The 56,584-nt window shown below is 43.0% G+C and overlaps 2 protein-coding genes across 2 annotated transcripts; both read right to left on the reverse strand.

Annotated features, from left to right (window-relative positions):
- Positions 1-12,166: 12,166 nt before the first annotated feature.
- On the reverse strand, positions 12,167-29,936 carry LOC142432361 (uncharacterized). Its single transcript, XM_075537511.1, is given in 5 exon segments — positions 12,167-16,597; positions 16,600-17,688; positions 23,134-23,226; positions 23,741-23,867; positions 29,106-29,936. Coding segments are annotated over 5 exon segments (2,034 nt in total). The 5' UTR covers positions 29,136-29,936; the 3' UTR covers positions 12,167-15,902.
- A 7,840-nt stretch (positions 29,937-37,776) lies between these two features.
- Positions 37,777-56,064, reverse strand: ZNF614 (zinc finger protein 614). The gene is made up of 6 exons (XM_075537520.1): positions 55,903-56,064; positions 51,249-51,416; positions 45,633-45,820; positions 43,598-43,724; positions 43,253-43,348; positions 37,777-42,973 (listed from the first exon to the last, which is right to left on the reverse strand). Exons 3-6 carry the CDS (start codon positions 45,681-45,683, stop codon positions 41,460-41,462), a joined length of 1,788 nt encoding a protein of 595 aa, XP_075393635.1. The 5' UTR covers positions 45,684-45,820; positions 51,249-51,416; positions 55,903-56,064; the 3' UTR covers positions 37,777-41,459.
- Positions 56,065-56,584: the final 520 nt, after the last annotated feature.

Below are 56,584 nucleotides of genomic sequence, written 5' to 3' on the forward strand. Positions count from 1 at the left end.
TGTTATAAAAAAACAGGTACACGTGCTTTATACAATTGATGTATGTATATGTATGGAGTGTGGTAAGAGTTGTATGAGTCCCTAATAGAATGTAAAAGAAGAAAAGAGAAAAAAATGATTAGGGCAAAGACTGTACAGATGTGCTTTATACAATTGATGTATGTATATGTATGAACTGTGAAAAGAATTGTATGAGCCCCAATAAATTGTTAAAAAAAATACTATTAATAAAAGATGGGATGGGAGCAGCATGCCCTGATGAGCAAAAAAAAAAAAAAACACAAACAGGTACACAAAGTAACATGACTACGTGCTCCCTAATTTTTTTTCTAAATGCAAAATTGGACAGGGACAAGAGTTCAAGAGTCTGTACAGTGCAGTTGCGTTCTTGGGAGGAATAAAGGGGGAAAGAAGGAAATCCCAGAAACTGACCCTCGCGAAGTGAAGAATGGTGGCCAGAAGCAACGCTAAGGGCCGAACAAAGGCCTGGAGAAGCAGTGGTTCTTTTTTTTTTCCCCCACAGCAACACTATCATTCATTCATTCATTTATTTATTATTAATTAATTAATAATTTTATTAGGGGCTCATACAACTCTTATCACAATCCATACATATACATACATCAATTGTATAAAGCACATCTGTACATTCTTTGCCCTCATCATTTTCAAAGCATTTGCTCTTCACTTAAGCCCTTTGCATCAAGTCCTCTTTTTTCCCCTCCCTCCTCGCTCCCCGCTCCCCGGGAAGCAGTCATTCTATGAGAGTGCACATCACAGACAGGGCAAAGGAGGTCCAAGAGTAACAGGAGCTACATTTGGAGTGGGGCATAGAACCAAGGCCATTCCGAGGAAAGACTGCGAGATGAGCAGCCCTTTCTTCCTCTAGTCCATCTTTGTAAGGAAGCTCCGCTGAAACCTGCTCAACATCGCAGAACCAGACAGGTGCGGACGGCTGTGTGCGACGCGTCTGTGCTTGAATTGTGCTGGCCACAGATTGAATGCATGGGAGTCAAGACCTCTCCACTGCTCCATTTCTTAACCAGTAGTCACGAATGCACAAGCAAGCAAGGAGAGATATTTGGGGGAGTTGTCTGGAATATATGTAATTGGGGTTGATGAATCCAAAACACAGCCTACTGTTCATCCTCACGGTCAATAGCACTTACTGTTGATGCTGTCTCAAAGAAAACATTGCATCACTCCCTCTTCTCTATCCTCATTGCTTACTCCAATGGTTCTCAACCTTCCTAGCGCCCGCGCGTGACCCTTTAATACAGTTCCTCATGTGGTGGTGACCCCAACCATAAAATTGTTTTCGTTGCTACTTCGTCACTGTGATTTTACTACTGTTATGAATCGTCGTGTAGATATATAACATGCAGGATGTATTTTCTTTCCTTTTAAAAATTATTTTATTGGGGCTCATACAATTCTTATCACAATCCATACATACATCCATTGTGTCAAGCACGTACAATTCTTATCACAATCCATCCATCCATCCATTGTATTAAGCACGTTTGTACATTTGTTGCCATCATCCTTCTCAAAACATTTGCTTTCTACTTGAGACCTTTATAGCAGCCTCTCATTTCCCCCCCTCCCTCTCTGCTCCTAGGATGTATTTTCATTGTTGCAAATTGAACATCATTAAAGCATAGTGATTCATCACAAAAACAATATGTCATTATATATTGTGAAACATTTTATTTCTAATGACAAATAAATGTAATTGTGTCTTGAAGCATGGGTAACAGTCTTCACGCCAGGTACTCCTATGTGGGCACATCTGCATGTGGATGGACCCGCATGGAGATGGATAGAGGAGCAGTGTCTGGGTTCCTAAGACCGTCGGAAATAGTTGTTTTCCCATGGTCTTAGATGACCCCTGTGAAATAGTCGTTAGACCCCTCAAAGGGGTTGCGACCCATAGGTTGAGAATCGCTGGCTTCATTTAAGTACTGGTTAATTCGCCACCTCACTGGTCCCCACAAGCAACTCTTTAAAGAATTCATCAGAAGGTTATAAGTTTGTATAAAATGATAGTAGCACTACAAGTGCTAAAATCCTCTCATCAAGAGGAGACTCACCATCGATAGAAAGCTAATGGTCATGGCTAAGACGATGCGCTCAGCCTCCTGACACCAGCTGTCCTCCACGTCCCCCCCCCCCCCCGAACTCTCTCCTCTCAACTGGGTTCGATAATTCATTGCAATGCTGTGGTGCAGTGGATGACTGAATGGGGTCCTTCTAGCTATCACCCCTTATTTTGAGATATATAGTAAACGCTGGCTGTGGGAAACACAGAACGGGAACACAGTGTATGCGCTTGACTCTTATTCTCATACCTTAAGAAGCCTGGCAGCCTGAGTTTCTGGGAAGCCTTTATCCTTGTGAGTTGGAGATGAGGCCCAATCACATTCTCATCATTAATATTGTTCCCCATTATATGTGGGAAACTTACACTGAGGGAAACAGGACGAGAACTATTAACAGAGGGAATCTGGAAAGCTGGTATTCCACGGTAGGAAACTTCCACTTTGCTAAGCTAGAGGTCAAGTCCAAGTACATGATCCTGCTTTAAATATCATTTCCAGATTCTCGCCTAACAACTATGCTGTCTTAAAGTGAGCACCTGGTTGAGTCTATTTCATGATCCCTTTCTCTCTTCCTGCCGTGACACCCAAGTCCCCTTGGACCTTCCCCAATGCAGGCGTTAGGTTTCCTCACCTGTGAGCTCAGAGACCTTAATGTAGATACCACCCACCATGTGACGCATGTAACTACTGAATATGCATGTGTTTTCAGCTTACCTATAAATACCCTGAGATAATAAAGACTCTCCCTCACTTCTCCCACTTCCCCAACAGGCTTAGTTCCAGGTTGTCCATCAAGAGGAGCTGAGGTGAGCATGCTACCATCAAATGTGTCTGACTCCCTTATTGCATTCTCTCTCCTATCTTTCTTATCCTCTATGATTTTACTATAATCTTTTTCCCCTTTTTAAAATCATTTTATTGGGGCCTCCTCCAAATCTTATCACAATTCATCCATCCATCCATCCGTCCATCGTGTCAAGCACATTTGTAAATCTGTTGCCATCATTATTCTCAAAACATTTTCTTTCTACTTGAGCCCTTGTTATCAGGTCCTCATTTTCCCCTCCCCACCCCTCATGAACCCTTTATAATTTATAAATTATTATTATTTTGTCATGTCTTACACTGTCCGACATCTCCATTCACCCAATTTTTTGTTGTCCATCCCCAAGGAGGGGGTTATATGTAGATCCTGTGATCGGTTCCCCCTTTCTACCTCACCTTCCCCTTCCCCTCCTGGTATCTTATTATTGGTCCTGAGGAGTTTATCTGTCCTGGATTCCCTGTGTTTCCAGTTTTTATCTGTACCCGTGTACATTTTCTGGTCTAGCTGGATTTGTAAGGTAGAATTGGGGTCATGGTAGTGGGGGGAAGGAAGCATTAAAGAACTAGAGGAAAGTTGTATGTCTCATCCGTGCTATACTGCACCCTGACTGGCTCGTCTCCTCCCCGCTACCCTTCTGGAAGGGGATGTCCAGTGGTCTTCTGGGCCTTTGGTTGTGGGAGGCTGGTTTCCTCCGACAATTGTACCCTCCCATACTGGTAAAATAGTGAACTGCTGTAGAAGTGTTGAAAAGCATGGCAGTGCTCCCTTAAAATGACTTCTTACAAGCACATAGCTGGTTGCTATGTAGCTGGCAGCTTTAACCTCAGGAGCAGACTTGCTATTGCTCTCTAGGCTCTGAGGACAGTCCCTCCCCCTTACCAGTCCCCAGCAATGGTGTTAGGTTACTCCTCCAATGAACTTGGGGACTTTTAGGGTCAGGGTACAGCCCACTTTTTTACGTATATGGTTACTTGTAATTAGGGGGCTTGCATGCCCCTAGAGTATAAAGGTCGGTGTTGGAAATAAATTCACTTTCTCTGCGAGTACCTGGCTGCTGAAGTCATGGCAGCTGAGGTGAGCCATTGCATGTTCTGGCTTGTCTGATGTCTCTCTAATTTACCCCTCAATTACCCAACAGCCCCTTGGACCCATTTGGTTATGGGCTGGTACCCCACACCTAGCTTTCTTTGAATTTGACTGTGGCAATCATAACGAACTGTGGATAAGCTTGAGAAGACAGGAATTCCAGAACACGTCAGTGTGCTCATGTGGAACCTAACGATTCGAGTGGTAGTTGTGTGTACACAACAAGGGAATACTGCATGGTTTAATATCAGGAAAGGTGTCAATCAAGATTCCATCCTCTCACCATTCTTATTCAACCTGTATGCTGAACAAATAAGCAGAGAGGCTGGATTATAGGAAGATGGTAACATCAGGATCAGAGGAAGGCTTATTAATAAACTGATATGCAGATTGCACAACCCTGCTCGCTGAAAGTGAGGGAGACTTGAAGCACTTGCTCATGAAAGTAAAGGATTGTAGCCTTCAGTATGGATTGCAACTCAATGTAAAGAAAACCCAAATCCTCACAACTGGACCAATAGTTACCATCATGATAAACAGAGAAAAGATTGAAGACAGAAACGGGATGCAAGTGAACAAAAGAACTTATTTTGGTGGATGGAGCCAGGAGCAAGCCAGGATTGGGGTAGTCAAGGCCAGCTCCCCTAGAATGGGGGTTGACTGTTTTCCAGTTGTTTGGGAAACAGAGGACCAGGATTGGGAAGAGAGTGTATGCGGATGAATTCTTTAGTCTCATCTTTTTTTATTTTATTTTTATTTTTTTTTTAGTCTCATCTTTTAAGAAGCCTGGCAGGCCAGGATTTGGGGGTGGAGTGCCGGAGTCCAGCTCCCGGGGGTGTTGAACTGGATACCTGAAGGAGGTGTGGAGTCGGCGGACACAGATGAGACAGACACGAGAGATGTTCTGGTGAAAGCAATCTCTGCTGAGTTCTTCCAAACAGCTTTATTTATACCATAAAGTTTTGCAGATCACTACATGAAACAATGCCCTATGATTAACTCCAAAGTCACCCTTATTGTTTCCACTAAAACCTGATAAAAGACCATTGTAAGGTCTGTACTTTAAAAAAATTTTTTATTTATTTTTAAATCATTTTATTGGGGGCTCTTACAGCTCAAAACATTTCTTTTTTTTTTTTTTTTTTACATTTTATTAGGGGCTCGTGGTCTGTACTTTTTTTCTATCACTTTCTGTCCTCTTCCGGGTTCTTTCTTTCTGGACTGCTTGCTTATAAGTTAAATGCTATTCTTGACTGAGGTGTTCAGAAAATTTGCTTAGACTCATATCCTACTCACTGCCCTACTTTTTGCTCACAATATTCCTTTCCTGGTTGACTACCTCATGTGCTACTGCAAAGCCTACCTTATTCTAAAAATAGCTACAAGCAGAGTTAAATGCTTCTCAAATATTTTCCTTTACAAACTCTCCCATGGTAACTGTTCCATTGTCTACTTATGTCTCTTTTATTTTTTATACTCCTGAGGAACCATGGAGAGCCAAACTGTCTTGATTCTTTGCCAAAGATTTAATGTTTCCCATTTTACGTGTTTTCTATTAATGTTAACCATTTTCTCTCCTTCCATGTAAGCCCCTGTCCAAGGTAAAGGGGCGTCAGTTGGGGGAGGCAGTCTATAAGGTCCTCTATATCAGGGAGGCCAAAAGAGTCACCCACTACCTCATCTGAATGGAATGCAGGGTTTTCGGTGGGTTTCATTTTCTCCTCTGACCTCAACTTTTGGGTTCCTTCCTCACTCAATTTCCCCATATCCTTCTCAGAATTCCCAAAGATGTCTCGCTGTCTAAGCCTCTCCAATGCCTCAGTTAAGGAAAGTCCCGTCCTATTGAAGCAAGTTTTACATCTGGTTTCATTCGTACTTCTCAAGACTGCCCTCACATCCACTCCAGGTGCGGTAAACGGCAATGCACAAAATTCCCAAGAATGGAATTAACAACAGTAAATATTTGAGGGATGTTGGAAACCTTCTCTGGGAAGCTCTGCTCTGCAGAGGCTCCTTCCACCAGGCTGGAGCTTTGCTAGACAGCATGCCTGGGATGGCTCCCAACATCTCCCCCGGTTTTGTTATTTTTCAAATGAAGCCTGCGGAAGGTCAATCGGAAGAGGACTGGAAGAAAGAGAACAAGAAATATTATCAAATCTGCAACTCCCAGATTAACAAAATGGATAACCAGGACTTGCTTGTAACATATCCAGTTATTGTTCCTAACAAAGATCTGGCCACTTCTGAAGCTGGTAGTGCAGAGCTTCCAGAGGCACTGATGGCGGTTATACTGGCGGTTTGGGTCGGGTCTGAACTAGGCAACCGTTTGGACTAAGCTGACGCAGGTCCGGGCCCTGCACGAGCTGCCCTGCACATCCCCAAGGTCAGCAGCAGCTGGCACCAGATAACCAGAAACCAGATGTTCCTGGCTGGAAGAAAGCAGCAAGGAGTCCACCAGCAATTCTCCTGGTTTCCACACCCCATATGCTAATTACCCTACATTCCTCACCACCCCTTTATAGCCCTCGCCCCCAGCTGCTGAGCAAGACTTCCCAGACCTGCTGGCCTAGGTCATGGAACCTCGTCCAGGAGCTCCCCCTACCGTATAAAGCTATTTCTGTTTCTGCTCTCCCTTGTCCTGTCATGTCCATCTTCCTCCCTGTTCCTCAGTTTCACCTTTACACTGGCATGTAAAGAGGCTAAATCTAAAGAAATGTCTGAATGATTCCATATTCCCAAGACATGATTCTTAGCCTTTTCCCAAGGGACTTCTGATTCATTGTAAATCAAAGGAGTGACACAGACCCATTTAAACTGCAAGGGACATCTAATCAGCATTCTAGTTTTTAGAGCCTGAATCTGATCACCCATCCCTACTGCTGTCTCTTCTAAGGCACTAACTTGTGTGTCAAGTTTTTGATCAATTTTTGCCTGTGTCATTAAGGCTATGGTAACATTTTGGGCAAATTCATTAACATGTTCAGCAGTATGTACTTCTTGGACCAAAGCTGCAGCAGAGGCGGTCAAGGAACCTATAATAGCAAATGATGCTACAATACCTAAAATTTAAAAGGCAACAAATCTTTTTCTTTGCAAAATATTCGACATTAACTGCAAATCTTCTTACATTAACTGTAAAGCAGGTAGTCCCATCTCATCATACCAAGGGGTATCCAGTTTTAAAGGCAACAGAACTTAAGCGGGTTGTTGAACAATGACAAAAAAACTTATATTCGAACGAGAATAAATACAATTGGTTAGAACACAAGTTCTACAATGAGTAACAAAGACCCCATTATTTTCAAATACCTCTCATGTGCCCAAATCACCAGGATATAGAAGAGAAAAAGGGGAACAAGTCACGGCGGTGACGAATAGGCCCAGGCCCAGATTCTCTATGACCTGGCTGAAGAGACGGACGATGGAAAGGAGAAACCAAGGAGGGAATGGCTCCTCCGGTGAGCGGAGGAGATGAAGAACGCGTTGGAGCATAAGTCGGAGAGGCTGGACACGGAGCCTGTCGGAATTCATCAGGAGAGAAGTCAGTGGTTTCCCTCGTAGTTTCCAACTAGTAGGTGACACTGCTGTAAGGCAGAGGAGGCGGCAGGCCCCTCACAGGGGCGAATGAATTGGTCTGGAACCCACACCGGAGAGTCAGCACCCTGTGGAAAGATGCAAGCATATCCTTGCCCACAGTGAGTAAGACTGGGTCTTTCCAGGTCCCATTTGATAAATCTTTCCACTTACCAGTGGTTTAGGTTTAATCTCAGGACCCTGGAAATGTAAATACATGAATGTGTATCCTTCTGAATTACAATTTAAATGATTTATAACAAACATAGCATGCTGTAAACTATGATGTGGAGAGTGATATTTAAGCTCTCCTTCCTGCAAATGCTGGATTTGGTTTTTAAGTGTTTAATGAGCTCTTTCTCCTATGGCCCGTCCTTGAGGGTTGTATGGAATGCCTGTAAAATGTTTGATCCCAAAAGTGGAGCAAAAGTTCTTAAAAGCAGTAGAGGTATAAGCGGGGACATTATCAGTTTTTATCTCTCTAGACTGTCCTTAAATGTCAAAAGAGTAAACCAAGTGTTGAATTACATCCTTAAATGCTTCTCCAGTACGGGCTGAGGCAATGACTGCGTGTGAGAAAGTATCTATGCATACGTGTACAAAGGAGAGTTTACCCAAACCAGGGATATGAGTAACGTCCATCTGCCATGTGTCATTAGGCATCAGTCCTCGAGGATTGGCTCCAGTTGGTCAGGTTGGAGCCTGAGTTGGACACACGGAACACTTTTAACAATTTCTCATGCGGCTTCTCTGGTTATGTGACACTGTCATCTCAAAGCATTAGCATTTTAATGATGTAAAGCATGACTCTTGGAGGACTGTACTATGGATAAAATCATGGGTCGTGTTAAGGCATCTGCTTGCCTATTTCCCTCATGTACAGGACCTGGCAGCTTACTGTGAGATCTAACATGCCCTATAAAAATTGTAATTTATGTTTGCTTTTTAAGTTTTGTAATTTAGTCAATAAATCAAATATAGTGGTTTTCTGGGGAGGAATGGATGCTGTCTCTATGAATGGAAACAATTTAACCGCATACTATGAATCTGAGTAAAGATTAAACAAAGTATTAGATAATGTTTCAAATACATATATTTCTGCCATAATAAGTTCAGGCTTTTGAGCAGACTTCTGATTAGTAGAAAGTGAAGTCTTAGGATCATCAGTTATAGCTGCAGCTGTGCCACTAGAGGATCCATCAGTGAAAACAAGGGACGCCTGTGGAGAGTCAAAAGGTTCCCTAGAGGTTTTGGAGGGAAGATTACAGGGCATTCTTTTATAAGATGTAACAAGGGGTTGTTAGGTGAATGCTATGTTGTGATCCCTGTATATCCTGCAAGGGCCACCTGCCGATCTGAGTGTGATTGCACAAGGTCTCCAAGCTGCTGAGCACTGTGAGGTGATATAACATTGGGGACTTCGATACCAAACAACTCTCTACTCCCTTTTCTTCCCTTTATGACAAGCAATGCTATTAAGGAAGTATAGAGAGTGATCGTTTTAGGAGAATTGGAAGCTAAATATAACCATTCCAGGGGTCCATTCTGCCACAAACATCCCATAGGGGAATGGACAGCAAGTAGCAAACTCAAAGACTAAGGTTTTAAATAGTCTAATCTTGTTCATTGGTTTTTCATGATTGCTTTTGCACCTTTACAATGGCCAATTTTCCTTCCTGAGTCAATGCCCTAGGTGACTTAGGGTTAGGGTCCCCTTGTAAGATGGCAAATAAAGGTTTCAAATCATTCGTGGTTAACTTTAAAAAAGGACAGGTCCAATTAACATCCCCTAATAACTTTTGAAAATCATTTAAGGTTTTTAACGAATCCTGCCTTAATTGTATAGGTTGAATAATTATTTTCTCTCCCAATATTTTCCTCCCCAAATAAGAAAAAGGGGTTCTGTTTGTATTTTTAGTTCCTGTTGAGTTAGAGCTATTATAGTATCTTGTAAAATTTCTTGCAATATACCACGGTTGTGATGGCCTAAAAGAACATCATCCATATAATGGGTAACATAAGCTTCTAAATACTTCTCCCTAATTGACTGCAAGGCTGCACTTACATACTTTTGACACAAGAGGGAGCGATTGGAAAGCCGAAACTCAAAAGAGGCGGGTGGAGACCAGCCTTTAGATTTCTTAATTTTAGATTTAATTGCCAAATTATTCATCGAGCCATAATGCAGCTTTTTACAATGACCTTTTGATTGAACTAAGGGGAAATGCCAAGCATTGTTATGATATCGGGCAGCTGCTTCTTCTAAATCAGCTTCATCTTCAGGCTCAAGTTTATCATCACTTTCCCCTGAATCAGTTTCAACAGTATAAATCTGTTTCCTCCCCGCTTGTTCCGCCTTTAGAGGCGCTTTCTCATCTGGCAAGGAGAGTTTCTTGGAAAGTTGAGTAGCCCTCTTGCAAGGGGTCTAAGGAATCCCTCATTAAGCGCCATAAGGAGAATGCCTCTACAGGGATTTCTGCAGACCCGTGTTCTTTACAGTATTCTTTTAAATCTTCCCCTACTTTAGCCCATGTATCCGAACTGACGGTACCTTCTTCAGGAAACCGTGGACTGCATCGCTGGGCAAAATTTAAAAAAACCTGTTATCTGATAAGTTGACACATGGACCCCCTTTCCTTTAAGAATTTGTTTTAGAATTTCTACAAACAACACTCGTCTCTCCTTAGACTCACTGTGGCCCACACTTCTTACTTATGTTATCTGTTCACCTCTACTTACCTGGTTGCCTTGCACCAGCGGGTCTGCAGTACACCAGGTGAAGTACGATCCACACTGAAAAAAAGATTACCTTCAGGTCCCTGTTCCGGGGCGCCACTTGAACTGGATGCCTGAAGGAGGTGTGGAGTTGGCGAACACAGATGAGACAGACACAAGAGATGTTCTGGTGGAAGCAATCTCTGCTGAGTTCTTCTAAACAGCTTTATTTATACCATAAATGTTTTGCAGATCACTACATAGAAACAATGCCTTATGATTAACTTCAAAGTCACCCTTCTTGTTTCCACTAAAACCTGATAAAAGACCATTATAAGGTCTACTTTTTTTCTATCACTTTCTGTCCTCTTCCGGGTTCTTTCTTTCTGGACTGCTTGTCTTATAAGTTATATGCTGTTCTTGACTGAGGTGTTCAAAAAATTTGCTTAGACTCATATCCTACTCACTGCCCTACATTTTTGCTCCCAGTATGCCTTTCGTGGTTGACTAACTTAACATAATGAAACTACCTCATGTGCTACTGCAAAGCCTACCTTATTCTAAAAATAGCTACAAGCAGAGTTAAATGCTTCTCAGATATTTTCCTTTACAAATTCTCCCGTGGTAACTGTTCCATTGTCTACCTATGTCTCTTTTACTTTTTATACTCCTGAGGAACCATGGGGAGCCAAACCAGACTTAATGTTTGCCAGTTTACGTGCTTTCTATTAATGTTAGCCATTCTCTCTCCTTCTACGTAAGCCTCTGTCCAAGGTAAAGGGGCGTCAGTTGCGGGAGGCAGTCTATAAGGTCCTCTATATCAGGGAGGCCAAAAGAGTCTCCCACTACCTCATCTGAATGGAATCCAGGGTTTTTCGGTGGGTTTCATTTTCTCCTCTGACCTCAACTTTTGGGTTCCTTCCTCACTCAATTTCTCCATATCCTTCTCAGAATTCCCAAACATGTCTCGCTGTCTAAGCCTCTCCAATGCCTTAGTTAAGGAAAGCCCCGTCCTATTGAAGCAAGTTTTACATCTGGTTTCATTTATACTTTTCAAGACTGCCCTTGTATCCACTCCAGTGCGGGAAACACAGCAATGCACAAAATCCTCAAGAATAGAATTAACAACAACAAATATTTGAGGGATGTTGGAGACCCTCCCTGGGAAGCTCTGCTCTGCAGATGTTTCTTCCACCAGGTTGGAGTTTTGCTAGACAGCATGACTGGGATGGCTCCCAACAGTGGAGGGAGGCCTTCACACTTGTCGGTTAGAGATGGGTCCCAATCACATTCTCATAATTAATATTGATCCCCACACTATCCTCCTATCATAGTGCTACTTTAAAGTGACCTCTTACAAGCACAGGGCTGATTGCTATCTTCCCAGTAGTTTATCTGTAGGAGCAGATATGTTGCTATTGCTCTCCCTGCTCAGGGGCAGTCACTCCCCTCTACCTGCCCCCAGCACTGCTGTTAGGTTACTTCTCCAATGAACTCAGGGACATCTAGGGTTAAGGTACAGCCCACTTTGTTACTGTGTGGTTACCTGTAATTAATTGCCTGAGATTATATAAATTGGTGTAAGAATACATTCTCTCTCCTGGACCTGGTTCCTGATACCATAGAGGTGAGCATCCCAAAACTTGTGTCTGCCTTTCAATTTCTTCCCTTCAATTACACAACTGTCCCTTAGGACTCATTCAGATGAGGACTGGATCCCACAGATGCTACTTTAAAGATGCCTGTTATAAGCACATGGCCTCTCACCATGCACCAAAGGCTACCTATCTCTAAGAACAAATGTGTCCTATTGTCCCCCCCCCCCCGTCCCCACCCCCCACCCCCCGCTCAAAGGGTACAGGTCTTGGGTTACTCCCTCAAAGAGATTAGGGACATTTTAGATTAAGACACTGTCCACCAAAAAAACAAAACACCGTCCACCTTGTTATGTATGTGATTGACAGGCCCTGCATGCACTAAGACTATATAAACTTGTTGGAGAATACATTCGCTCTCTGTCTCTTATTTCTGACTTGTCTGTCTCCTTATGTTACCTCAATTTCACAGTTGCTTATTGGACCCTTTGGTCGTGACGCTGAACCTCACATCCAGAGACTAGTCTATCCTGACAACATGTCCTAAGGGTGTAAGATGAAATTTTGCCATCCTTACCTCTAAGGAGCACTCTGGTCCCATGTCTGACAAAACAGATTGTGCTATCCTTTTAGAAGTCCATGGCACTTTCAATATTCTTCTCCAGCACCACAATTCAAATGCGTCGACTCTTCTTCAGCCTTGTTTATTCAATGTCCCACTTTCACATACATACGGAGTGATTGGAGATGCCATGGCCTGGCTCAGGCGCACCTTAGTCTTCAAAGTAGAATCCTTGCTTTGCAATATTCTACAGAGGTCTTGCGCAGATTTACCCAATGCGATGTGTCTTTTGATTTCTTGACTGCTGCGTCTACGGGTATTGATTGTGGATTCAAGCAAGAGGAGATCCTTAACAACTTCAACCTTTTCTCCAAGGTTAGGGACTTAATTAAGTGTATTTGACCTTTGTCATTTTCCTGGCATTGATAATTCAATGTGATTGTATACGTAAGATGTTTTCACTAAAGTTGATGTAGGCTTAACATTATTTCAAATTAAACATTTTATTAAGATTCTGAAAGCCGTTTTTGAAAATCCTTAGGTCATATTATATATTTTAGGAAGTATTTCTAAATGTCATTACATTTATAAATGTAACCTATTGTTTCCCCTTCAAATATTCCACATGCTAAACTTAAAAATGAATCTAGACAACGGCTAGAAAAGCTAAAAGGTGGTCAGTGGTGAAGCGAACTTTCTTCTATCCACTAAATGACCAGGTAGGGTTATACGAATAAGGCACATGTAACACTAATAGAGGGGCTGTTCCTTATAGTTGCCTCTTCCCTGGCTAAGCAGCCCCGTGCTGAGCTGCTAACTGCAAGGTCAGCATTTCAAAACCACCAGCCCAGCTGAGGGGAGAAAGACATGGCTTAACTCCTATCGCTATAATCTTGGCAACCCGTAGAGACAGTTCCCCTGTGTCCCGTGGGGTCACTGAGTCACAATCTGTGGGAAACAGAGGACAGGAGGAGAGTGTGTGTGGGTGAATCCCTTATTCTCATATCTTGAGGAGCCTGGCAGGCTGGGTTTCTGGGGTGGAGTGAGGCCTTCACCTTGTGAACTAGAGACAGTCCCAATCAAATTCTCATAATGAATACTGTTCCCCACTGTATCCTCCCATAAGTGTGCTGCCTTAAAGTTACCTCTTACAAGCACACGGCTAATTTCTATCTAGCTGGCAGCTGTAACTATAGGAGCAGACCTACTATTGCCCTCTAGACTCTGAAGACAACCACTCCCCCTTACCAGTCCCCAGCATGTGTTAGGTTAGTCCTCCAATAAACTCAGGGACATTTTAGGGTTAAGGTACAGCCCACTCTGTTATGTATATGGTTACCTGTAATTAAGGGGCCGTGCACAACCCGAGTATATATATGTAAACCTCTGTTGGAGATATAATCTCTCTCCAAGGACTTGGCTCCTGAAGTCATGGCAGCAGAGGTGAAACCTTACATATTTCTCTGATGTCTCTTTAATTGCCCTTCAGTTACATAATCACCCCTTGCACCCATTTGGTTGTGGGGGCTGCCACCCCACAAGGATCTACTAGATGGAAGTGAGATTTTTTTGGAAAAATTTCCCTGTCAGGATGATCCATCTCAGAGCAGGAACAAATAACTCCAAGGTCATCAAGGAAGAACCACCTGCAAATCTCATTTGAAGTCCTTGTCTGAAGTGGTGGAGGCCATACCATGGTGAGACCAGGGGTGGAGGCAAGACCAGGAGACAGAACAGAAGAGCAACACTGAGATGGAGACTTGGAAGCAGAAGAGCAGGCTGAATTCCTGGCTCATAGAGGCATAGCCTAAGAGACCAGTGTGGGATTCAGAAAGATTTCTCCCAAGCTGTCTCCCCCAAATATGTGCAAACCCAAGACACTGCATATTACACATGGTAAATGACTGTACACTAGGAGGTCAACGAAAGTATGTCAGAGATTATTCTTCCTAGAGCAACCAGACTGTACTTTGATGTGCTGTTAAAATTTCCACCTTGACAGAATCAACACATTTTTTCCTGTGTGCATTCTCTTATTGTCCCCGAGATATGTTAAGTGCAAGAATATGGGATACAGAAAGGTTTTCCCCCAGCTTGTCCCACCATATTCAATGTCTTACACTTGGAGGTCAGCTGCTTAGAGGTTATCTCCCTGAGGGTATCAGTCATCTAGAGCAGTCAGACCCTATCTATAATCTGTTCCACCCTAGGTAGGGCCCACTGCCTGCTAAGGATAGTGGATCATTTCCCTGAAAGAGAGCTCAGAGTCAAGGCCTAGCCAACTCAAGAAGGACCAAGGATAGGCTGCCATCTTGAACCTAGGGTTCACCCATTTTTTCATGTGTACCCCTCGTGCCTCCCATTCCTATTGCATGTACACCCCTAGCTCATCCCTCTATTGCATATATACCTATTGCATAGCCCCTTCCTGTTATATCCGTGGTTACCTATAATCAGGAGGGCTTGCACATCCTATATATGTGTGTGTGTGTGTGTGTGTGTGTGTGTGTGTGTATACTGTGATTACAAATATATTCTCGCTCTCTGGGCGGACCTGGCTGCTGAGATCATGGCTGTCCCAGAGGTGACCACATGCATGCTTTATCTTGTCTGGTGTCTTTTTAATTTTATCCCTCAATTACACAACCGCCCCTTGGACCTGTTCATTTGTGGGTGCTGGTACCCCACCGGTCGTCTCAAAATTGCTGCATCTCTATGTCTCTCCTGTACAGGTTTTCTATGTACAATGAGAACTGACTTTGTGCTGAAAGCCATCTCACATGATTGCTCTTCTATGTGAACTCTCTGATGGGTAATGAGACCACATTTGTAGAAATAGGATTTTCCACACATTACAGATGTGGAGTATCCTCTTCTCATGTTTGAGACAAATCTCAGGCTGCATTCATAAGATGCCTTAGTTTCCCAGTGTGGTTATAATAGAATGAGTGCAAGTGATTGGCTTTGAAGAACAGAGGTCTATTTTCCCACAGTTCTGGAGGCTAGAATCAGTTTCAGCTAGGTCAGTCTCATTTGTGAGACTTTTTCCTAATTTCTGATATTTGCCAATGATCCTTGGTATTACTGCCCATAGAGAAGTCTCATATTTTGTCTTCCCCTACATATGTGTGTATGTCCCTGGATGGATTTTGGTTTTCTTATAACTTATGTCATTAGTTTTAAGATCCACCTTACACTTGTATGACCTTATGTAACTGAACACATTGATTGCATTGTGAAATGGTGATTACCTTACAATAAAACATGGGAGGTTATTTGCTCTATCCAAGGCTAATAAATATAATCATAGGTCATCATGGGTCACTGTGAATCTGAATCAACTCAATGGCAATAGGTTTTGTTTGGGTGGTTTGTTTTGTAACTACTTGAAGCAGTTTCACAAAAAACCTGTGAAACAGCCTAGCCATTCATGATGTTAACTATCACAAAGGATTTCTCCTTAAAATAATTTCACTTATATATAAGGAGAGTGCATTTTGTTTTGAAGCCTTTTCAAGTTGATCGTATATATATGATTTCTGTACAACATGAGTTTGCTGATGTATAATGAGCGTGCGCTTTATGGTGAAACTCTTTCCACATTCACTACATAAGTAAGATTTTCCCCCTGTATGAGATCGCTGGTGATCAACAAGATTACTCTTCCTAGCAAAACCTTTTCCACATTCGTTACATACATAGGGTTTCTCTCCAGTATGAGTTCGCTGATATGCAATGAGCACACTTTTCCCACTGAAAGCTTTCCCACACACATTGTACACATAGGGCTTCTCACCAGTATGAGTGCGCCGATGTACATTGAGATGGCTCCTTTCGGTGAAGCCTTTTCCACATTCATTGCATTTATAGGGCTTCTCTCCTGTATGAGTTTGTTGATGTCCAATTAGTCGGATCTTTGCAGAGAAGCCTTTTCCACATTCACTGCATAAATAAGGTTTCTCACCTGTGTGAGTTCTCTGATGTTCAATGAGACGGCTCTTCACAGTAAATCCTTTTCCACAATCATTGCACACGTAGGGTTTCTCTGCAGTATGAATACGCTGATGTATGCTGAGATCAATCTTCATGGTGAAGGCTTTTCCACATTCACTGCATGCATAAGGTTTCTCTCCTGTGTTCGCTGATGCCTGATAAGAGGGTTCTTCAGTGGGAAACCTTTTCCACACTCAGTGCATACATAGGGTTTCTCTCCTGTATGAGATCGTTGATGTCTTATGAGACAGTGCTTCATGGAAAATCCTTTTCCACATTCACTGCATGTATAGGATTTCTCTTCTGTATGAGTTTGCTGATGTGTGACAAGACTACTTTTCATTGTGAATCGTTTCCCACATTCATTGCATATAAAGGGTTTCTCTCCAGTGTGAGTTAGATGTGCAAGAAGACGCCTCTTCTCCATGTAGCCTTTTCCACACTCTCTGCATATAAAGGGCTTCTCTCCTTTATGAGTTTTCTGGTGAGTAGTAAGACTGGATTTTGTACAGAAGGTTTTCCCACACAGAGTGCACCCATGAGGTTTCTCTCCTGTATGAGTTCGCTGATGATAACCGAGCAAACACTTTTTGCTGAAGGCTCTCCCACATTCATTGCATATATATGGTTTCTCTACCATATGGGTCTTCTGATGCATATTGAGTTGTGATTTCTTAAGGAAGGTTTTGTCACATTCAGTACACTCATAATGTTTCAGTCCTGCATGAGTTCTCTGATGTTCAATCAGCCTGTACCTTCTGGCGAATGCTTTCTCACACATACTACATCCATAAGGTTTCTCCCCTGTATGAATCATTTGATGATCAAGGAACTGAGACTTCTTGATGAAAGTTTTGCCACATTCATTGCATTCATGAGTATTCGCTATTTTGGCAGTTCTCTGACAGTTAACAATCTGGGACTTGTTACTAAAGGATTTTGCACTATCAGTATAAAGTTGCTCCTGCTTATCTTGGAGAAAGGGTTGTTGTCCAGCTCCATTCAACTCAGTCAACTTTTCCAGGTCACAGCCTCTGTTCTAATTCTCTAAACTTAAACTTGATTTTAAAGTTTCTCTATGCAAGTCAAACGTACGATGGTGCTTTAATGGGAAATTACATTTTCTATGATTAAAAATATTTCCAAATGAATTATATTCATGGCATTGTTCCAGACACTCCCGAATTTTTTGCGTTTGCAATTGATGCAGGAGGTGATCATCAATTTTCCCATTTTCTACAAAAGAAGAGGATAATGAATTACTTCATAATCTCAGTTTGGAATAAATATTTTAAAAATACCTTGGTGTTGGCAGGCGTTTAAGCAACAAGCCTATGATATGAGTATAAAAGAAACTCATGTATCCATGTTCTTCATAACATGAACACCACAGAGTAAAAGCCATAGATGTACAAACATGGATACATTGTAAATAGGCCTTAACAAGGTCACTCTTAGCAGTGAAACAAAGAATTTGAAGAGCACAAAACAACGGAAATTGAAGGAATGTTAGGACAGTGATTGTTCTAAAATAATGCTGCATATATCTATTCCACAAATAGTTATTGAATAGCTATCACATATGAAGGATTATGTTCATGTTTGGAAAGAAAGCATAGTCCTTGCTTTTCACTACACTTTAATTTTGGTCAGCAGAATGTGAATAAACAAAGAAAGATAGACATTTACAGACTGTGAAATGTGGATAATGGAAATGTGAGGTGTAGTATTTTCCACTCTACTTTGTTCATTATAAATACATTCCAACATTGACTTTCTTCTTTTTAAAAAAAAATCATTTTAATAGGGGCTCCTTCAACTCATCACCATACATACATACATCCTGTCAAGCACATTTGTACATTTGTTGCCATCATCATTCTCAAAATATTTGCTTTCTACTTGAGCCCTTGGTATTAGCTCCTCAATTTTTCCCCTCCCAACACTGACTTTCATGTGGTCAAATTCAGGCCAATTTTTCAAAAGTCTCCTTCAGGGCTTTGCCCATTTTCAATTTCATACTTGCATTTTATTTGCTTCATCGCTTCCTTATTCAAAACCACACTGCATCTCTGACTCATCATAATATTATTCTCCACAATGTCTGTGACAGTGTAATTTCTATGTCCTGTAAACGATAAATTAACCTCCTTGTTTATTGCTCATTTTCAGTTACTTTCACAGTCTTGAATCAGAGCAAAAGTACCTTATGAGAAAAGGTAAACATTCTAAATATTATACAAAAAAACACACACAAAAAAAAACAAAGATTTCCGGGGGGTGGGGTGGGGGGAGAGGACCTGATGCAAAGGGCTTAAGTGGAGAGCAAATGCTTTGAGAATGATTGGGGCAGGGAATGTGCGGATGTGCTTTATACAATTGATGTATGGATTGTGAGAAGAGTTGTATGAGCCCCTAATAAAATGTAAAAAAAGAAAAGAAAAGAAAGAAAATGATGAGGGCAAAGAATGTACAGATGTGCTTTATACAATTGATCTATGTATATGTATGGATTGTGATAAGAGTTGTATGAGCCCCTAATAAAATGTTTTAAAAAAACAAACAAAGATTTCTCATTCTGGACTACAAACATCTTGACTCCTAGAATATTTCCTTATTTCTTGGTAAATTAAGATTCCTCAGAGACTTATCCGGGCAATGACTCATCAAACTAAAGAGTCCCAGGAGCACCCTTTTGAAAGCTATGTAACACATAATGAAATTAGTTCTTTTATGAGCCTTTTGCCTTGGTTCTTTAGAAAAAGCTTGAGAGGTTTTCCCTCTCAGTACTGAGGAGTTACCTTTGCCCTAGTTATCAACTGCAGAAGGCTTGCACATCTCTTGAGTAAACTGTAAACAACTGGCTGTCTAATACTTTTTGTTCGGCCCTGCTTTGAGGTCTTCTCTGCACCTTGCAGAGATTGGCCAATAGACTCTGCAAATGAAGTGTCTGTAGCCCACCAAGAGTGGATTGCTCACTTGTTGGTCCCCAGTGGGAGGCGCCATGCCTTGAAATTGGCCAAAAGAAACTGACTGTGAGATACAAAAGATTTCTCCCAAGTTGTTTCACCCAAATATATGCCAATCCAAGACGCTGCTTGCTACGCATGGTAAATGACTATACACTAGGATCTCAAGGAAAGGTCAGAGGTTATTCTCCTTAAGGGTATCAGCCATCTAGAGCAACTAGACTGTATAGTCTGACTCACCCTAAGTAGGGCCCACTCCTTTCTGATATTGTTCCCTTGAAGGAGTGCCCAAAGGCAAGCCGGGACCACTCCAGGGTGACTAAGGTTAGACCACTATGTTGAGTCTAGAGTCCACCCATCTTGCCACATATGTACCCCTATTCCCTCCCTTTACTATTGCATGCACACCCCTAGGTCATCCCCCTCCTATTGCTTGTATTGCCTATGTTACAACCCCTGCCTTGATGTAGATTGTTATCTGTAATCAGGGGGCATGCATGCGCCTAAAGAGACATAAGCTTTGGTTAGAAATAAAACCTCATGAGAGCTCTCTCCTGCCATCTCATCTCCCAGCTCCACGTGGACCACCAAGAGGAGCTGAGGTGAGCATGCGACCATGAACTGTGTCTGACTCTTTATGTTACTCTCTCTCCTCTTCTCTATGACTTTGCTATACCTGTACAGCTGCGCCTGCAGGATCCCACGATTAGTTGTGGGGGGCTGGTTTCCCCAGACAATCGACCACAGAGGTTTTTGCAACAGAAAGGAGATAAGCAGAGGGAAGCAGGGAAGGAAATTGGAGAACAGGGAGAAGAGGGAAGGAACTTCCAAAAAGGGCTGCTAACACAGGTGAGGGTTTTAATACTAGAAGATGTGACAGGCAAGGAGGGACTCATAAAGAGCCTGCTCTGAGAGGTCCAGTGAGCCTGTCCTACAGTAGAAAGAAGCTAAAAGAGCTATCCCGAACTGAAGACAGGAGACTTTCTCTAGGCTTCTCGAACCAGAGTTAAGCCTGTTCCTTAATAAACAAAAACAAACTCACGACCATCAAGTAGAGGCCAACTCAGTGACCCTATAGAACAGGGAAGACTGTCCGTGTGAGTGTCTGAGACTGCTACTTTTGATGGGAGTAGAAAGCCACATCTTTCTCCCCTGGAGCAGCTGGTGGTTTCAAACTGCTGACCTTGTAGATCGAAGTCCAACTCCTAAGGACTGTGCCACCAGGGCTGCTTGATAAGCTACTGTAAAAATAGTGTGATGGTGGGGCAGGCATCAGATCTCCTCTAACTTCACAAGCCAGGAGGAGCATCAAAACCAATATCCCAGGCTGATTCCTGTAAAGGTAGGTTAGGCATGCTCCCACCCGGCAACCTTTGAACCACTTCTGACACTAAGCTTCCTTCTCACAGTCTTTATTTCTCTGCAGGGTGTGATAATTCAATGGGATGGCCACACAGAACTCACCATGCTAACAGTTGTGGGGCTTATTAGAGAAGTCACAAGTTACAATTTAGTTTCAGAAACACTCAAGGGGTATTCTTTGCTCAGGACAGCTTCTTCTCGGTCAAGCCCAAGGGCATCTTGCTGGCCCTCAGCTCCCAGACCTGGTCCCTGCCTGGCTCAGGAAAATTTTACAGAGCTCTCTCAGCTCTGCTGATAAGGGCCCAGGGGGAGCACACTTTGCCAGTAAGCCTCAGTCAGAAGATGTTCAGCTTTGGGTCCCTGGGTTGGCAAATCTGGCTGCACCAAGTGACCCAAAGCAGCTTCCTCTGCTAGCGAGCCCAATGCCCAAAGATGCTCAGCAATCTTGCATCATAAGCCAGGAAATCAACTGCCCCATCTCCTGCCACCATTCATCTGCCTCTTCTTGATGTTTCTCACCATCTCTGGTCTTACAACTCTCTCTCTCTGTCTCCTTGGTCTAAAAAGTTTTCATAACAAGGATTCCGGGTTCAAAAGACACGCCTGCTCCTGTCTCTTCTTCTTGATTGTTGTGAGACCCTCCTTTCTACTTGGCATGACTCAGAAGAGGCTGCCTTAATCAAAGAATTGCATTCTTAGTTGTTTCTGAACCTGACTTTTAACCTGTTAATTCCCTTGCGAACTCCATCATCTGTGGTTTGGTCTATAATTTCTGTGACCTTTACACAAACTTACACCACCCAGCAGAGAAACAGAAACTGCCGCGAGAAGGAGAGCGGGTGCCAGAATGGGTAAAAGGCTGAAGAACGGAGGCATGTCTGACCTCTGCCGCAGAGGAACTGGCCTTGAGTTGCTGCTTCACCCTTCTAAATGTACATGAGGTCAGTCAGATGCCTTCACCATGCTATTTTCACAAAACATTAAAAAAAAAAAAAAAGCACCAAGTTGTCAGAATGAAATCCTGTAATTAAATCAGGAACTATGTGTCAAAGCATCGTAAGAGTCTAAATTATCCCGGGGAACAGCCTCCAAGGTAGGTTTGGATTTTTAAATGGTCTATCAGTACAGTAGTGGTTCAGAAAGGGGTAGGAGTCAGAAGACAATGAAGAAGTCAACGTCCTTTCTTTGAAAGTAAGAATGCCACAGCAAGAGAGATGGAAGCAATTGACAGAGACACTAAATATGACAATAAGCAAAGAAAAGAAAGTTTGGAGATTCTAGAAGGTAGAAGCAGACGTAAACAAACAATAAATCCAGGGTAAGTATGGGAAACGGAAAGGATATTCCCCAGGTTGTCCCCCCATATTATAGGCCAAACCCAAGGTGCTGCTTGCCAACACATGGTCAATAACTATACACATGGAGGTCAACTGCTTAAAGCTTCTAAAGGTTATCTGTCTGAGGGTTATCAGCCACCTAGAGCAATCAGACCTTATAATCTGTCCCACACTAAGTTGGGCCCACTCACTGCTAAGGATAGTAGATTATTCCCCTATAGGAGAACCCAGAGACAAGGTCAAGCCAACTCAGGGAGGACCATGGTTAGTCTGTCATCTTGACTCTAGAGTCTGCCCATCTTGTCACATGTGCACCCCTAGTGCCTCCCCTTCTTATTGGGTGTACACCCCTAGCTTGTCCCCCTCCTGTTGCACATATGCCTATGGTACAGCCCCTTCCTGTTATGATGTAATTAGGGGGGCTTGCACGTCCCCTAAGTGTATATAAGCTGTGATTGGAAATACATTCTCGCTCTCGACACACCTCACTGCTGAGATCTTGGCTGTTGGGGAGGTGAGCAACCGCATGCTTTATCTTGTCTGATGCTTCTTTAATTTTACCCCTCAATGACACAATCACCCCTTGGACCTATTTGATTATGGAGGCTGGTACCCCACAGGTTAGATTTTAAAAAAAAGACATGGATCAGATTTCAGAAAAGAAAAGATGTGGTAGACTTTCCTGTAAACTTTTTAAAAGAAAACATCTTCTCCTACAGCAAGTTGTGTCAGTTGACATACCTTAGACCAGCAGTTCTCAACTTGTGGGTTGAGACCCCTTTAGGGGATCAAATGACCCTTCCACAGGGGTCGCCTCATTCATAACAGTAGCAAAATTACAGTGAAGTAGCAACAAAAATAATTTTGTGGTTGGGGGGTCACCACAACATGAGGAACTGTACTAAAGGGTCACAGCATTAGGAAGGTTGAGAACCACTGCCTGAGCCATCCAAAGCTGTGGTACCTTCTAGAAGGATTTCTTCAACCACCCACCTTGCTAGTTCCACCCTCACCTGAACACACTTGGAGGTAGATTTCATCTTCTAGTGTCCACAATACTCCTGGCTTCAACTCAGAGAGTACAGCTGATGTGCTAGCTTGATGCCCTGTTCATGGGATATCAGATAATTTACACATATTGAACCGAATGGTGGTACATCAAAAAGGGAAAAATTGTTACAGGTAGGGACTACAATTTTATGGAAAGTCCAGGTTTTTCTCTCAGAAGAGAGTATTTTATATATTTGTCTAGTGGAAGGGGATTAAGGGATCTGAAAAGCTAACACTCAAGAGCAGGGCTTAGTTTAGGTTGTAAATTTGCATTTCTACCCCAGAGATATGGAATCAGAACCTACAGTTTAACAAGATCCCCAGGTAATTCTAATATAATCAATGGATGAGAACCACTGCTCCACAAGTGGTTTCAGAACTGGTCCCTAACCAGTGGTACTAGCTTAGCCTGAGGATGTGCTAAAAATGCAAATTCCCAGCAGGGACCTGACAATGAACCCACCCATTCACAGTCCTGCAGAGCAGGGCAGGCACTTTCAGGAGTTAAGCAGTTTGGAAATAAAGAACACGGGCTGGGGACTCATTGAGGGATAGGGAAGTTGTCCTCACCCATGGACACCAGGTTGCTATAGTTCTCCAACATCACATCCCAGTACAGGTCCTTCTGAGCCAGGTCCAGTAGCTGCCACTCCTCCCAGGTAAACTCCACAGTCACATCCTTCAATGTCAGTGATTCCTGTAAAAAGAGTCCAGTTTAATGAAAGTAATTAATGTTTTTTCCATGATTTGGAAGGACGGTAAAGAAACTGCTCTTTTTTGTTTTTTTAACCATATAGGAAATTTAGTTGTTGGTTGTTTTTTTTAACCCCCTTACTCCACTGTAATAGTATTTTTAAAAATCATGTTATTGGGGTATAATAGCACAGGAAAATGTACACAGAAGGGTTCAGAACGTTTGTGAGAAAATCCCATTATCTTTCAACTCAATTTTTCCATGAAATTTTTAAGCTCTTTTTGCTAATACTAAATTTAATGTGAGTTGCAAGCAAATGAATAATACAAATTCCTATATTGACCATGTGCTTTCAGAAATAATATGAGAATTGCCAATGAACACCATGAATATCTTTTTAAAAAAAAAACCTGGAAATTTTAAAATAAATATCGGATCTTCTGCAATATTACTATATTAAAAATAAAAAATAAATGAAAAAAGTCTTATTGGTATATAATTCATGACCTAATCAATTCAATAGTTCAATCAAGCATCACCACAATCAGTTTTGGAATATTTTCTTCATTCTTGTACTCATCATAATTACATCCCCGTTTCCTCTCCACCATAAGCCAAGGAAACATTAATCCAGTTATTGTATCAATAGAGATTGTAACTCTTATTGTTTTTAATCATTTTGTTGGGGGCTCGTACAATTCTTATCACAATCCATACATAAATCCATTGTGTCGAGCACATTTGTTGCCATCATCATTTTCAAAACATTTTCTTTCTACTTGAGCCCTTGATATCAGTTCCGTGAGACAGTAACTCTTTATTGGAGTAGAAACCCTTGTCTTTCTCCTGAGGAGTGGCTGGTGGTTTTAAACTGCTGACTTTAAGGTTTAACAGCACAATTTGTAACATTACCAGTGGTTCTCAACCTTCCTAATGCCGTGACTCTCTCATATAGTTCCTCATGTTGTGGTGACCCCTAACCATAAAATTATTTTCTTTGCTACTTCATAACTAATTTTGCTACCGTTATGAACTGAGCAATCCCTATGAAAGGGTCATTCAACACTCCCACCCCAAGGGGTCACGACCCACAGGTTGAGAACCACTGCATCCGGCAACCAGGCCATCCACAGAATGAAAGAATGATGGAGCTGGGCTTTGTCCACAAGATGACATTAGAAGATCAAATACCAAGAAATGGGGAACGGATATCAGGGGCTCAAGTGGGAAGAGAATGCATTGAAAATGATGATGGCGGCAAATGTGCAAATGTGCTTGACACACTGGATGAGTGTATGGATTGTATTAAGAGATGTAAGAGCCCTCCAATAAAAGTATTAAGAAAAATAAAAATTCAAAAAAGAAGATAAAGTCTACTGACTATTTGGATGCAGGTTTTTCTTTTAGATTATTTCGTTGCTGCTGTTGACAATACACACAGCAAACTTGAAACCAATTCAATAGTTTCTGCACACGCAGTGTACTGGAGCTGTCCAACTATTCTCACCCACTTTTGTGGAGTTGTTCCTTCTTGTGAACAGTGTACTGCTGCCTAGGTTGTTTAATCTAATTTGTTGACCACAAAAACTATCTTCCTGCTCCTACCTTGCCCCTGATTTAGAAGTTAGAATTTCCACTTTGGTTTTTTCCCCTAGAACCTGCTCATCACAATCTCTTCTTTTCCCCCTTCTGGCACTGCTTTCTCGACGGCTTTACAAATCCATCCTTCCGTGACGTGCAAGGTCCCCGTGAACTGGAGCCACAGTGAAAGCAACTAAAAAGAACTACTGCGGATCTATCAAGGATGTAAGCAAGCCAATAGTCACCTGGGCTTGCATCGTTCCCTCCTGAATTTGGGAAATGGTTGCTACTGCCATGTGTTGTCCTTGTTACTCTGGACTAGTGATGAGTTTCTGTTCAGAAATTTTATCTTCTGTCAAAACTCTTAGGAGAAATGATGATTTCCCAAGTACTGAAATCTCCTCCTCCCTTCTTCACCTCATTCCCCTTGTTTGGAGACAGACAGGCCCTGCGGGATACAGAAAGATTTCTCCCAAGTTGTCTCCCCCAAATATATGCCAAACCAAAGACGCTGCTTGATATACATAGTAAATGACTGTACACTAGGAGGTCAAGGAAAATAGGTCAGAGATTATTCTCCTTAAGGGTATCAGCCATCTAGAGCAACCAGACTGTATAGTCTCACTAACCCCAAGTAGGGCCCGCTACCTTCTGATATCGTTCCCTTGAAGGAGTGCCCAAAGGCAAGCCCGGGACCACCCCAGGATGACTAAGGTTAGACCACTATGTTGTGTCTAGGGTTCACCCATCTTGCCACATATGTACCCCCATTCCCTCTGTACTACTGCATGTACGTCCCTAGGTCATCCCCCTCCTATTGTTTGTATTGCCTATGTTATTACAACCCCTTCCTATGATGTAGGTCGTTATCTGTAATCAGGGGGCTTGCATGCCCCCAAAGATTTCTAAGCTGTGCTTAGAAATAAAACCTCAGGAGAGCTCTCTCCTGCCTTCTTGTCTGTCACTTCCACATGCACCACCAAGAGGAGCTGAGGTGAGCATGCTACCATGAAATGTGTCTGACATCTTTATTTTACCCACTCTCTTCCATTTCTCTATGACTTTACTATAATCTTTATATATCTTAACCACACAATTGTGCCTACTGAACCCGTGATTAGTTGTGGGGGGCTGGCTAACCCCACGAGGCCTTAAGGAATGAAGGGGAAAAAATGGACTCTGAGTGTCCATTATTCCCCCCCCTGGACCCAGATAGTCCCAGAGTTGCTGTGGAAACACCTTACACTGACCCACCAAAACATAGCTGTAAGTTCTATCAGTTAGTGCTCAATTTCAAGAAAGGGAATTTTTACATTTCTCACGCCTCACAAGCAGACCATGTATTTTAAATTACACATAGATCACAGTGTTCTACCTTTGAAGTGATATTTCCACATCATTTTCATAAAAATCATGTTCCACATCATTTCTGTAAGTTCATAGCTCTTCAAAATTTTCATTACACTACAATCATTTTTAAAAGCAAGAAAGACAAAACTGGAGAAACAGAAGGAGGAATAGAAGAAGAGAGTAAGAAAACACACTATTTAAAACAAATATCACAAGACACAGAAGCCTAAGTAAGGTCAGAAATTTACTTTAAATATGGCCTTAAACCTAATCTTCAACATAATTCAAGCCTTAAGGACAATAGTCCCCTCAGAGCAGCCAATTCAGAGAAGACCATATCGCCAGCCTCACTATGAGACACACATCCCTCACTGATCCATAGCTCTACAGGGGACAACACTGGAGACACAGTGTGGGAACTGCAACCGATCAGATCCCACCACATTGAGGCAAAACACTAGGGGGCATGCAACAGAACAGCAAGGGGAACAGAGCAACGAAGTCCCCAGGGAATAGCAAAAATAGACTTTGGGGCCAGGGCTTGGCACCCCATCAGACTCGACTGGAAAACACTCCTAAAAGCCAACAAAGAGTCCTTGAACTACAGGCTTTTTTGTTGTTGTTTTGTCATTGGCGTTTTTGTTGTTGTTGTTGTTTTCTTTTGTTGCTTGGTTTTGCTCTGTCTTGTGTTTGTGCATGTTATTATCTCCGCAGGTCTGTCTCAATAAGACAGGCTGGATGAACAATCTGGAGGAGAAAACAATGGACTGACAGTTCCGGGGGACATGGGAGAGGGGGCGGTGGGGGGAAAGGAAATGATGTTAATAAACCCAGGGACAAAGGAACAACAAGGGATCCAAATCGGTGGTGAGGAAGGTGTAGGAGGCCTGGTAGGGCGTGACCAAGGGTAATGTGACCGAGAGGAATTTCTGAAACCAAGGGTAATGTAACTGAGAGGAATTTCTGAAACCCTAATGAAGGCTGAGCATGATAGTGGGACAAGAGGAAAGTAAAAGGAAATAGAGGAAATAGCTAGGAGGCAAAGGGCATTTATAGAGGTCTAAATAAAGGCATGTACATATTTAAATATATTTATATATGAGGATGGGGAAATAGATCTATGTGCATATATTTATAGGTTTAGTATTAAGGTAGCAGATGGACATTGGGCCTCCACTCAAGTACTCCCTCAATGCACAACACTTTGTTCTATTAAACTGGCATTCCATGATGCTCACCTTCCCGACAAGGTCACTGAAGACAAATGGGTGTATAAGCAAATGTGGTAAAGAAAGCTGATGATGCCCAGTTATCAACAGAGATAGTGTCTGGGGTCTTAAAGGCTTGAAGGTAAACAAGCAGCCATCTAGCTAAGAAGCAACAAAACCCACATGGAAGCACACCAGCCTCTGTGATCACGAGCTGTCGAAGAGATCAGGTATCAGGCATCAAAGAACAAAAAATCATATCATTGTGAATGTGGAGGAGTGCAGAGTGGAGACCCAAGACCCATCTGTAAGCTACTGGACATCTCCTTACAGAAGGGTCTCCGGGAGGAGAGGAGCCAGTCAGGATGCAGTGTAGCAATGATGAAACATACAACTTTCCTCTAGTTCCTAAATGCTTCCTCCCCACCCCCCACTATCATGATCCCAATTCTACCTTACAAATCTGGCTAGACCAGAGGTTGTACACTGGTACAGATAGGAACTGGAAACATGGTGAATCCAGGGCAGATGATCCTTCAGGCCCAGTGGTGAGAATGGGTATAACTGGAGGGTGGAGGGAGGGTGGGATGGAAAGGGGAAATCGATTACAAGGATCTACATATAACCTCCTCCCTAGGGAACGGACAACAGAAAAGCGGATGAAAGGAGATATCGGACAGTGTAAGATATGACAAAACAATAATTTATAAATTATCAAGCGTTCATGAGGGAGGGGGAAATATGAGGTGGCTCCCACCTTTTAAGGGCTTTGGGTACTAAGGATTTGCGATTTATAACTGTATATTACACAAAAAGTGAGGGGGAAATTGAAAAAGAAAGAAAGTCTAACTCGATTTACAAAGTTTTTCCAAACGACGCATCACCAAATGTTTAACTATCTTCATATTTTGACCAGGGCTAACTTTGGGAAGTGGATTTAGGGCTGTACTGGTGTCGAAAAGGCACCGAAGAAACAGACACATTTCCAGGTTGTGCATTGAAGCAGAAAAGGCATTAGTTTTGTTGGCCCTGTTAGGTCGTGTGGCTATTAGTAAACATAAGGGAATTCGACCTACTCCTAGCCAGCCTCAGTGGTTCGTACCTGTGGGCCCGCGGTGGAAGCTGGCACCATTCGTCTTCTGATCAAACGTTCTCAAAAAAACGATTTTGAGGCGGGGAGGAAATGGTCCTCCTGAAGCCAGAAGGAAATGCTCGCGTCCCTCGTGTGCGTGCCAGCAGCAAAGGCAGCCGGGCCTCTACCGACTCAGGCCTCCACCCAGGCGACCCCCATTCCCAGGGCATCCCAAAATCCAGGCCAGGGGGCCGAGCACTCGGACCCCGAAAGCGTTCCTGCATCCTGCTCCCCGAACGCAACCAGAACCATCTCCCGCGTCGGTGGACAGCCCCTGTCTAGCAGCGAAAATCACCGCACCCAAAGACCCCCGAATCTGACAGCGAGGCCAGGCCCTAGATCAAGGCGTCCTCAAACTTTTTAAACAGGGGGCCAGTTCACGGTCCCTCAGACCCGTTGGGGGCCGGACTATAGTTAAAAAAAAAAATCAACAGATGCCTAGCACACTGGACATATCTTATTTTGAAGTAAAAAACCAAAACGGGGCGAAAACACCCAGCGGGCTGGATAAATGTCCTCGGCGGGCCGCATGTGGCCCGCGGGCCGTAGTCTGAGGACGCCTAAGGGGAACCTTGAGTCACTTAAGCAGAAGAACCCCCCAAGACGCAGGCCGGACACCCCCAGTCACACCCCTCTCGTCACGGATTTTTTTTTTTACTACGTCTGGCTTAACGCCCGGTGGTCACCCACAGACATCACCCAAGGGTGACAGACACGGTTCCCGAGACTCCCCCCAACCGCTGGACGGACTTTCTCCCCGCACCAGGAGGACCCACGCGCAACGAACGGTACTTCCGCGAAATTCACTCCGCGCTGGCTCCGCCCCCGAGCCAGGGGCCTACGGTGGCCCACGAGGGCCCGCAAGGTCAGACGGAGCGCGTTGAAAACGCGTTTTCCCTGGAGGCGCTGCGGCGGCCAGAGCCCAGGTTGCGCGCCTTGCGGGAAGCACTTGGCCGTGAACCCCAAGTTTAGCCGCCGGAGCCCGTGGGCTCCCGCAGCTACGGCGGATGCTTTGGAAATGCGACGCGACAGTTCTCGCCCGTCCTGGAAGGTCGCTGGTGCGTCGGGATGGACGCAAAGGCCTGACATTCCGTACAGAACTGTTCTTGCCACCAGGAGGCTGAGCCCCTGGCATTGACCCGTTTCCTTTTTTAATTTAAATTGTTCTAAAATTTTTTAATTAAAAAATTAATTTTATAGATTTATTTTATTAGTTGTGTTTTGATACATATAACATATCATTCTGTATTTTAGAGAACATCAAGTAGAATTGTACAATGGCACCGGACACTGCGGACTGTGGGACTTTGCCCAGGCGGGGTTTTTTTTCCACTCTAAATAAAGCCCGTTTGCTTTAAAAAAAAAAAAAATTGTACAATGGCTCCCACAATCCGTTTCCAACCATTCTTTTTCTACGTGGACTCCTTGACGTCATCTCCCTTTTACACACACCCCCCCATCATCCCGGTAGCCCCGTCCCCCTGAACTCCTTATTCTACTTGCTGCCCCTCTAGGTTCCTCAATGTTGGGTTTCATAGACCCGAAACATAGCTTTAACCTCCATTAATAGAACACCTCTGGGATACACTTGACTACAAACGAACAAAAAGCAAACAGAGCAATCAATACAAACCAAAAATTCGGAAACATTTGGACCCATTTTCTATTGTCTCAACCGTGGCTAAAACGGATAGTCGTTCAGAGGGTGGGGGTTGCATTAAAAAAGTAAATGATGTGGGGTGGAGTCAGCAAGCTGGAGAGAGGGCGGTGACATCTGTCCACTTTAGGCAAAGTTTAGGAAAACGGCCCGTGGATACACCGTGTGAAAGGAAAAGGTTTCCGACAGCAGAGGTTTCCATCCATCAAATAATGTCCCGGGAAGAGGAAGGTTAACCACCTTAGAAATACCCAGTCTGACTGGAGGGAGGGTCAAAAACGAGGAGCTGATGCCAGAGGCTTAGGTGGATAGCAAATGTTTTGAGAAAGATGAAGGCAATGAATGTACACATGGGCTTTACACAATTGATGTATGTATGGATTATGATAAGAGCTGTATGAGCCCCCAATAGAACTATTTAAAAAATAATTAAAAAAAAATCAAGTCTAGCGCAAATCTAAACCCCAAACCCCAAACCAACACTATCCAGGAGGTTCCAATTCATAGCAACCCTGTGGGACAGAGAGAAACTGCCTCAGGGCACATCCAAGTCCACAAGCTTTACCGAAACCGACTGTCACTTCTCCACCAAGGCCTTGCTGGTGGGTTCAAACCACTGAGCTTTCAGTTAGCAGCCCGGCACTTTAACCACTGTGCCACCAGAGCAGTTTCCACTGCTGGCAACACACTACTTTTAGTCCATATCCATGAGAGGTTGAAACTCTGCCTTACAGGATGTGGGAAACTGACATCCGGGGAGATAAGACAAGGTCTCGATTCCCTAACTTTCCACAGAGGGAATCTGGAAAGCTGGTATTCCAAGGTAAGAAAGCCTCCACTTTCCTAATCAGAGGTAAAGTCCAAGTACATGATCCTGCCTTAAATATCATTCACAGAGTCTCCTATGCCGCCTTAAAGTGAGCACATGGTTGATGCTATCTCCCTATAGAAGCAGATATCCTGTTTCTATCTCCTCCCACCATGTCACGTGTCACTCAGCCTCCCTCATATCTTCCCCTAATGCAGGTATTAGATTTCCTCACCTGTGAGCTCAGGGACCTTAATGTAGATACCACCTGCCTTCATAGAGACCCAATATAAGAGGATAGAACTTCTGTTGGGGATTTCTGAGACAGTAATTCTTCAAGGGAGTAGAGAGTCTCCTCTTTCTGCCCTGGCATAGCTGTGGATTTCAAACATCTGACCCTGTGGTTAGCAGCCCATCGCGGATGCTCTTGAATGCAAATATGAGGCACTTCTAGACCACCAAGAGGATTGGATAGCTTGCTAGTAATATAAATAATTACACAGCACCTGTGTGGAGCAGGGCCATGTGAGTAAAGTATATGGAGTGTGGGGAGCCACGGGGTGGAGGAAGTGGGGATGATCTCGCTCGGTATTGTCATCCCACCAAGTTTAACATGAACTGGGGAGGGGCTCTCACTGCCATCAAGGATTAGCCAAGAGTAGAGTACATCCTTTGGACCCAGAGTCCCTGCACTGAGAACCTTCTAGACTGTAGACAGAGCTGTGACAACAGAGAGACAGAGAAGGGGCTGAGAAAGGCACAGCAGCGGGAAGAAGCTTTGCTGACCTGTGGAACTGGGGATGAGTGCGGTGGGGCCTGGGGGCTGCCGAAGAGCTTTGAAAGCACCATGGACTGCCAGAAGAACAAAGCGCTCTGTCTTTACCGTCGGATTGTTCCTTAGAAGTGAGGATGGTGACACTTCATTTCACATACTTGGGACATGTTATCAGGAGAGAGCAGTCCCTGGGAAAGGGCATCATGCTTGGTAAAGTAGAGGGGCAACGACAAAGAGGAACAGTGGACTCGAACATAAGAACGTTGGTGAGGATGGTGCAGGATTGGCGGTGTTTGGTTCTGTTACACATAGGGTCGCTGTGAGTCAGAACCAACCCAATGGCACTTAATAACAACAGTCCTTGGAAAAGGACATTCCAAACCCCAAACTCATTGCCATCAAATTGATGCTGACTCCTAGTGACGCTATAGGACAGTGTAGAACTGCCCCCTGTGAGTTTCCGAGCCTATAATTCTACAGGAGCAGAAAGCCTGTCTTTCTCTTCGGTGTGGCAGATGGTTTTGAACTGGGAACTTTGGAGATTGCAGCCCAGCACATGACCACTACACCACCATAGTCATGCCTGGCCTGGTTTTAGTTGCTAATATTGAACTCCTCCATTGTCTTTCCCCCATATGTAGTCCATTTTATTTGTATTCCATCTGAAAAGTCCATGGTCCCTGTTTCTGTTGGGGGGCGGGGGTGGTATTTGCTGTGAACAAGTCATTGGTCTTGCATAGAGTTAGCCTAACTACCTCTGCTATAATCGACTTTACACTGCTCTGTTAGATAGCCAGGCTCTTCCATCCCTCCACTATGGTCAGAGGGGCTTTCCCAAAGGCTTAATCCAATGGGGATCCTGAAAATGAATTTTGGGTTTCCACTGTCATCCATAGCCTTCTGCAAACCGGTGCTTACAATTTAAGCTCTGATATCATTCTCTCAGATTTTGGATATTAGTAACAATCTTTGTTTGTTTGTTTTTTGTATTAACAATCTTTGGATCACATAGGCTAGCTAGTGTGCTTCTTTCTCTTGGACCTAGTTGACCCTTCACTTAGATGCTACTTGTTTGAAGGCAAGCCGTTAAGATCCAAGATGCTATTCTTCCTCTTAGTCTGGGTACCACCTGTTTGTGGGAGCCCAAAATCCATATATTTATAGATTACATATGTCTTTAAGAAGCCCTGGTGGACAGAGCCCTTGTGGTCCACCAGGATGAAACATGGAGGCTACCATTTACAGCCTGTATTCCAGCACCCTGCAACTCAATCCACGCCTCTCACACCATGTTAAAATTAGCTTAAAATGGACCCAAGAGCTCAACTATAAACTATAATTTGAAACTACATATGACATCAAAAGCATAGCAACCAAAGGGAGGAAAAAAACAGACACATTGGACTTAATAAAATCTAAAACTCCTGTGGGGTGGCATAGGGGGGAGAACAGTATCAAAAAAGCAAAAAGAGAATACACAGGCTATGAATAAATATTTACAAATTTAGGATAAACAATTTTAAAAAAAGAAGCCCTGGTGGTGTGATGGATGTGTTGGGCTGTGATCCACATGGTCGTTAGCTTGAAACCACCAGCAACTCTGTGGGAGAAAGACTGGGCTTTCTACTTCTGTAAACAGTTACAGTCTTGGAAATGCACAGGGGTCGTTATGAGCTAGCATTGACTTGATAGCAATGAGTTTGGTTTTGATATGTATGTCATTGGTTTGATTTAGAGATATCATCGTCATTTTATGAAAGAGAACATTTTAAATCCCGCCCCCCGGGGGGCATGACATAATTCCATTGACAGTGTCATTAATTTAGCCAATGGTATAGAAAATGCTGAGAAAAGGGAATTTTTACAAATTTAGGCCAACTATAAACTGCGATACATGAATCGTGGACTTATACAGATGACTTCTTTAGTGAATGGACACTGTTTACACAAACAATGGAATGTGGTGATAGGGCAAAGCTATCAATAATATTCATTCACAATGGCAGAAACAGTAGAATCATGCCTACCAGATTAACCCGAGTCAAATAAAGCAAAAAGGGCATTAAAATGGAGCATACATGGTAATCCCAGGACACATTTATTGGATACCCTAAAAGTAAGATATCTGTGGCAGTTACATAATCTCCTGTCAATTTGAGTGAAGGGGTGGAGTCTAGCCTGTCAATCAGGTCATAGTCAATGAGGCCTCTGTGTGGGCATGGCCTTCTTCTGAGGATTCTGGGAACCCCTGTCTTCCTCCCTGAAGGCAGGACACACACTCTCTCTGCTCCCATTCCTGTTGACAAGCCACATGCAGCCATACTGATGGCAGCCAGAGCCCTGGAGCTGGAGGAGCCATGTGGAGACCCACACCACTGCTGAGATGCTTCCGCTGCCCCTGGATGCACCACTGCCCTGTGGTCTTCCTGCATTCGGCATTATTGCATGTGCTGTGTCAGTCTAAAGAGGAATGTATGGACTAGTATCAGACCTATGGGCTAAAATCGGACTTACGGACTTGAACTGGACTGGGTTGTTTTCTCAATATACAATTGCTCTTTGATCTAAAGCCCTCTCTTACATATATATGAGTGTCTCTGGATTTCTCTAGCCTACCCGGACTAACACAATATCCAAACTAAAGTTCAACAACTGTCAACTACATAACCTTGGGATCGCAGCCATCTGCTTCTTTTCATGCTAGTGCCCTTCAACCTTAAGTCTGAGGGAGTATGGCAGTTCCTAAATCTGATATAAATGCACTTGAGGTAACACCCAGGTCCCTTAGTGGAATTTCCACATTGAGTCCTTCTGGTGTGGCCAATGAAGGTTGAGGACTCAAGAGGACAAGTGCATAGCACATGGCCTGGGTCCCAGTAGGCCAAAAGTGTTCAATCAGGAATATAGTACTGGATGCATTCTCCTCTTGGGTTCTATATATGCATTGTTAAGAGTTTTTTCCCCGATGAGAGGTTGTTCCCCCCAGTTTACCTACCAACAGGAACGTAATCACCTTCTCTAAGACATACATGCTCTCCTCTCCCCATTTTGACTTGAATTTCCAGTAAGGTTTGCATATTACTCTGGAATGTCTGTTGACTTGAGGGTGACCTTTGCATATTTCATGTTCCTGAGGGCATCCATTAAGGTTTTTAATTTTGTTGAAGCATAATTGTTTCTTTACCTTTTGTAGCATGCAATTTTATTACTCTACTAACCCACCATTTTAAAATTAGATTACCCTATACATGTTCTTTTGTAATTCTACCCTTTATGTCTATGATCCATCTTTTTTTATGATCCATCCTGAGGTAACATTTATGTATGGTGTGAGGAAGAAATCAAAATTTATTCTTTCAAATTAGGATAATCAGTTGTCCTAGCAGTTTTTTAAAAGACTGTTCCTCCCTGCCCCCACAAAAGACTGTTTTCCCTTATTAAACTGTTATTACATTCCTTTTTAAAAATCATTTTATTGGGGGCTCATACAACTCATCACAATCTATATATACATCAATTGTGTAAAACACATCTGTACATTCGTTGCCCTCATCATTTGCTCTCCACCCAAGCCCCTGGCATCAGCTTCTCATTCCCCGCCCCCCGTCATGAACCCTTGATAATTTCTAAATTATGTCATGTCTTACACTGTCCTATGCCTCCCTTCATCTACTTTTCTGTTGTCCATCCCCCAGGGAGGAGGTTATATGTAGATTCTTGTCATTGGTCCCCCCTTTCTATCCCACCTTCCCTCCACTCTGCATTCTTTTAGAATATCAATGAATCACAAATGTAAAGGTTTATTTCTGGACTCTCAATTCTATTCCACTTATATAGAGTCACTATAAATTAAATCAACTTGATAGCGGAGTTGGTCTCGTTATATATCCAACCTGATACCAATATTACAATGTCCTTGTGGCTGGAGCTTGGTATTAAAATTTAGCCTTAGGAAATCTAATCTTCTAAACTTCATTTCTTTTAAAATGTTTCTTTGGTGCTTTAAGCTAGCTTGCATTACCATATGAAACTTAGAATTCAGCTTGTTAAATATTGGGACTTTGATAAAGGTTGAACTGAGTTTGTAGATTAATTTGCTAAGTGTTGCCTTAACAATCTTGAGTCTTGATTCATTAATATGGCATAACTTTCATTTATTTAAGTCTTCAATTTTTAGCATATTTTCTAAGTTTCAGAGTTTAAGCTTTATGCTTCTGATAAGTTTGCATTTTAGCCTTTTTGAACTGTTACAAATGAAATGATCTAAAATATAATTATTGTTCCTGTATAGAAGTGCAACTTAATAAATTGTATGCATTACCAAAAAATGCAAGTTATCAATCTATCGCATTGGGCAAATCTGCTGCAAAAGCCTTTAAAGTGTTAGAACAAAGATGTCCCTTAGAGGACTAAGGTATCCCTAACTCAAACCAAGGCGTTTTCAATTGCCACCTGTGCACATGAACCTGAACCATCGTTAAGGAAGACCAGAGAATCATGCTTTTGAATCGGCGGTGAATATTGCATATACCATGGACTGCCAGAAAAATGGATCTATTTTTGGAAGAACTACAGCAGCCATAATGCTCCTTCATCTCTCATACTTTTGATCTGTTATCAGGACCCGTCCTTGGAGAAGAGCATCAAGCTTGGTAAAGTCTAGAAAATTCTCAGTAAGGTGGAATGACACAGTGGCTGCCACAGTGGTCTTAAAAACAAGCAGCGATTGTGGGGATGGTCCAGGCCTGGGCAGTTTTGTTCTGCTATCCATGGGGGTTCTGTAAGTTGGCGTTAACTCAGCGGCACCAAACAACAAACACGAAGGAACTGCAAGCTAAGGACCCGATCAGATAGCATTACCCACCTAATAAAAGGACAGGTGTAAAATATGTCAACACAAGTTACTGGTAAGGTGAAGGGCGAGGCAAGGTAAAGCGAAGGGCAACTATCAGATGTGTCGGTGATACCAAACCCATTGCCATTGAGTCCATTCCAACTCATATTGACTATTTTTTTCATACTGACTTTATGTTTTGTTTTTTCATACTGACTTTATATAGCAGAAAATTTCCCCATAGAGTTTTTCACAGAAGCCGGCTGCTTCATCCTTTTCTCCTGGAATGCATTGTAGGCTCAAACTACTGTCCCTTGGGCCAGCAGCCTGGTGCTCTGGCCACTGAACTTTTAGGTCACTTATTGATGGAGTGGCTAAAAGAACATTTACCAAATACCAGGTATCGGAGTGAATATAGAATAATTGGACTGTTGCTGGGGGGGGTGGGTAAAATAGTATTCACCCTAGAAAATAATTTGAGTTTCTTAGAAAGTTAAGTACATACCAATAACCCAGCATTTATACATCTGAGCATCGTAACTTTCCTAATGTCATGACCCTTTCATACAGTCTCTCATGTTGTGGTGAACCCCGCCCAACCATAAAATTATTTTTAATGCTACTTCATAACTGTAATTTTGCTATTGTTATGAATTGGGCAACCCCTGTGAAAGGGTCATTCGATCCCCAAAGGGGTCGAGACCCACAGGTTGAGAACCGCTGCCTTAGAGGAACAAAAATGCCCACCTAGAACCCTGTACTCAAATTTCAAATCACTTTTATTTATAACAATAAAATCCTGGAAACAATGAACGTCTCCTTGAAGAGAGAACTGATGAAACTGGCAATCCTGTTCGTTTACTGCCTTCACTCGGGCATATAACCCGCACATGCATGCAATGAGCCTGCTCTTAGGGAGCTAACAAGCAAGGGTTTAGAGCAGTTGGCAAAACTGGATGATGTACACATTATTTGTGTAGAAATACAGTTCTACTTCATGATGCAGAGCAATTACTCACCAGCATATGTGATTACAAGCAGTTTAGTGAGTGAAGAATACACAAATCAAAAAACCTTCCATACCATATAATTTCATTGTTTCAAAAGTGCTAAAATGACACAATGTCCTGACACAGAAGGGGGTAAAAAATGGCACAGTGGAGACATCTGACCGCTTCTCATTTCATGAAAGGGAGAATTATCAGCCTCAGCCCAAAACTCCTTACTGCCCACAAAGTGATAATGTCTATCAGCTGTGTCCCTTCCTCTCCAAACTCTTTCCATGTGTTATCATCTGCCCCTCCCGTGGCATGCTCCGCTTCTCTGATGGGTTTGGTAATTCAGTATCATGATCAGGCAACTCAGTCAACATTCATGAACATGGGACTTACTAGGGAAGTAACAGGTTACAATTCAGGATCAAAAAGATTCAGTTCTTCCGTCAGCATCTCTCCTCAGCCATGCCACATCACAGGCTTGCTTCTCTGTTCTCACGCCCTTGGCTCTGGGTAACTTGACTTGGGCTTCTGGGGCTGTTCTGCCATCTTCCCAGCTCAGGAAAGTGTTTCAAAGTCCTTTAGCTACACCAGTAAGTGCCTAGAGGCACTCCACTCTGCCAGCAAGCCTTCTGCATGAGTTGGTAAACCTAGCTACATTGACAAATGGCTGGAGGACCGCGCTCCAACTAGCCTTTTGCCTGGACAGTCAAATGTCTTGCTCTAGAGGCACTGCACCGCCAGTGAGCTTCCTTCCCAAAGGTGCTCAGCTTTTGTATTCCATGGTCCTTCCCAGGAAGCCCAGTGGTGTCATGTGTTGCCCCCTGGTTCTGCCGCCTCTGATCGCGGGTCTTACTGTGCTCAATAGGTTTCTACTGCAGGGATCCCATATCCCGGGATGGGCTCCACTCCTTTCTCTTCTTGGTGAGACTCAGCCTCTCCCATCTTCAGGGTACTTCCATTTAAGCCTAGCAGGATGGCAAAACTGACCAATTCCATCCACAGGGTCCCATATACCATATTTCCATGTCCACCCCCCCCAAAAAAAGGGTGCCATGGGCCTTATTAACATTGGCAATAAGTCATCCAATTCCCTTAGCAGACCACAAAGTCCACATCTGAATAGTCCTGCCAAGTGGGTTGCTAAGCGTTACGAACACTATGCTAGAAGGGCCATATTGAGTAACCCACTACTCTGCAGAACCCCCCGCTGCTCTTCCAGCATGGCTCCTTGCATACTTTTAGGATTAACTCCCTCCCCCACCCCAGTAATTTTGCCAGGCCAAAATAGTTATTAACAATGAATTATTTCACGCTGTACCTTATCTGTATTAGCAGCATGAAGTCCAATCTTGGCAAGCCACAAACATCACAAGTGCATCGTCCCACCGAGGCATTTGATAGGAGATATTAAGATTGTGGCTAGTAGGGCCATATACGTACTTCATGGCATCACACAAAAGTTGACTTGGAGAGAGGGCATGATCTTAAGACATTAGCTTGGGAGAGTCTGTGTTGGAAGTTTTACAATGTGACAGTGGTGGTGGTTACAGGAATGTAGAAATGTCAATCTTAGAATCAGTTATTTTCTGTAAAAAATAGCGACAATCTCAAATAAGGAATAGCATCTTACCCATGTAATTTCCTGGTTTTGACTACGAATTATGACGATACTGTCTTCACTGGTGGAGGGAACTAGGAGTCTCTGGACTCCTTTTTTCTTTCTTTTTTACATTTTATTAGGGGCTCATACAACTCTTATCACAATCCACACATATACATACATCAATTGTATACAGCACATCCGTACATTCTTTACCCTAATCACTCTCAAAGCATTTGCTTTCCACTTAAGCCCTCTGCATCAGGTCCTCTTTTTTTCCCCTCCCTCCCAGTCTCTGGACTCTTATGGCAATTCCTTACCATCTTTAAGCAATCTCAAATTAAGTTCTGTGAAAAGTTAAGTTCGAAGTTCCCAGAAATGCTTACCTAGGCTTTTAGTATGACCCAAAATGTCGTTGCATTTAGGGAAATAGTTAGTGTTCAGTGGTGGGAAGGAAGGGAAAAGGGGAGAGTTTTTGCTTAAGTGAATGGAGTAATTTGGATAGTTGAGGAGGGTAGCAAAATGGCACATGTAGAAATTATTGAATCAGTGATGTGCTGGGTATAATCTCACATTCAAGATGGTTCCCTTTGGGGGGAAAGAGAGTGTTCTAAAATTGATTGCGGTAGTGACTATACAACTATTCTTGATATGCTGGAACGACTGGACTATGTTATGTGGATTAAACGCCAATAACACTTTTTTTTTAAGTTTCCTTTCTTAAGTACTCAGAAGCTAAAACTCACAATGAAATACAGTTCAAAAGACAGGAAGACGAAACATAACACGTGAGGATGGTCATCAGGCACTCCTACATTATATGTAAGAATTCAAATGAGTGGGAAGGACAGTAAGGTGGGCTTTCAAAATGATAGACAATGGCAAGGCAACCAGGAGTAAAGTTCAAGGTATCCAGCCTGAAAATGCACACTGAGTATTATTGGTTAGATGAGGTTATATTATTGGTTAGACGAGGTGATACGGAATAAAAAGCACAGGAAAACATTCATTTTAACAAGCCTGCAATCATCTTCATGAGTTCTGTGACTTCGGATAGTTCCCTAATAGGGCTCTATATTTAGCATATTCATAAATTTTATTTCCCTATTTTGTGATAAAAGATGCAACAAAATACATTACCAAAATACTGCCGAGGTCATTGTCACTTTCAAGTTTTCTTCTAGTGTGATCTCCGACAGTTACTAACATTTTGTTTTTTAAGAACCTGCCCAAATGGTCATTATATTAGTATCAGCTAGAAGTTCCATGATAATCTATGGTAACAACAAAATAGATCTAGTCTATAGGGCTGACTTCAGTATAAATATGCACTCGAGGGGCAGACAATTGTCCGAAGGCATTTCCACATTCAGTGTTCCATTTATTTCTCAATGTTTTTCGCTGACAGAAAATGTGAAGTAATGATCACTAAAGGCACTACCACATTCACTGCATTGAACAAGTTTTGCTTCCAGCCATATTGTTCAATCACCCTAGGGTATCTATCTCACATGATGTATGTAGACTCAAACCAATTACATCTTAATCCTCTCCAAGTTACTGATGTTTCAAGAGGGCTAAATTGCCACAGAGACCTTCCCCACAGTTCCTGTATTCAAGGTTTTTTTTCTCCCTTCTACATGAGATCATGTTTATGTAATGAGCTCCGACTTTGTCAGAAAGGAACTTCCCTCTTGACCAAACGCACCCATTTCTTGGGTGTGCATTTTCTTATGTTTAACAAGGTTTGATAAGTGGGAGAAAGCCTTCTCACAATCGCTGCATCTGTAGGGCCTCTCTCCTGTATGAGTTCTTTGATGCACATTGAGAACCGACTTTGTGGTGAAAGCTTTCCCACATTCACTGCACTCATACGGTTTCTCTCCTGTGTGAATTCTCTGATGGGTGATCAGGCCGTATTTGTGGCAGTAGGATTTTCCACACTCCGTACAGACAAATGGAGTGTTGCCTGTGTGGCACCGCTCATGTTGTATGAGGCTGATCTTCTGGCTGAAGGCTTTACCACACGCGTTGCATTCATAGGGCTTCTCTCCGGTGTGCGTCCGCTGGTGTATCACCATAGTGAGTTTTGTGGTGAAGGCTTTTCCACACTCATTGCATATATAGGATCTCTCTCCAGTATGAGTCCGTTGATGTATAATGAGAGTGCGTTTCACAGTGAAGGCTTTTCCACATTCATTGCATATGTAGGACTTTTCCCCCGTATGAGATCGTTCATGTACGACAAGATTGCTCTTCACAGTAAAGCCTCTTCCACATTTATTGCATATATAGGGCCTCTCTCCTGTATGAGTGCGCTGATGTACAACCAGGTAGCGCTTCATGGTGAAGGCTTTTCCACATACATTGCATCCGTAAGGTTTCTCCCCTGTATGAGTTCGCTGATGAACAATGAGGTTACTCTTCACAGTGAAGTTTTTCCCACATTCATTGCATACATAGGGCTTCTCTCCAGAATGCGTGCGCAGATGCGCCATAAGATAGCGCCTCATTGTGAAACCTTTGCCACATTGGCCGCAGATGTAGGGTTTTTCAACCATATGGGCTTGCTGATGTACGGCGAGACTGTTCTTCACAGTGGACCCTTTTCTATAGTCAATGATACTATAGGGTTTCTCTTCTGGATGAGTTTTCTGATGCTGGATGAACATGAAAAGTCTCGAAGATTTGCCATAGTGACTATATCCATGGAGTTCCCCTCCTGTACAATTGTTCCCACGGTGAATGAGTTGAGCCTTCCTGATGTACTCTTGGCCACATTCAACATATGCCTGGGCTTGCTGTAGTCTGTGAATTCTCTGCTGTTTAAAGACTTGGGGATGAGCGATGAGGAGTTCTGAAGTGTCAGGGGGTTGAAAGTTACCATAATATTGTTCATGTTGTCCATGCAGGATTTTTCTAGGGCCATTAAACTCGGCAGGATCCTTGATTTCCAATCTTCTGTTCTGGCTGACTACACTTGGATTGGATTTCAAAGTTTTCCTATAGAAACCAAACATATCATGATTTTGCATGAGGGGAAAATGAGTCTCGCTCAGGAAAATGATATTGCCCAATGCAGTCGCTCCATGGCCTTGCTCCATTGTCTCGAGAAAGCTGTGGTGCTGAAAGTGCTCTTTCAGGTGGCTGTCAACTCTCTTGATTTCTAGGACAGACAACAACGAATTGTTCCATGAGAGCAGTATAAAACCAAAGTGCAAGAAAAATGACTTGGGGATGTAAGAAGAGATAAGGGATTTCATTTCTTCTGAGTCTCTAGAGGGAACAAGTTTCACATGGAGAGCAGGATAGGTACAAGGGCTGTTTCGGGACGAGACGGGACACCCCACCCCCACCCCCACCCCCAGGCACCTTCAGTTTTGTCAAGTCATCTCTGAATTGCTACAGTATATCTCATAAGGATATTTCTCAAGTAGGCTCTCACCTGGGCGGTTTATATGATGGATTTCATCACCTATTATCCACGGCTCTTCTCCTTGTTCCAGCTTGGAGAGTGTATCTGGTTTGCTTCCCTGATACCCTGGTTTGTGAGAAATGATAAGATGCTTAGTCACACTGAATGTCAAGATAGGAGATAGAGGGTCAAACAATTTCTCCTGTGCAAAGCCACATCTTTTCTTTCAGAATAGAAGAGATTATACATAGCTACTGGAGGAAGAGAAACAACTAGAAAGCTAACACTTAAAAAATGTGCACAGCTTTCAGCAGTTGAGACAGCAAAGTCCAGTGACTGGACATCTTCTGAGTGACACAGATGAGCTACTCTTACCCACTGATAACAAGTTGTTATAGTTCTCTACTATCACATCCTGATACAGCTTCTTCTGAGCCGGGTCCAGGAGCTGCCACTCCTCCCAGGTGAAGTTCACAGCCACATCCTCCAAGGTTAACATTTTCTATAATAACACAGTCATGTTTAATGGGATGTCCATTTCTTATCATGGTATGGAATATACGTGAAAGAAATTACTCTGATAATTTCACTATACAGTCTGCTGCCAAGATGTCAAATATGTGGGGTTTTTTTATATCCAATTTATCTCTGTCTCTTTTAAATCATTTTATTAGGGGCTCATACAACTCTTATCACAATCCACAAATGTTTTTCATACATTTTGGTAGAGGCAAATCCTTGCTCTCTATGCATTTATTTATAGATATTCACCTACTTGCCAAGTACTACAGCACATGCTGAGAGCCCCTGGGCAGCATGCACATGTTTAGGCTTAGCTACTAAAGGAAAAGCTGTCTGTCAAAATCCACCCAGAGGCACATCAGGAGAAATGGCTGGTGATCTACTTCCACATTGTCACAATTATTGAAAACTCTATGTGGTATGGTTCTTTTTGGGGGGGAGGACGGGAGATACAGTTGAGACTGAAATTGGCTTTTTAAACACATGTGAATGACACCGATGCAAATAAAATATACTTATGTGGGAAACTAGCACCGAGGGAACTAGGACGAGGACTTTATCCCTTAACTGATCACAGAGGGGATCTGGAAAGCTGGTAGTCCACGGTAGGAAAGACTTTGGTAAGCTAGAGATAAGGTCCAAGTACATGATCCTGCTTTAAAATCACTTCCACAGCTTCTCCCCTTAACAGCCGTGCTGCCTTACAGTGAGCACATGTTGAATTCTATCTCCCTACAGAAACAGACAACCTTTTCTCTTCCTGCCGTGTCACCCAGCTCCCTCATACCTACCCCCCAAGGCAGGTATTAGGTGTCCTCACCTGAGAGATCAGGGACCTTAATGTAGATACCACCCGCCTTGTGATGCATTTAACCACTGAATATACATGGCTTATGACTACCTAGAAATGTCCCAAGATAATAAAGGGACTCTCTTTTCCCAGTTCCAGGTGGACTACCAAGAGGTGCTTAGGTGAGCATGTTACCATAAACTGTGTATGACTCCTTTATTTTATTCTCTCATGACTTTACTATAATCTTTATATAGTTCTCCGTACAATTGCTCCTCCTGACCCTTGAGTTGTTGGAGGCAGGCTTTCTCTGACATATCTGTATCGCCAAAAGACTTCATCATTAAAATAAAAATCAATCATAAATTCCACATCCTGAAATTACAATATATGAAGTGATCTGAGTAAATTTAAAGTAATAAAAGGAACTATACAATTAATATCAGGCATATTTAGGTTAAAAACAACATTCAACTTTCTAATAGAAAATATTATCTACATCCATCTATTTATCTATCCATCCACTGTCTGTCTATACACACACAAACACTCTCACACATATTAACAAGATATTACAGACACTAAAGAGATAATGAGTGACCTGGAGTAAAAATATGAGGAAACTACAGAAAGTACAGGACAAAGAAAAGAAGAAAAGTAAAGAAGTGGTTAATAAAACATGAAGAACAGAATCAGAGATCTAATACATGTTCACTTAAAACACTTGAAAAATGCCAAGGGCTCAAGTAGAAAGCAAATGTTTTGAGGATGATGAGGGCAATGTACAAACGTGCTTGACACAATGCATGGATGTATGGATTGTGATAAGAGTTCTAAGAGCCCCCAATAAAATGATTAAAAAACAAAACAAAACACATTTGGAAGAGCCGGCGGACACTCAAATGACTTGGTAGAGCTTTGCAAATGTGAATTGCTTGTGGCCCAGCAAGGGGATGGGATAGCTTTCTAATAATGCAAATAACTTATATGCTACTCTTATGATATATGGAATATTATTATGGGGATTGGTCAGCTTGGCCATGCTGCTAGGTTTAAAATGAGAAACTCCAGAGGAAGAAAGAAGTTAAAAAAAATCACCTGGGCTTCAATCATTTTCTTTGGTGGCCAGGAAATTGCAGGTAAATTCATTCTCCCTCCCCCCTCTTATGCCATGAAGTTCTTATAATCAGTGTGCTGTCCGGTTAAAATGGCTAATGATGACAACCAAGCCTCCGATCCTCCAATCCTCTCTTCACTTATCAGTCTTGCTCCTGGGAAATCAGCACCTGTGGGCAGAGCACATTGACTTTGAGACACACTCCAAAGACTGCCATAGCTTCTGCACACTTCTCCTTAAACAAAGACCCCGATATTTCTGTCTCTTTATTTGGTGCCCTGGAGTGGTCATTTGATGCCCTACTCAATAAAACAATATTCTAGATGCATAAAGGTGTGCTTTCTGTGAAACCGAAGCAGCAGAACTATGAAAGGGAAGGTGGGCAAAGAGAAGTAGCACAGCGTGATGCTACAGAGGCAGGAGGAAGAGTAATCAGGGTCTGTGAGCTGAGCAGTCCACCCTTTGCTTCTCACCAGCTCACTTCCATTTGCTAAATCATTCTGATGTAACTCCTGCTGGTGTACCTTTACAAGTCCAGAGTCCGGGTATGTAACCATTATTTTTCCCCACAGTTGTAAAGCGCCCGCCTCTCACTGTGGAGCACGGGAAATTGCCTTGTGTGGTAGTTACATAATCTGGTGTCAACTTGAGACTATTAAGAGTAAAGGGCTGGAGTCTAGCCTGTCAATCAGGTCGCAGCTTGATGACCTCATTTAGAGGCACTAAGGAGATAAATAGCTTGCTGGAGGCGGGACACAGACAAGATTCTCTGCTTGGTCTCCCTGTGAGACATTCCTGTTGACAAGCCACATGGAAACACACTGATGAAGCCAGAGTCCTGGAGCTGGAGGAGCCATGTGGAGACCCACACCAATGCAGAAGTCCTTCCACTACGACTGTATCCACAACACTCCACCCACTGGCCTGTGATCTTGCTGCACTTGGCATTATTGCATGGCTGTGTGAATCTAAAAAGGAACTTATGGAGTAGTATTGGACATAGGGGCTAATGTTGGATATCTAGACTTGATCTGGGATGGACTAGGATGTTTTCTTAATGTACAAGTGCTCTTTGATATAAAGCTCTCTCTGACACATATAGGCAAGTCCTGGATTTGTTTCTCTAGTCAACCCAGACTAACACACCTTGGTCCTGCTGCTTCCCAGGACCTGCATTACATGTAAGACTCTGAGACGGAAGAAAGGAGTGGAACAGCGTGGTGACAATGCGTTTGTTACCAGTCTCAGAATGCACTCCATATTTCAGGTCAATTTCAAATGACCGGTCCATGGAGTGACACAGGTGAATTCTCATGCATCAATTTTAGGAAAGGGAAAACAGAGGAGGTTCTAAGGAAAGAGAGATGGGGGAGGGAGAAACAAGTGTGTTGCTGTGTCCATGTAGAACTTCAAGTCTGTATACCCAAATGGGCACATAGACTTGTCTGAAGAGCAATGTTACCAAGTAAACCACAAAAAATTTCCTTCTTTGATATACACATATAAATATATTTATATATGATGATGGAGAAATAGACCTATGTGAATTTATAGGTTTAGTGTTAAGGTAGCAGATGGACATTGGGCATTTACTCAAGTACTCCCTCAATGCAAGAACACTTTGTTCTATTAAACTGGCATTCCATGATGCTCACCTTACCCATACGACTGCTGAGACAAAAGAGTGCATAAGCAAATGTGGTGAAGAAAGCTGATGGTGCTCGGTTATCAAAAGATATAGTATCTGGGGTCTTAAAGGCTTGAAGATAAACAAGCAACCATCTAGCCGAGAAACAACAAAACCCACATGGAAGAAGCACACGAGCCTGTGTGATCACGAGGTATCGAAGGAATCGGGTATCAGACATCAAAGAACAAAATATCGTATCGTTATGAATGAGGAGTGTAGATTGGAGACCCAAAGGCAATCAGTAGGCAACTGGATATCCCCTTACAGAAGAGTCTTGGGGAGGAGACGAGCCTGTAGCAATCGAGATGTCAGACAATGTAAAATGTGACAAAATAATAATAATTTATAAATTATCAAGGGTTCACAAGGGAGGAGGTGGTGGGGAGGGAAGGGGGAAAATGAAGAGCTGATGCCAAGGGCTCAAGTAGAAAGCAAATGTTTTGAGAATGATGATGGCAACAAATGTACAAATGTGCTTGACACAATGGATGGATTGTGATGAGTTGTATGCGTCCCCAATAAAATGATTTAAAAAAGAAATCGCCTTCTTTGTTTTCATATTATTACTCACTTCATTATGATTTATAAGTCACTAATTTTAATCATTTTAACACCTAAAAGCCAAGGTTTAAGCATCAAGAATCTTTCATAGGAACATACTCTACATGAAATTTTGAACCCAAACCCAAATCTGCTTGTCTAACTGTGTTGACTTTATAGGAGTAGCAAGCCTCATCTTTCTCCCGAGAGCGATTAGTAGTTTCGAACCTTGCAGTTAGTAGCCCAATGTGGAACCACCATGCCACCAAGGTTCCTTCCATGAATGCTGACGTACAACCTAAAATTCATGGAACAAATACTACAATACTCTGGGGTACAGTACGTATGCCCTCTAAAATGTACATACATAAAATAAATGTATACACATATAAAAAGTTTCTAATGAGGTTCCTAACCCAGATTTGAGTATGAGTGCTTGAGAACAGATTTCATTGACCTTGAAGGGCTAAGGTGAATAAGTTAATAAAAAAAGAAAGTCAATTGAAATCACAATCAGGAAGAATGAGAAAAATAATAAGGACCTCAACTAAAGAGAAATAAAAGCGATATAGGTAATCAATGAATCAAATGGTGGGCTTTTTCTGTTTTGTTATCAAAACTGATACCCTTACCTACACTTTTTAAGAAAACAAACAAACAGGGGAATATAACTATGTACTCTTATCTTTATATTAAGAATTAAGATTGCAGATGGACATTGGGCCTCGAATCAAGTACTTCCTCAACACAAGAACACTTTGTTCTAACAATCCAGCATTCTGTGATGCTCACCTTTCCAACACGATCGCTGAAGACAAATGGGTTCATAAGCAAATGTGGTGAAAGCTGATGGTGTCCAGCTATCAAAAGAGATAGCGTCTGGGGTCTTAAAAGACTGGAAGATAAACAAGCGGCCATCTAGCTGAGAAGCAACAAAGCCCACACAGAAGGAGCACACCAGCCAGTGCAATCACGAGGTGTAGATGGGATCAGGTATCAGGCATCTAAGACCTAGAACACTTTTGGGGGGAGGGGGACACGGTGGCATGGAGTGGAGACCTAACGCTCATCTGTAGACAATTGGACATCTCCTCACAGAGGGGTCACAGAGAAGAGATGAGTCAGTCAGGGTGCAGTATAGCACCAATGAAACACACAACTGTCCTCTAGTTCTTTGGTATGTTCTTCACCCCACTATCATGACCTCAATTCTACCTTACAAATTGGATTAGACCAGAGCATGCACACTGCTACAGATAAGAGCCTGCAACAAGGGAATCCAGGATAGATAAACCCCTCAGGGCCAACAAGGAGAATAGACATACTAGGAGGATTAGGGGAGGGTGGGGAGAGAAAGGGGGAATCGATCACAAGGACCAACTAGAACGCCCTCTGAGGGGGATGAATAATGGAAAAGTGGGTGAGGGGAAACAGAGGATGATGTAAGATATGCAAATAATAATCTACAACTTATCAAGGGTTTCTGAGAGAGAGAAAGAAATGGGTAGCTGATATCAGGGGCTCAAGTAAGAAGAGAATGCTCTGAAAATGATGATGGTGGCATATGTGTAAATGTGCTTGACACACTGGATGAATGTACACATTGTGATAAGAGAGATAAGAGCCCCCAATAAAAGTATTTTAAAAAAGAAAACAAACAGCAAAACACATACATCATGAATGAAAGATGTGACATTACTACTAGGACTAAGGAAATGAAAAGGCTCCTGAGGAAATCTTATTTTAAAGTTATACCAAAATATACTACATATATGAAAGGTACAAATGCCAAGAAAGAGACAAATAGCAAAACATATTAAAAAAACTATCTCTTGAAGGATATTGTATATCATGATTAATACATCCTTTCATTTCCCCAGGAATGGAGGATTAGTTTTCCATTTTAAAATCAGTCGATGTAATTTACCATATTAAACAACTAGAAGGTTAAAAAAAATCCGATAGAAAAATGAAAAAAGACTCAGCAACAAAGAAAGACTGATAAACATATTAAAGAAAAATTTAAAAGAATACTGAAAGAAGTCAAAATAAAACAAAGTAGACACTAATTTCATTTACATAAAATAACCCCAAAAAATCCCCACAAAAACTTGAACAGTGGTTGTTTGTGAGGGTAAGTGAGATAAGGAGAGAGAAATACACAAGAGGCACCAAGAATCTCTGGACCCCAGGGGTCACATCAGAAGGACTTAACATGGAAGCCCGCCTGGCAGAACTGATCCAGGAAGCGCCCCCCTGGTACCAATCCCTATGCGTAAGGAATGGGAGCTGAAACTGAGTGAAGCAACAACTCCTGGCGGGGCTGTACTTGCATAGACCCCTCAGACCGCCAGTGTCCAGAGTGCTGTGTCACTGAAAATACTGATGCTGCTGCCAAAGAGATCGCCTTATAACCTAGGGGGCAGGGAGCACTAGAACTGATGGTGATTACACACCTCATTTTAAAAGCGATTTAACAACAACAACAAAAAGGGATTTAACCATGAGAAAACAATTAAAAAATGATTGGAGTAATGATCAGACAATTCTTGATATGATTGAACTATTGAGTTGTACGGTATGTGGATTGTGTGCCAAGAAAACTGTAAAAATATAAATAAAATAAAACAAAATAAAGAATCTCTGGAGGATGATAGCAATGTAAACTATCTTTTCTGTGCTAATGTTTCACATATATATTTATAACAAGCCAATTTGAACACTTTAAATATGGGTTGTTCATTACATACCAGTAATGACTACATCATTTTGGGAGGGAAAAAAGGAACAAATTTTTGATATAAAAAATGTTATGAAACATGATAAAGAGGTATCAACAAAGGCTATATACTTTGATTTAATTTATATGAGGGATTAAGAAAATACATATTGACAGGGGCTTAAATGGAGAGCAAATGTTTTGAGAATGATGAGGGCAACGGATGTACAAATGTGCTTTATACATTTGATGTATGTATGTATGGATAGTGATAAAGTTGTATGAGTCCCCAATGACAAGATTAAAAAAAGAGAGAGAGAAAATACATATTATTAGAGAAAGGTGTTAGGGGAAAAAAAAGAAAGGTGTTAGAGATAACTCAAACTCTTTTGTATTTCCTGTTTTGAGCTATCAATTTATTCCACTTCCTACCTTGTGCAACTATGGTTAAATTGTGGACCCCATCATCAGGAACCCAACCAACTCTAGTACCATAGTTGAACTTCCCTTGGGTCTGGTTAAGTGATTACTCATGTGACAGCTAGTTGTTTAAAATGTACCCTCACAAGCCTTCTGGTGAGAGTGGGGATTTTGTAGCAATTCGCCAAACTCCTTCCTCATGATTTAGCTGGGTGATATCACTCTTACCGCCATTGAATCCATGCTGTCGCATAGCAACGCCCTGTGCGTTTCCGAGACTGTAACAGTTTAAGGGAGTAGAAAGCTCAGTCTTTCTCTTGCAGAGCTGCTGGTGGTTTTGAACTGCCGACCAGGCGGGTCCCAGCCCAACATGTAACCACTACATCATCAGGGCTCCTGCGGTGGGTGATATAGGAAATGTTATAAGCTGGTTGAAACTACAGCCCTGTGGCAACGATGAAACATACAACTTTCCTCTAGTTCCTAAATGCTTCCGCCCCCGCCCCCCACTATCATGATCCCCATTCTACCTTACAAATCTGGCTAGACCAGAGGATGTACACTGGTTCAGATAGGAACTGGAAACAGGGAATCCAGGAAAGATGGTCCCTTCAGGACCAGTGGTGAGAGTGGCAATACCAGGAGGGTAGAGGGAGGGTTGGGTGGAAAGGGGGGACCGATCACAAGGATCTACATATAACCTCCTCCCTGTGGGACGGACAACAGAAAAGTGGGTGAAGGGTGATGTCACACAGTATAAGATATGACAAAATAATAATTTATAAATTATCAAGGGTTCATAAAAGAGGGGGCAGCGGGGAGGTAGGGGGAAAAATAAGGAGCTGATGCCAAGGGCTTAAGTAAAGAGCAAATGTTTTGAGAATGTTGAGGGCAATGAATGTACAAATGTGCTTTACACAATGGATGGATGGATGGATGGATTGTGATAAAAGTTGTATGACCCCCAATAAAATGATTAAAAGAAAAAAAAGAAACTACAGGTCATAATCTGTCACCCTCACCTCATGTTGATAATAAAGAATGCCAGGTTAATCTCTCTAGAATGGCAACTGGGGAAGACTACTTGTGATAATTTCCTAAAAGAAATTTGGTTGACACATGCAAATTTTTCTATACCCTCTGTTTCATTCCCCAAAAATTGTATGTACTCGTTAGTGGTATGTATTTCTGTGTAGATCTGATGACACTAGGTTACATGACCCCACTCATGACAACAGCAGATTCACATGGGTGATTTCATATTTAGATTCTTCATGAATTCTTATACTCTGGGAACTCTGGAATTGTCTTTGGATAGCCACAGAAAAAAATGCCAGTAAAAACTGGAACACTGATATCAAATCATTGCAGACGGTGAAAACCAGAGTCAGGAGAAATTCCCCTTGATCCAACACTCAGGTTGGGGCTGGTGATTTTTTTGAGAGCTTGAATTCCTCGTTATGGTGAATCCAAGTTTGGGAAATCTTTGAGAAACTCACAATAGGGCAAAGAGCAGTTGAAGTTGCCAAGGGGATGGGACAGTTATTCTTAACTTCTTTGGCCAAAGTGTCACAGGACAACAGAGGGGCTTAGAACAGAGCAGCAAGGAGGAGTGTGTGCGATAGTCCACTCCTTGCTGCACATGGATAAATAGCACAGAAGCCAAACAGGAAACACACCATCAGACAACATGCCCCCTTGCCACATACTCTAACACCCTTGCAAACACCACTTACTTAGGTGGTCACCATAGGGAATATGCATACGAACTGGGTCAGTTTTGCAAGGGATAGTAATAGTTTAAATTTGCCTGCTGCTCAGTCGGCATAATTAAGCTTATCGTCCACTCGCTTGGGCCACGGTAATGTACCTTGGCTCTGACCAATCCTGTGATAGGGCCTGATGGGAGACCTCAACGTGTCTAAGTCCTCAGGGAACTGGGGCATGCCAGCCCAGAAAAAGGAAGAGGGCTCCGTGGTTCTGGCGGCTGAGGTTAGGAGTGGAAAACGAGTGCAGAGGGGCTCAAAACACCTTTTCAGGTCATGGAGACGTTTTAAACATGAATTGTGGTGATGGCTGCCCAGCTGCATAACTAAAGGAAATAACTGAACTGTACTAAATTAACGAAGCCACAATCTAGCTAAGAAAGAAAAAGGGATGCTTTCTTGCAGGACAAAACTTAGAAGCAAGGAATCAAAATTCTGTGTGTTTCATTGCAGAAAACAACAACAAAAACCCCCAATGTCTAAGCATCAAGAAATCGAGGTAATGAGAAACATCTGAAATGTATAAGACAAAAAAAAAAAAGACAACACATGTTAAAATGGAGAACAACGTGGGTATACTCTGAAAATGAGGTGTTCCTGAAACTATCATTGAATGCCAGGACACCAGCTGAGTTGGAGCTATTGTAGCTATTTTGAAAAGGACCATACATGTGCTACACAACCATGTTTAGGACCAGACACAGAGTGGCACCATCTATCTCACAGATGATCTCAATTCAAAAACAAGCAGCATAATGAAAAATGAAAATGTCCTCACTGGCATTAATACAGAGTGGTAAAAACACACAAACAAAGGGAACAACATGGGACCCAAAATGGTAGAGAGGGGGGAGTGGCAGGCCTGGTGGGGAATGATCAAGGGAAAGGTTGCGTAGAGACGAGGTATAGCTGTAGCCCAGGTGGTGACGGAGATGGTAGTAGGGCAGGAGGAAAGTCAAGGGCAATAGAGGAAAGAGCTAGGAGGCAAAGGGCTTTTATAGAGGTCTAGACAAAGACATGTACTTGCAAATATATACAGGAGGACGGGGAAATAGATCTATGTGTCTACATTTATAGGTTAAGTATTAAGGTGGCGGAAGGACCTTGGGCCTCTACTCAAACACTCCCTCAATGCACGAATACTTTCTTTTATTAAATTGGAACTCTATGATGCTCACTCTCCTGACACAACGGCTGAAGCCAAAGTGGGTGAACAAGTAAATGTGGTGAAGAAAGCTGATGGTGCCCGGCTATCAAAAGAGATAGTGACTGGGGTCTTAAAGGCTTGAAGATAAACAAGCGGCCATCTAGCTCAGAAGCAACAAAGTCCACATGGAAGAACACACCAGCCTGTGCGATCGAGTGGTCCCGAAGGGATCAGTTATCAGGCATCAAAGAACAAAAAGTCATATAATTGGCAGCACACCTCCATGATACGATTGCTGAAGACAAATGGGTGCATAAGCAAATGTGGTGAAGAAAGCTGATGGTGCCCGGCTATCAAAAGAGATAGTGTCTGGGGTCTTAAAGGCTTGAAGGTGAACAAGCGGCCATCTAGCTCAGAAGCAAAAAAGCCCACATGGAAGAAGCACACCAGCCAGTGCGATCACGAGGTGCCAAAGGGACCAGGTATAAGGCATCATGCAAAATAAAAAAATAGATATATATATGTATGTATATATATGTGTGTGTGTGTATACATATATTGAATGAAGGGGGAAGTGCAGAGTGGAGACCCAAGGCCCAAGTGTCGGCCACTGGAGATCCCCTCATAGAGGGGTTTAGGAGAGGAGATGGGTCAGTCAGGGTGTGATGTAGTACTGATGAAGAACACAGCTTTCCCCCAGATCCTGGATGCTTCCTGCCCCCAACTACCATGATCCGAATTCTATCTTGCAGGGCTGGATAGGACAGAAGTTGTACACTGGTACATATGAGGGCTGGAGGCACAGGGAATCCAGGGTGGACGATACCTTCAGGACCAGGGGTGTGAGGGATGAGGCTGGGAGAGTGGAGGGTGAGTGGGTTGGAAAGAGGGAACTGATTACAAGGATCCACATGTGACCTCCTCCCTGGGAGATGGACGGCAGAGAAGGGGGGGGGGAAGGGAGACTCCGGATAGGACAAGATATGACAAAATAACAATGTATAAATTACCAGGGGCACATGAGGGAGGGGGGAGCGGGGAGGGAGGGGAAAAAAAAAGAGGACCTGATGCAAAGGGCTTAAGTGGAGAGCAAATGCTTTGAGAGTGATTAGGGCAAAGAATGTACAGATGTGCTTTATATAATTGATGTATGTATATGTATGGATTGTGATAAGAGTTGCATGAGCCCCTAATAAAATGTAAAAAAAAAGAAAAGAGGAGAAAAAAAGAAAAAACAAAACAAAAAAAACACACAAACAAACAAAAAACTAGAGCGGTGAAGACCCTTTCCCTTAAGGGCCCTTAAGGGCAATATCCAGAAAAACAGTAAACTTGGATGCCAGATGAATACAATCTGCATATTTAATAGTAAATATAACATTAACCCCCAAACAAACAATTAAGACCACTGCTATGATGTCGAATCCCACACACATGGGCCCTCCATCACTGGCGCACTCCAAATCACACTGAGTTTTGTGTGGACAACGGGAAGAGTTGTGGTGGACTTGAACTTGAACTGTGACGGATGTGGATGGGCTGTGGGGGGGCATAGCAGCCTTCACCGTCAGCTCAGTTCCCGCATGCAAATTGGAGGTTAAATCCACCGACCTTCCCGGGACGCTCGGCTTCCACAAACCCTGCCGCCCTCCCGCGAGGTGTCCGGAGGACCGAGCTCGATATTAACCCCCTCACGGGCCCCCGACACCAACCTCCATATATTTTCCGCGTCGTGAAGGAGACAGAGCGATGTGCACGCGCAGAATCACAAACACGGAGCCCCCCGCGTAGAGGCCCGCACGCGGGCCTCAAAGCCCGGCAGTCGGGCCTTGGCTTCTCAGACTCTGGGTCACTAACCATTAACCAGAGACCACCCCTCACGTCCAGAATCCCCAAGGGCAGGCCCTCAAAGAAAACCGGGCGGATGCCCCGAAATCCCTTTCAGAGCCACGCCGAGACGACGACTTACGTGGTCCCGAGTTGCTCCAGACTCCACGTGCGGCAACAAAAGCTCGGACCCGCGTCGGGATCCGGGCTTTGCAGCCGAAGCGCCGTCAGGGACGCCGAGGGCGGGCAGGGACGGTCCAGCGCGGGCCGCCGAGCATCACCGGAAGCTCCCCTCCCCTGCGTGTGACGTAACCACGTATCACGTAAGCACGCCCACCCCGGGGTTTGGACGTAAGAGGCCGCCGTAAGGGCTCGGTGGGGAGGAATCGCAGGTGCACCGGCTAACGCCGCGCGCTTCCCTCTTCGTGGCAAGTCTTTTTTTCAAACGCCGGTTTAATCAAGCGATCGTGCAGCTAGCTGCGGGCCATCGGCGCTCCTGAAGGAAAAAAGAAAAATGGCGGCGCCCACGGGGTCCCGTGGGAGCGGCCATGTTGTGCAGAAGCCGTGTCCGTACGGGCAGCGCGGACGCGCTCTATGGAGCCCAGAGCCTGAGGGAGGGAGCGTCTGTTACATACAGGTGATTTTTAGACAAAGTAAGGTTGTGAAGTCCAAGGAGTTGATGAAAGCAGTGGGCATCTGCAGTCCTGGGCTTAGGGATGTGGAACAGGTCAGGAAGTGCCTTAGAAGGAAATCAGACACCAATTTAAAGCGCGGAGTCAATACCTGGAGCCATCCAAACCACCCGCTCCATTGCCATAGTCTAT

This window comes from Tenrec ecaudatus, chromosome 18 (genome assembly GCF_050624435.1).
Source record: "Tenrec ecaudatus isolate mTenEca1 chromosome 18, mTenEca1.hap1, whole genome shotgun sequence".
In the NCBI taxonomy this organism is placed as follows: Eukaryota; Metazoa; Chordata; class Mammalia; order Afrosoricida; family Tenrecidae; genus Tenrec; species Tenrec ecaudatus.

Bases quoted from the DNA above. Each gene is read 5' to 3' on its own strand.
- ZNF614 (XM_075537520.1), bottom strand. From the start codon at position 45,683: ATGAATTTACCTGCAATTTCCTGGCCACCAAAGAAAATGATTGAAGCC. The intron at 43,725-45,632 runs GTGATTTTTTTT...GTGTTATTATAG, and splicing joins AGAAAATGATTGAAGCCCAG to AAAATGTTAACCTTGGAGGA. The intron at 43,349-43,597 runs GTAAGAGTAGCT...CTCACAAACCAG, and splicing joins TAACAACTTGTTATCAGTGG to GGTATCAGGGAAGCAAACCA.